The sequence below is a fragment of the Ambystoma mexicanum genome, chromosome 6p, assembly GCF_040938575.1.
Source record: "Ambystoma mexicanum isolate Mex_15411 chromosome 6p, UKY_AmexF1_1, whole genome shotgun sequence".
Classification (NCBI taxonomy): Eukaryota; Metazoa; Chordata; class Amphibia; order Caudata; family Ambystomatidae; genus Ambystoma; species Ambystoma mexicanum.
The window spans coordinates 917,901,153-917,973,241 of record NC_090935.1 but is presented as its reverse complement, the minus strand read 5'-3'; positions in this window follow the sequence as shown (position 1 = coordinate 917,973,241).

The following is a 72,089-nucleotide window of genomic DNA, read 5'->3' as shown; positions in this document are numbered from 1 at the left end:
CTAAATTTGGCCATTACCTTATCACCAATATTGAAATCCATTTTTTAAGGTGCTCCTCGCATCATTCCCCTCTTATGTGCTTCCACTTCCATCTTCCACCTTCTGTTCACGTCATCATTGTCCTTCATAGTCCACCAAATTTTCCTTGACCTTTGCATCCACATTGTATAAAACTCAGTATGTGGATTCCAACCTCTGAGTGCTTTGGATAATACAATCCTGAGAGTACCAAGCCATGTGAGCTTCAAGACTACACATTTTCACTTGACTGTCAACTTCCAATCATGTGCCTTAGCTCTAGCAAGTCTGATTGCGTCCATAATTACTTGATTTACTCAGTAGGCAAATCCTGCTTGCTTTACACTAGAATTATACATAATTATCTCGGGCACCTTCCCTAAAAGAAGACCCTGAAGAGAACAAATCACACTATTATCAATCATGTGTTCAACATATTTAACCACTCACTTTGAAAAAGTGCCCATAAAGACGATCGGATACTGTTTACTGTGCAGAACACATTTGATTGGACCTGGAATGTCAGTGTCAAGACGTAGGTTACCGCGTGGACCAAAAGTACCCCCGTCCCCAAGCACCAGTCAGGGAGAGAAATATCCACTCGCTGACCGTTTATTGGAGCCACAGGTGGCTAGAACAACAGCACCGGGTCCCCAGGTGCAAAGTAAATAGAGTGGGTTACATGCATTACAGTGTCTCACTGAAAACATGTACTGCAAGGGTTTTAGACCTACCTATGGGGTGACCATGGAAAGGCCCCAAAGTAGAGGAGGATGAAGGACTCCCGGTAGACAGGAGGCACTCCCCCACTCAATGTGGTGCAGGGTAGGTAGTACGCAGGATCCAGCAGCAGTAGGGAGTACCAGGGGGAAGCGATGTAGGGAACAAGCACACTAGAGAAGCAAAGTAGAAATCCCGAGAATTCCAGGGAAAAAACAAAGTTAGTTCAGTTCGAGGTACAATGGTAAATCCAAAAGGCAGTCCAAGAAGCAATCCAAACTCAGGCACTGTAGCAGCAAAAGAAGAATAATCTGTTACCAAGTTCAGAGCGTTCAACAAAGCAGTCCCAAAAAACGTAGCCAAGGTCAAATAACGAGAAGTCAAAAAGAATCACACTAAAGCAACAGGTAATGCCAAACGCCGGCCAGAGACACAGCCGAGAAGCAATGTGTGTCGTGCCGTGCATTCATTTATACTCGTTTACCTTGGCAATGCATCACGTGACTTCTTCTGTGACACGTGAGCAGAGGCAAGCATCCCCCGTACATTGCAGAGTCGCCAAGGCAACCGCCAACAAGGCCGCGCCTTAAACCACAATCAAAGCAGTCTCCGTGAGAGACTAGTGCCCCCACCGTGATGAGGAACAGGTGCGGAGGAAGCTGCTGGGCCAGGACGGCAACAGAGTCGGCATGGAGCCAGATGTCTGAGGGTAAGCCGACTCCGGGGCTGGGAAATCAATTAATGTGTTACAGAGTCCACCCCCAATAGCCCACGACCCCATGGGCATGATGGGTGATCCCGATGGAACTGAGCAACCAATATCGGGGCTTGAATGTTGCCAACAGGTTCCCAGGACCGCTCCTCGGGACTGAAGCCCTTACAATCGATAAGGTACTCGAGCTGGCCCCTACTGATATGGGAATCCAGGATGGCATGTACCTCATATTCATTAGCAGACCCTTGCAGCAGGGGTTTAGGAGGTAACACTACCCGTGTGGAGGGGGGGAATGGTTTAAAGAGGGAAGTGTGAAAAACAGGATGTATACACCAGGATACAGGCAAGGCAAGACGGTAAGAGACAGCATTGATTACCTTGGTGACCTTGGCCCTCATTACGACCTTGGCGGTAGCCATGCCGCTATTGGCGGCATGGCTGCCGCCGAAATCGCATTCGGGTCAGGGTTTCCCAGAATGAGGAATTATCTGGCCATTCCGAGTTCGCAGGGCCCGGTAATTCCTCCTTCTAGGAACCCAGACCTGGACCTTCCCCATTCCCATTTCAGCCCCCATAGGGCTGAATGGGAATGGGCGAGGGAGCAAACAACGGGCCGATTACGAGTGGCCCTTTATTTGCTCCCTCCTCCCCTCGCGGGACCCGCTCTGCACGTTTGGTGAAAGCAGACGTGCAGACCTGGTCCCGCGAGGGGACCTCGTAATCAGGTGGGACGGGGTTGACGGCGCTGGCACCTTTACCGGCGCTGTTAACCCCATCCCGCCTGGGTTATAATGAGGCCCCTTGTAGTGGCCCATAAAACCAAAACGTGGTAGTATTTTCCGGCACCCAGGGATGCCGAGATGTTTAGTAGACAACCATACCCTGTCGTTGATGCATAAAGCAGGGCCGGACTCTGTCTCTTATCTGCTGAGCGACACATAGTGGCTTGGGCCTCCTGGAGATGGGCTTGGGTTTGTTCATGTACCAGAGTGAGGTCCCTAAGGCAGCCATTGGCCGCGGGAGTGAAAGAGGTGGGTAGATCTGAAAAGGGTAAGATACGAGGCTGTTGTCCGTACAGAGTAGAATGGGGAGAAACCAGTAGAGGAGTGTGGTACATTATTGCATACAAATTCTGCAAAATGAAGGACCTGATACCAGGAACCCCGATTCTGTAGGCATAGACAGTGTAAGTACTGTTCGAGTGTCTGGTTCACACACTCTGTCTGCCCGTCAGTTTCAGGATGGTACGATGATGAAAACCGGGCATCAATCCCCAACAGAGCTGTGAGTGCCCTCCAGAACCTAGAGGTGAATTGGGAGCCTCTATCTGATACCAGGGTTGAGGGAAGACCGAAGAGACAAAAGATGTTACAGAAGAAGGGATTGGCCAAGGCAGGGGCTGACGGGATTCCCGCACATGGGACAAGGCATGCCATTTTGTTAAAAATGTCTACCAACACCCAGATGGTATTGAAACCATGTACCTTAGGCAAATCAGTGATGAAATCCATGGTGACTATCTGCCAGGGCTTCTGAGGCAGCGTCGTGGGTTGAAGCAGGCCTAGAGGTTTGCCTTTGTGGTTTTTGCATTGGGCGCAGATGGAGCAGTTCTCTACATAGTCGTTGACATCCCGATGCATGGTGGGCCACCAGCACAAGCGCTGGAGAAGAGTGTGCCTTTGACCAGGATGTCCATTACTGGCAGCATCATGAGACCATTCTAGGGCTTGTAGCTGTGTTTTTTGGTGGGCAAAAGCAGTCTATCCTGGACAAAGGGAAGGCCTTCGAGGAGTATGGGGTTCCACTCCTGCAGTTGTTCAGGATATTGAGAGACCCATTGACATACATCAGTAAGCAAGGGAGAGGGAGGAGTACACATACAAAGTGAAATTTATCCAACAGAGTGTTGGGAAAAACAGGAAGCGTGTCCCCTCCGCCATGCATGACAAGGCATTAGCCTTGCCACGGACTGAACCTGCACTGTCATGAATGATGAAATCAAATGCAGAAAAGAACAAATGCCATCGAACCTGACGACTGTTGATGCATTTCAAGGCAGCCGAGTCCTGGATGTTACAGGCCATTTGGTCCCAAGAAAATGGTGTCTTCAGACCTGAAATGCGTCCTTCACAGCCAACAATTCTTTTTCGGTAACCGTGTAGTGTGACTCAGTTGAAGAAAACGCACAGGAATGGTAAGCTGCCTGATGCAGCAGCCCGGTGTTTGGGCAGGACTGGGAAAGTACTGCTCCTAGTGCATACAATGAGGCATCGGCCTAGACTATGAAAGGTAGGTCTGTGTTTGGATGTTGTAGGATGGGGGCAGTAGTAACCACCACATTCAATGTATCGAAGGCTTTCTGATGAAGTGTGGTCCAAACGAAAGGGGTCTTCGGACTAGTGAGACTGGTCAGGGGGGAAACAATGGCGGAGAAACCAGAGATAAACTGTCTGTAAAAGTTTGCAAAGTCTAAAAAGGACTGAAGTGATTTGATGTTAGTGGGGACAGGCCAATCAAGAACGGTCTGGATCTTAACGGTATTCAAGGAAAGACCTTTAGGCGTGATGTGAAACCCCAGGAAATCAATTTCTGTTACAAGAAAAAGAACATTTTCAGGTTTTGCATAAAGGGAATTGGCCTTGAGGCGGGTAAGGACCTTCATGACATGCTGTACATGGGTCTGATAGGACAGGGAAAAGATCAAGATGTCGTCAAGATAGACTATAACATAGGAATCAATGATGTTGTGAAAAATGTTGTTCATTAACAGCTGGAAAGTGGCTGGGGCATTGCACAATCCAAACAGCAGCACGGTATATTCGTAAAGACTGTGGCAAGTACAGAAAGTAATTTTCCACTTGTCACGCCTTCTGATCCGAACCAGGTTGTATGCCCCCCTGTGGTCTAACTTTGTGAAGATTGTGGTGAGACCCAATTGTTCTAGCAAGGCAGATATAATTGGGATGGGGTATTGGTTCTTTATGATGATTTGATTGATACATTTGTAGTCCACACAAGGGCGGAGGTCACCTTCTCGCTTGGGTACAAAGAAGATTAGGGCTTGCAGCGGGTGACTAGGAAGGCCTAATGTGACCTAGGCAGAGAGATAGTGCTATGTATTCTTTTAGAGCCTTGTCTTCAGAGGGTGACAGTGAGTAGAGGCAGCCACAGGGTAGCTCTGCCCCTGGGATCAAATCTATTGGGCAGCCGTAGTGTAGATGAGGTGGAAGGGTTTCAGAGCAGCCCTTATCAAAAACCCCAGCGAAATGGTGATATTCCGGTGGGACGTCTGGCATTACTGCACCCACCATGTGAGTGGTAGACGACTGGGGAACCTATCAGGGGTTGATCGGAGAGAGATGGGTGATGGCCACAAGTGCCTGGCAAGGAGAATGAGGGACATCATCTGGCGTTATGCAATGCTCCTGACAATATGGAGATTCAAAGGAGATGTAACCCTGGGTCCAATTGATCAGTGGGTGTGATCCCTCAGCCAATGAATACCCAAGATAATCCCAAACTGAGGGGTGGTCATCAAGTCAAATGACACCCTTTTCTTGTGTGTGTCTTGGATGATGAGTGTAAGAGGCAAGGTTTGTGGTTTAATAGCCCTGAAATCAAAAGGGAACCGTCCACTGCCTGCACGGGTTCTGTTCTACTCTTGTCCTACAGAGGTAGGTTTAGGGAAGTGGCCAAGGCGATATCAATATAGTTACCCATGGCTCCGGAGTCTATTACTAGATGGACAGTGTGTCTTATGTCGTTAGAGGGTGAGAGGAGGTATGGAGTGCCATAGGAGCAGTGGAATCAGTGGTACGCATAGGAACTGAGGGCATCATAGCTCATCCGTGCCCCCTTTTCAAGGGATACCACTTAGATGTGATAGAGTAAAGGCGGCCTTGGTGGTAGAATTGGGGAATGCCTAAGGTCAGCAAAGAAAATGTAATTTACATTGGTTCAAGAAAGTAAAGAACTTTCGAGGATCCCCATGGAATTTCTCTGGAGTGGCCAGGGTAAAAGGTGTGGGGACGTAAACAGGGTTTTGAGGCGGCACATTGCCTGGTGTGGCTGGTTGAGTGGGTAAGTCCCCAAACTCCGCATTAGGAGGAATGGCATGGCGTTTGCTCTGTATGGCATCTAGGCGTTGATGTATGGCTGTGGTAACGCAGACATGTCCGCCCGAAATACTGTGATAGCCTGTACCAGAGCGGTTACTGGACCCCCTGCGGCTATTTCCATAGTCCACGCGGTAAAGAAAAAGGCTTCTCAGTCTGTCAAGACATAGGTTACCGCGTGGACTAAAGGTACCTCCGTCCCCAAGTACCAGTCAGGGAGAGAAATATCCACTCGCTGACCGGTTATTGGAGCCACAGGTGGCTGGTAAAACAGCACTGGATCCCCAGGTAGCTGCAAAGGAAACAGAGCGGGTTAGATACAATACAGTGTCTCACTGAAAACATGTACTGCCAGGGTTTTAGACCTACCTATGGGGTGACCGTGGAAAGGCCCCAAAGTAGAGGAGGATGAAGGACTCCCATTAGACAGGAGGCGCTCCCCCACTCGATGTGGTAGCAAGCACGGTCCAGCAGCAGTAAGGAGTGGCAGTGGGAAGGGATGAAGGGAACGAGCCCACCAGAGAAGCAACAGAGAATTCCAGGGAAAAAACAAAGTTTGCTCAGTTCGAGGTACAATGGGAAATCCAAAAGGCAGTTCTAGAAGCAATCCAAAGTCAGGCACTGTAGCAGCAAAAGAAGAAGAATCCGAGTTACCAAGTTCAGAAGGGCTCAACAAAGCAGTCCAGAAAAACGGAGCCAAGTTCAGATAACAAGAAGTCAAAAGGAACGCCAAACGTCGGCCAGAGACACAGCTGAGAAGCAGTGTGTTGCGCCGTACATTAATTTATACTTGTAACCTTGGCAATACATCAGGTGACTTCTTCCGTGACACGTGAGAAGGGGCAAGCGTCCACCGTACATCGCAGAGTCACCAAGGCAACTGCCAACAAGGCCGCAGCTTAAACCGCAATCAAAGTGGCCTCCGTGAGAGACCAGTGCCCCCACCGTGATGAGGAACAGGTGTGGAGGAAACCGCTGGGCCAGAGTCGGCGTGGAGCCAGATGTCTGAGGGTAAGCGGACTCCAGGGCTGGGATATCAATGAATGCGTTACAGCCAGGCGTTGAATGGTGTAATATTAGCATAGAAAGGATAGAGAGGTTCACCACATGTAATAACTGCAGAATCTCCTTTGGCAATGATAGGAGGCAACATCAGACTTGTGCTCTCCGTTAATGAACGGAGGTAAGGAACCAAAGTTTCTTTGTGGTATATAATCCAAGCAGGTATTGCTGCACCAGGAGTATAAGAGCAACTATGATGGGATGAAGACAATGAGAGATAATGTGACGATCCGCCAAGATGACTAGTTGGGAGTGTGCAGGCCTTTCTAACATGAGGAATTAGTTCCCCGTTTTCTTTCTGAGAACGGAAAGTCATATTTTAGTTTTGAAAGACAGGAAAAGGTGGACTCTGAGCAGAAAGGCAAGTGTGAAATAGCTAGTGATGAAAGGAAGCACATTGTGAATACAATAAGCAAGTGGTTTGTGGTGGGCTGGGGAATGGTAGGGTAGAGTGTTGAGGGAACTGTGTGAGTCTGGGTTGCATTTGAGTAGAGATGGTGATAGTGAGGAAGTGAAAGGCGTAGACTGAGCACTAGAACATTGACCATGCAAAAAACGTTTTATTAATATAGCAAGTGTATGCTCAACAGTTATCTGGTAGCACAGGTCTGCAACCTGTGACTCTCCTTCGGACTGTGACTCCCATGATCCCTCACCATTGGCTTTGCTCGCTAGGGCTGAAAGGAGTTGTAGTGTAAAGCACCTGGAGAGATAAAGGTTTCAGATGTGCGATGTAGGTGTTACCCTTCATTCTGTAGCCTGTCCTTTCTTGCCCCTCACATGATATTTGTTACATGCTCATATCATTTCATAAATGAGGAATTTAAAGAGTTTGTGTAGTTGCTTGTACTGGCGTAAGAAGTGTAGAGTTCCAATATGATTAGTTGATGGCTCTGAGCACTTGCAACAAATGTAAACTTCTCAGGGGTGTTTACTTGTTTTTTCACTACAATATTTAATTAGCCTGACTGTCTAGCATTTCTTAATTACACACTTGTTCCTCAGTTTCTATTGCTCCTCCAAAAAACAGAGGGTAGTGGTGCAGTAGCATGTGCTCTGGCACCCGCTCCCCTCTATTTTCTCGCATGTCCTGTCATGGAGGGTAGTCTTGGGGTGGGGCCTCTGGTACTTCAATAACGATATGGAGCCCTGATGATAGTTAACCTTCTTTATTTCTCTACATTCGTGAACTAACATCCCCCTGCCTGGCCCTTCCCTTCCTCCCCGCTCCCATGTGCCTTCCCTTGCCCAGTGTCCTCCTGCTTTCTGTCCACAACATCTCCCCCTTACTTATCATGATGCCTCTTGGGTTCACATTTGTTGGATGAGCCATGAGGGTTTCCGAATAACCGGGAGGGGGCGCCTGCAGGATTTGCAAGGTTCTCCCGATCGCCTTCATTGGTCTCTGCCAGGTCCTTTGCTGACGGTTCTGCCAATCTCTCTTCTGGTATTCCCTCCATTGTCTTTGTCTGTTCTTCGTCTCCTCTTGGTGGTTCTGTGGTTTCGGCATCTGATACGTGCAGTCTTCAGAAGAAGGACGAATTCCAGGTTATATCACTTCCGTCCCTTGCCGCAGTGATCGTGGGCCGTTTGATTTCAGTTACATGAAAGGGTTTGGGGTGGTACCGAGTATCGGTCTTTCTCTGTTGTCTCTCATGGACCAAAACTTGTTCTCCAACGGGTAGCGGTGGTTCCCTCACTCCTCTTCGTTGGTCAGCCCCTATCTTCACATTCCTCTTCCTCTCTGAATCTCGCTGATGGATCTCTGCATCCTGTACCTCTGTGCAGTCTTCAAACTGCAACAGGCGAGTTCAGGGTCTGTATATGATAATTATCTCTGTTGGGGTCTTCCCTGTGGCCTCGTGGGGTCTACTCCAGTAGCTTCTTTGCATCTGGCACAAGGCTTGGGGAAATGTCACTTGATCGACGTGTGCTTTCTGTCGGGTTTGCTTGATAGAGGATATAAATCGTTCCACCATCCCATTCGCTTGGAACCAGTATGGTGTAATTTTCTGGTGCTGGAACCCCAAATGTGCTGCATAATTCCTGAAGTCATAGCTCTGGATTGGGGGTCTACTGTTTGTTTTCACGATGTACGGTACGCCCCACTCACTGAACAATGCTGTTGAACACCGTGGACTGTACTAGCCTTATCCATAGCCACTTCTAGGTGTCCCCCTTTTTCCAGGGAGCCATAGATGTCTATTGCTGCTCGTTGCAATGGATCCTTTGGAAGTGGCACAATCCATAGGGGGCACAGGCTGTGTTTGCTGCTGCCTTCTGACATGCTTGGCAGTGCCTTAATATGTCATCCACCACTGCATCCATGTAGGGGAACCACAAATGATTTTGCAATATCTTTTTGTGTTTGCCAGTCCCCTATGGCCCTAACATGCACAACCTGTAGTTATTTCAGTTACATATAGTTGTATCAAAGGCTTCAAATAGTTCTATGGGGTGCAAACCCACTGGTGAGGTGCTTCCGTGAAATGGCACACAAATTGTGAACGAAAAAAAAGGGACCTTGGCCGTGAAGCCAGCGGTGTGGGCTGCACTCCCAGATAGCACTATTGTGGTAAAATTCTCTTTCTGTGGTTAATCAAATGACTGGTTCAAAAAATGATCTCCATTCGAGGTGGTTTTTGTTCAAAAGTATGCTTTTTTATTTTCACATTAAGGTTCAACAAGTTGAAGTCACTGTTGAGGCAGACGCACTAGATGAGCTTTATTTGGACTATGCATTTCGGATTTGATATCATTCCTCATGGCCAGCTCGTGCTAATTAGTACCTTTTGTAACCAATTAACCAATTTAGATAATACCCCACATGACACCTTTCCCTTCCCCCACAGATTACCTATACGGACAGCACCACTACCAGTGATCATCCTGATGAAGGCCACCACCACCACGGGCCCTTATCCAGCCCTGTTTGGCCGAAACACCTCTGTGTCGATGTTTTGTGGCACAACCTTTGTATATATGTGTTGATGTATAGTGTTGTGTACACTATTTTGTTGAATAGCCCCGGACCTACTCAGTGCTTTAAGTGGGGTAAGAAATTGAGGGGGGGCCCTCGTTTGGGGGCGTGGCATCCGCTGTGGGCGTGGCCTAAAAGTGCACAAATCATAGTAGGGTGCTCAAACAAATATATAGATGTAGTAGAGCATTTATATATTTGTATGCGTACTACTATGGTTTGTGTATTTTTCATGCCTTCTTTTATAAACATAGCAATGTTACATATTTCTATGTTTATAAAAGGTGGCTTGAAAGTGTACAAACCATAGTAAGTTACGCACACTTGTGTGCTTACCTTACTATGGTTTGTGTACTTTTCAAGCCACCTTTTATAAACATAGACATTTGTAACATATTTCTATGTTCATAAAAGATGGCTTGAAACGTACAAGCCATCTTTTATAAAGCGTTGAGGACGGACAAAGCTTTATAAAAGATGCCTTGAATTGTGTACGTTTCAACCCGTCTGTTATAAACGTAGAAATATTTCTACGTTTATAAAAGATGGCTTGAAACGTGCACATTTCAAGGCATCTTTTATAAAGATTTGCCAAAGGAGACAGGCACCTCGGGCTCAGTGATCGCTGCTCTGAGCAGAGATCACTGAGCCCGAGGCGTCTTTCACCCTCTGGGAACCCGCGGGCTCCGTGATCTAATCTGCACATTAGATCATGGATCCCGCAGGTTCGCTGAGGGTCATTGACCTGGCGAGGGCAAACAAAGTTACTGTAACTTCCCTGATGACCCCTCAGATGGGGGGTCATCAGGGAAGTTACAGTGACTGACAGAAGTGCCAGCCAGCCTCAGCGAAGCTGTGGTTGGCTGGCACTTCTGTCCACTTGCCTAACGTTACACTGGCGGGCGCATCTCCCGTCGCGGCTGCGGCCGTGGCGGGATAATGCGTCCTGCCATGGCGTGGTGGGACCGGGGGCCCCGGCAGGGCCCCGGCTCAGCCCCACTTTTTGGAGACTGGCGGGGCCCGGCCCCGGCAGGCCCCGGCCCACTTAAAGCACTGGACCTACTACAGTCCTGGGTCACAACCTGCACAAGTTCTATTTCACTACCTACCTGTATTGTATACTCGTGCACCACTGTGGAAATTGTCTCTCGATAATTGAAGAGGACTATACTCACCTGTATTTCCCTTTAGAAAAAACGTCTGTCCATACTTTCATGCTTATCGAAAGTCCTGTAAATGTTTAATTCAATTTATCTGTGCAAAATCGTTTTGAAGGCAAAATAAAATAGCTTCAAACAAGACAGCCGTCTACGGATCTCCCATCCTGATTTCTAGCATTTTACATATAAATTGTGATGGGGGAAATGGACAAGTATGCAGTAGGAGTATAGCTGACTGCTCAATAATGTGTCCTGTGATTGAAGCAGAGCTGGGAAAGCGTATAAGCTTGTCGATGGGACCGTTGACTCTGGTTACCCAAAGAAGCAGAGGCATTGAGGATGTGCACATGTTTAGCATCCCACCCCAACAAATGATGTCCCCAACTTCCTCATACAGTATGCATGAATTAGGGATTGGCAAAGGGGATTGGCAAAGAGAGCTATGTAATGAAGGGGGGGTGCCATGAACAAAAGGTAATCTCCCCTACCCCGAGAAATCCATTTACTGATCCAATTGAACAAATAAACCTGTTTGATCAAGATTCAGGGGTGCACCTGAAAATAAACAGTAAAGTTTTACCTGTAGGGGTTGAATCGAGCGAACCAAGTACACCTGATATGCAAACCTTTGGTACGGAATTTCTAGTGTTGTCTAAGAATTAAGACCTCTTGGACAAAGGCCATTAGCAGACTCACTGTGAGATTGGTATTCTGAGGGGGATCCCAACAGGCCTCCTATGTAAAATGAATCGAATTGAGGGTTTGTTATTCACCTGTGATGCACTGATTGCTCTTACTGTTAGGCCTAAGAAGGTTGAGATCAAGACTGATCAAGCGACCCAAACCCCAGGTGACCCAAGAATGGTTAATGTTGAAGTCAAATCTTTTTCCGAAATGGTAGCACTGAGGGCTAATAATGGGGGACTTGTAGCTTCTAAAGATCAACTCTTGGCGGACAAGGTTGATGGGAATACTGCTACAGCATATAGCAAATGATATTGAAATGATTAAAGAATGTTTGTTGTCAGAATATTTTGAAAAGCCGGTACTAGCCACTCAAATAATGCAGGAAAGAAATGACTGCAGGGAGGGCTTGGATAGTCCATCACCCCGACCGATTTAATAGATCTGTCGGTAGAATGTGTCAGTGGGATGGTTCAAAATGTTTCGGAATGGCGTGTTGATGTAGTCGTTGAGAAGCCAATCGTGGTATTAACCCATAGAGAAAAAAGACTTGCAATGAGAGCCCAAAAAAGGAGGTTGAAATCGACTAAATCCAACAAAGGACTTCCAAAGAATCTGAGGAAATTGTTTCCCATTAATCTTTTCTTAAAAATGTAGGTTCAGTGCCGAAGGATGATGTTGACATCGACCTGCATCAGCTCGATGAAGAATCAAAAGTACTTTTGAATCTAAACTCATTAGGGCGGAAGAATGAATCAAAAGCTCCCAGAAAGAAAAACCAGAAGCCTAATCGCTTTGTTGGTGAATCTGGTTGTGAAAAGAGTAATTGCCCATAGGAAGTACAGGAGAGGCCACATAAGAAAACTATAAAAGCTACTAGTGAGGTTGGAGTGAAAACAGCGCTTTCTCAATTCTTCCCTATCAGCAATAAGAAAATTGTAGTTAATAGATCAAACAGCCCTTTCAGCAGTATGGTAATTGGTAAGGGGAAACAAATGAAGAAGGTGATAGAGGGTGAGCCTTGGGTGGTAGCAATGGGGGGAAAGGATGCTCATGTTGGGGAACCTGAGAAAGGGGTTAAAGATTCAATTGTAGTGGGGCCACTGGTGCCGGTCTGTGCTCGTGGCCAGGACCATGCCATAGGATTGCCCTCTACAGATGAGGGTCTTCAGACAATGTCTGGTGAGATAGGGGCACATGACACTCTGGACAGAAGTGAAGAACAGGCTTCTGGGGGTGGTGTTGAGCAAAACGGAGGGAGGGTGATGGATAAGTTGGATGCTAGATTGGAACAGGTACTCCAACATGACACCCCAGCAATTATAGGATGGGAATAGGATGGGAAAGTAATGTGGAAGTAACTGGGAAAGTGAGTCTAAATAGAACTTTTATGCAAAAAGTCTTTCAAGCAATACCATCACTACGAACTTTACATCCTGAAGATATCAATTGGGTATGTCTTCCCATTAATCACAACAATCGTGTGGCTTGTAGAGAGGGAACGGCATTCTGTTTGACCAATGGGACAGGACCACTGATCCTACTGATGACATCAGTTGACATCTGAAATATTAACCCAGGAGGACTTGAACCATGGGCAAATTTAAGCTTTAGGAGGTACAAAAGAGTGTTTGAAGATTTCAATGACCCTGGATACATCCAAGGTCAGTTAAATTGCCATAGAGATATTTCTCTGTTTTGTTTTTGACACAGTAGTGTTCACCCTAACGTAGAGACAAAACTTTAAGTAAAAATATTTTTTCTTTGAAAGTGTGTTGTAGGAAATCGCAATCAGAACACAATCGATATCATCACCTGAATAAGGGGTCAGGCGAACCCCGAAACGCGTAGTGAATTAAGAACATGTGATTGTGTTCTAACAAATACAGAAATTTATAGGGGATACATACATATTTTTGAAAGTCATTATTTGTATATTAAGACCTCATGATCTGTCAAATAAGAAATATACATATGTTTGTATGAATGGTGTAATTTAAGTTTATGAAAAAATTGTATGAACTAAAAATACAATTAACTTTTCTAATGAAAGAAATAAATTGTATATGTTTGAAAGAATATTTGTTTGAAAACACAGTGAGAAATATTGTTTATTTGATGTTAAAAATACGAAGAGATTTTTATCTCGAGTAGAGTGACCAGGTACGTATCCCATAGGGTCTTGTGGGACATAAAATTCTATTGCTATACACAATTTGCCACAAGGGGTGAAAAGGGGCGACCATCAGGGGGATTAGCTGTGCTTATTAATAAGTCCTGCAAATATGCCTCGGTATTGCTTCCCAAGGATCCTGAGTGTATGGCTATGGAATTGACTGCATGTGGTTACCTGAGGACTGTTACTCTGTTCCTGTGTATTTATTGGAATAGAGTAGGTTGCACTATTGAACAGTTGATGGAAACATTGGATGTAACCCTTGAAAGTGCATTTGTTCGTAATGCTCATTTTGGTATAGTGGTGGGTGGGAATTTTAATTCCTCATGCTACCAGGTACAGTCTAGTGGGGTACCAGGATTTGTATATGCTCGGCCCCTATCTTTAAGGAATGGACACAAATGGGTTGAGTACTTTTTGAGCTGGGATATCCAGTTGGTACCTCCTATTAAACAGCTTTTCCCTTTTCCCTGGACCCGTGGAGGTCTATGATCTTATATAGATCATTTGATCTTGTCTACATCTTTGTTTAAGAAAAGCAAACAAGTCAAAATTAAAGATCTTAGATTGGGGGATCACTTTGCAATAATTATAGGTTTGCAGTTACCCAACTCGTGTATTAGCGCTAATCCAATTCTAGAATTATTGGAAATGGATAAACCAAGATTGTCCATTAGAAGGAGTCCTGCTGCTTGCCATCAGCTGATGAGTAGAATTAGTAATGATCCGATTTTTTGGGCTAAGGGAAATCTTGATTTAGCCTCCAGTGTTCAACTGGAAAATCTGATGATATCCAGAATACAGGACCATCTTAAAAGTATTGCTTCAAATTCATTTTGTGCATACAAGCCAAAGTTGCATAGGCATGCCTTTACTCTTGCAATACACCAGTCAAAAATTGAAAAAAATGGTAAGTTGCGCCCATTGGGTAACATGCAGCTTGAGGATTTGGTGTACTGCATAGAAAAAAAGTGTACAATATTAGCGCATAAAAACAAAATTAAGAGACTAAAGGAGGCAGTAATGTTACATGACAATCAACGTATGATGCATCATCTATTGAAACATGAAACTCAGCAGATCTGGACGGTACTGAGAACTATAAATAGTGGAATCGAAGGGCTGAAGGAACCTGCCATTTTGGCCCCAGTGTGGATGGAATATATTAGACAGAAATTTAAATTGCCGGGTATATTTGAGCAACAAGTCAAAGGGATTATGCCAATTCTATAATGAAAACGTGCCCTTGGACTCTGGTAGACATAAGATATGCTATAATGAAAATAAATGAGTCAAGGGCAGTTGGCCCAGATGGGATCCCGCCCTGTATATTAAAAACGAATCCGGACTTTTGGGCAATGATTCTCAAGCTTAAATTTGATAACATTTTCAGAAGTAGACAGCTTCCTAGTACCTGGTGTACAGCTATTATTGTACCTATTTACAAAAAAAGGTTTGGCTTGTGACCCCTCCACCTTTAGACCAATTGCCTTGACCGATGCTTCATTGAAACTTTTTTCCCAACTGATCTTAAAAGACAAAGACTTACAGGAGTTTATGAATAAGAATAATACTCTGTCGAGATTTCAAACAGGCTTTGAAAATGTATGGAGTGTTCTCTGAATGCAACAATAGTGTCCCTTTTGCAGAGTCGGTCGAAGTGTTCACATACAGGGGCAATCTTTATGGCTGCCCTGGATTTGAGCTCGGCCTTTGACACAATAATTAGGGAGATCTTATGGGAAAAGTTGTTGCACTTAGGATTTCCACTTCATTTAGTGGCGATTATCGCTCTACTTCATTCTTGCACCTCCTGTAGAGTACGGTTAAATAAGGAGGGGGCTTAAACTGAACCTTTGTTGACGGAAAATGGGCTCAAACAAGGTTGTACTTTGGCAGCTGTTCTTTTCAATTTATACATGTCAAATGTTGAAAAATGTTGGCGTGATGCTATTATTTTCCCAGCTAAACTTGGCCACCTAAGAATAAATTCGCTTGGGTTTGCAGACAATTTGCTAATCATTCATAAAACTCCTTTTGGTTTGCAAACTAAATTGAATTGCTTCGCTGAATTTGCGGAATCGCATAACCTCACAGTGAACCAATCGAAATCAACAATTATTATTTTCTCAGATGGAAAAAGAAGAGTAAAAAGGTTTGAATGGTCAATTGTTTGTGAAAAAATTGAAGTTGTGCAATCACTGAGATATCTGGGATATATACCATCAGATCAATACTCTAAAAAATGGTGGAAAGAGTTGCTGACTGAGAAATTTAAACCCTTAATGTCTCAAATGAGAATTATAAGTAAAAAATATTGTAATTTTTCACTGCTTCCAATTATCCAGTTTTATTGTTAAAAATCAAACCTTCTATTTTATATATTTTGGACATATGTAATGGGCAAATTGATGAAAGTGTGGATACTTTGTAAGGTATATTGTGGAAGAAGGTCTTAGGCCTATCTTCTGCAATTCCCAATGACATTAAACGCCACGAATTAGGTCTACTTCCGTTGTCAGTAAAGTGGCACTGACGCCTTTTAAACAACTATTTTAAAATACTACATCCGTCTACTAATTCCTTATATGAGGATATCAAATGTATGATGATGGCAGGATCGTTGAACTCACTGTCTAAATTTGCGATGAAAATGAGTGATATTTTGAATGTGATTACGGTTACACACGAGCAATTGGCTGTAGGTTTTCCTAGTGGTAAACAGAAATTTCAAAGATTCTATTTGCAGAATTCACAAGGAAATGGGGCGATCGCCCGAGATGTATATTGACATTTCCCTGTATCATCTACGTTACAAGTTAAATCAATTCCCAACAAACGAAAGAGTGCAATTCTGGGAAAAGAAAGAATGGTCCAATTGGGCAGGTGTTTGTCGGTTCTGTGAAAATGAAAACGAAGTCAAAGACCTTAAACACCTAGTGATGTTTTGTGAGCACTTTGAGGTCTTGAGGGTTAATGCTTTCGGGCATTACCTACAGTCAAGTTCGGAATTAAGCAGAAATTCATTATGGAATTGCTGCATGTGTGGAAACAGTATTAAGTTGGTAATTAGATTAACAGAAATTTTAGTAATGGTAGACAAACAGTTGTGTGAAAAAATTATCCTCAACACATTGAATGGAAACATCTCAATGGTATTAAGAATAGTGGAAATTTAATTTTAATGGGTGTTGTATACGTATAATGTGTGAGTATAAATGTAATTTTGTTTTGTATATTTATATGTAAGTGTGTTTAGAAGAAATGTTATAGTATAATTTGCTTGTGTAAAATTATTTTGAAATTTAGGTGATGTAAGATGAATGATGTGATGTCTATTGTTCTTTTTTTTTCTCTTTTCGAGGAAAAGATGTACATAGAATTTTAAATTTGAGGATGATGAACTGTGGTTATATGTTGTGGATGTTAGGGTGAAAATAAACGTTTTCTTTGTAAAGGTTTATATGAAACCAAACACAATAAAAAAAGCCCCTTGGGTGTCGCAAAGGTTGTGATGGGCCTGGAGTCAGAGTGAATAACCAGCTGATGATAACGCTGCTTTCGGTCAAGGTTCAAAAATCGCACCCCCTGGTTCTGCCTAATAATCATATCCTCTATACTCGGACCTGGATGTCTTTCCCTCTGGATTGCCCTGTTCGGTATGCACACCTCCACACAGAGTCACAGCCATCCATTATCCTTTGGCACCACCACCAGCTGTGATACCAATGGCATTGGGCCACTCATTCTCTCATTGATATTGTTGTCAAGGAGTAGCTGCAACTCTCTGGAAACCTCTGCTTGCAGGTGAAATCCTACTCTGCTTGGGTGTTAGGCCACTGAGGTCACTGTCTGGGCCCCCATGGAATGTGATTACAGATTCATTGAGCATGCTCACGCCATCAAAAAGTTTCAGAAATTCAGTTTTTATATTCTGTATTGTCATCTTTTGGTCTGTCACCATGTTCAGCGCGTTGTCTCCTGGCGGGAGCCCCTTCATCACCTCCGACTGGTCATAGTGGATATCAATGAGGGCGAGGGCACGTGGAGTGCAGTAGCTCAGTAAGCATCTGCCGGTCGTGTATAATTGCAGATACTATGCACCCTTTGAGGTGTAGGTCACATGTGAAATTGTCCTGTCGACGGGAGTGTGTGTGCGGCACCCCATTGGAATATCCTCACCTGGGAGGGAGTCAGCCGGTAGAGGTCACTTATCATCTGATAGAGGTTCACATTCATCACATTGACGGTGGCCCCTGTGTCCACGATGAATTGGTGATTCAGCCTCCCTATCTGGATGGTCACTCTTGGGTCTGTGCCATCACCAGCCTTTGCACTGATTTGTTGCACGTACTCCCTGCTGTATCGATCAGTTTGGATATAGCCCTCCTGAGTGTATGTGTCATCTTCTTGCTCCACAGGTGGGTTCTTATACGGGTCCCTCATGTACTCAGGGCCATACGTTTCGTGGTGACGCATATATGGCGCAATGGGGTTTTCCAGGTAGTCTTGCTCCCCGTGGTCCTGTGGCGGCATCTGCAGGGTAAGGTCCTCCATCGCTCTGATGATCCTGGTCTGGGGTGAGGCAGTGGTATGGTCCTCCCTGGTGGTGGTCTCTGGGCGGTCTGCTCAGGATACTTTCTGGTGTTAAATCCCCGGGTTGGTTCATTGTGCCCGCCAGTCCTCCAGGCATGGAGTTTCTGTAATCTGGGAGGCTCAGGTGGCTTTTCCTTGCACATAGCCTGGAAGTGGTTTTCTCAGTCACACCTCATGTACATTTGCCCTAGGGCTGGGCACTGTCCTCGATGGAAAAATTAAAATCCACATCTATAGCATTGTTTTCTATCTTTGATAATGACCACCTTATGAAACCTGCTGTTGAGGTTGTTTGCATTGCGGCCACACTGTCCGCCTTCCTGGTATTCTCCATGGTGATGGCTTGAACATCTACCCCCTCCTAGACCCTGGCCAGGTCCATGACTTCTGACAGCGACAGGGATTTTTTTAACAGGTGTTTTCTAAATATTGATGAAGAGCACCCCTCTATGATACTGAGTCGGATGGTCTCATCCTCTGAGAAGTTTGTAAAGTCACAATGAGTCATAATCTTTTTTTGGAGTCTGAGTACGAACTCCCCTATTGTCTCATGGGGCAGTTGTGCACATTGATTAGAGTACCTTTCATAATCTCGGTTGGGCAGCCCTACCAGTTTTCTGTTCACCGCTGCAGTCAGCATCGCATAGGTTGTTCGCTCTTGTGGAGGGTTTGTCTTTATGATGCTTTTTATTTATTTCCCTGCCAAGTTGGTGAAGATGTCTGCTATGTTGGGTGAGCCTTGGTCACCCACCACCCTTATAAAGTTGTTGAATTCTTCCATCCATTCTTCCCACCTTTGGCCTTGGACGTGTTCAGGTTGGACAGAAAAAGGTCCTGGTCTCCTTAAGAATGCTGCTCTTGATGACATGCTTGCCATGATGCTAGCTGGCGCCCCAGCCTTTGCCTGTGCCCAAGGGTCTGTGGCTGCTTGTGCAATGTCCACCATCTGGTCTCGTGGGTTGGTGCCTGTTTACCTCCTTGGTGGGTTTTTCTTTTGTTCGTGGGTACGCCCTCTTTTCTTTCCCTTCTCACCTTTCACAAATGGGTGCTCTGTGCTTTCCCCTTTGTTCGTTGCTCCCTCTGAGGACCGCGTCTTCGTTATTTTCCACTATGATATTTGTGATGTTGTCAATTTTTACGTGTTCAGGCCTTATGTTTCTTGTTCTGTCTGTTTTGTTATTTGTGATGATGTCCGCTTGGTTTCACAGGCTTTCTATTCCTATGTGGGTCCTTCCACTCACTTAACACTGTTTGTCCTTTTTCTTTTTTTTCTTTGTGCCCTTGTGTTTTTGCTTTGCTTCACTTTTCCCAATTCTTGTTTTTTTTAATTTTATTTTTCTCCAGCCCGCTCCCCGGGCCTAGCAATCTTCGGCATGCCCCTCCTTGGCACAGGACAGGCAGACTGTTCTTACTGTGCCTGCACTGTATGATGGACTTTTATTATTATTATTATTATTATTATTTTCTTTTGGTTACTTTGCATTCCATGACAACGGGATGTACGCTTCACAGCTGCGTTCCCCTCCGCCGCAGTCCCCAGGTCACAGCGGGTCTCCGTACTTCACCGCTGGCTCTGGAGACGTTTACCTGCATATTGCAGGACATTGCTTTGCCCTTGCACGCCTCTCCACAGTTGCATGGACTCATCAAGTGGTCTCCTTACCGTGCTGCCGGTCCTACTGAGGCTGTGACTTCGCCACTTGCTTCTGTTCCTCTTTCACAGCTCTGGTGTCATGGCGCTCAACACACAGCAGCCGGTCTGTGTTCCAGCGGCATCCTGACACCTTTGCCGACACTGCTCTCGTTCCTCTGGTGCTAGGATGACAGGCATAGCCATGCTGGCGAGCGTGGGCTGCCTTGTCGCCAGTGTTTGGGGCAGGGCCAATGGTACTTCAAAAACGATACGGAGCCCTGATGATAGTTAACCTTTATTTCTCTACATACGTGAACTAGCTTCCCCCTGCCTGGCCCTCCCCTTCCTCCCCGCTCCCACATGCTCTCCCTTGCTCAGTGTCCTCCCACTTAAAGGAGCCATCCATTCTGTCCACAACAGGTAGGTTCTCTGCCATCACCTTTCAATGGCATTCCCTGCTTCCCCTGGGTTTGAGGACATCTGTCGGAAACGGGGTATGTGCTATCAGAGTCAGTAGGCGCTCTGACAGAGAGCTCCACGGCAAAGAGAAGTTAATTCTGTAAATTCACATGAAAATGATATGGGAGATATAATAAGAGTTGCTGTCTTTCAGTGTTTCTGCCCACATAAAATGTGGGTGGCCAGGCCACCGCAGCTCCTATGCCCAGCCTGGCAATGTAACTCATCTGCACATATTTTCTCACCAAAGCAGACAAATGTGCATCCCTCGCCTTGAAGTAATTATGCCCTTACTGAATACAAACTCCAGATTAAAATATGAAATAATATGGGTGAAGCATTTAGGTCGCCCCCCACCAAGGTAGTCATAACCCCTGGGACAGAAGCAGGGTTAAAGCAGACAACAGATCATTGTGCAAGCAATATAACCAAACCTTGGAAACATAGTTTGTTGAAACAGTTTTGAAAATGTTTAGCTATGCAAATAAGAATAGAGCACTTTTCCTTAGTAAATTGACAATCATTGCTTTGTAAAATAAGCAATTAGTCTGTGGGTGAGCATGTCTTTATCTTACGCTAAAAGGCATCGTCTTGTTCTTGCAAGTGTTGCCTGGGCTACGCTGCATGCTGCGTCAAACCAGGTCGCTGTTGTTACTAAGTTCTCAAAAGGGGATATGTCAAGCCATAGAGATTTCTGTGGATGCCTCTTAATTATCTTCAAGCTGAGCACATTTCTGTACCGTGTTTACACCAATCAAGACATCCTGTTTAAGTGTATCATCTCATGCGAAACAAATCAGCCTTGTTTGTGGGGAGAGTGACCTACAGCCTGTAGGCCTGTAGGCTACAGGCCCGTTCAAAGTCACTCTTTGGCCTTAACCAGCAAGGGCATGAACCGCAGAGTTTTACACTTGGAAGGCTTCAGAAGCAGAAAGGTTGTAGTGTCAAACCCCGACATTTCTGTGGCAAAAGGCAGTAGATGATGTCTTTACCTTTAAAATAAAGGCATGATCTTTGGCAGTTATATATTTGTGTTTGTATTTTTATTTGTATTTTATCAAAATAGCAGAAGGAGCTTTGTTCAAAAACACTGTGTATCTCAGGAAAAATCGGGACAGCAGCCATCCACTTACTGGGTACTTAACACATGGGAGAAGATGCTGGAGACGCGAGTTTGGTGGGCGGGAACATCATGGTAGGTCACATGACATTCACGGGAGAACGGAGAGCGAGAGGGGTCCATAACGATCCCAGGGAAGGGGTGGAGGGAGGGGCTGGAAAGTAAGGGATGTGCACAGGATGGACAGTGGGTGAACAAGGGGAGCCCAGAACCAGCATAGTGATGGGGTGTGCGTAATATGGAGAAGCAGGACCCTCATTGGAGTGAGAGAGGTGGGGGGAAGCCTCTAAGATGACATCATCCACACAGAAGGAAAAGGTTAGATCTCCTCCTAGTGTCCTCCGCAATGGTGAATTCAGGCCCCATCTTAACGGTGGTCCCGGTGAAGGGCGAGCAGGGTGAGCCTGGTGAGCAGGCTAACAGTTGTTGATCTTTTGCATGTGGCCTGCACCAGGCGATGGAAGCCTAATACACACTGATTAAACATGTGAGTTCAGTCGCATGATGCAATGCTTGGCCCAATAAGGGAGACGTCGAAGTAGGAGGGTGGAAAATGCTGGTGACAATGACAAAAGGAGCAGGGGCTTCCGCGGCCTGGCAAATGCCAGTCCTGAGTAGTTCCCTAAATCCAGGCACACAGGGCAAATCCAGGTCAGTCCAGGTCATGGTCAGGGGGGCTATCTGAATTCAGCAGGTCCGGTAAAATGGTGTAGTGCTCGGCTTTATTGGAAAATGTGCATCACTCCTTTGTCCCTGTGACTATGTTCATTCTGTAGAAATAGTTTGAATCTCTTTAATGATAAAGGCCTTCCCCCTGAAAAGAGTGACTAGCTAATTAATGGTTTAGCATTTCATCGAGAAAGTTAAGGACCTGTGTGTTAGTCGTTAAGTAAATCAATAACGCCACTACTCACTGACTACTCACTGACTGAGTCACACAGGTCACAAAGTGCTTTTTATAAATCCCCAAACTATTATTTGATGTTGCTCTTCTAAGCCTCAAGTGCATGGCAGCAGATGGAAGGCAGCATGATCGCACTATTGAAAGTGCCCCAATAAATAAATAAATAAATAATTTCTCTCATTCAATAACGAAAGTTTTCACCTCTTTCCATCTGTTTAAACTCGCATTAACATTTAGTGTGACCTCGTCTACGTGTCCAGAAGCATAATTCCCAATGTTTTGAGAATATTGATGATCATGATGAAATGCGGTGATCCCAGAAAAGAAAAATATGGGATACTTTAAGGTGTGCTCCACATACAGAATATAGATTCAAATACCGGAACCCATAAGGAAGCCAGTTCCCACAGGACGGGGCCTGTACTAGAGAATGCAGCAATGAGGGCACACAGAAGAATGATTGGAAGAGGCAAGGGATCTCATCATGAGGCAGATGTGAGACTAGGGTAAGGGGGTCATTCTAGAATGGGACGGGGCGTACAATAAAAGCTTACAAGCAAGGCATAACGCTTCTAGCATTCATGTTATGCTCAAACCCATTTTCCTGATTCGGAAAGGCAGAGGAGCGGCATGGAGTGGGGATAACAATGCAGTGCTTTCCTCCTCCTTCCTGTGTGTGCACTTCATTTTATGACTCCATGAAATTGGTGAAAACCAATGAGGTCCGCAATGGAGCTTTTAATATAGCAGCTCCATTAGCATGTAATGCCCTGCCCCCCTCTCTTAGAAACATTGAGTCTACAGAAGCCTTCAAGAAGAAATTGAAACCTTTCCGCTTCTGCTAGATCTCTCACAACCTTCCGTCCACCTGGATCAGCAACTGTATCACACGACTTTCTGTTCCTGTCTGTCTTGTATGGTTCCATGTTGGCGCCCTTAAGCCTTCGGGTGCCTGGAGCGCGATACAAATTTCATAACATAACTTTGTTAAGCAGGCATAAAGCGAATGGATCCCTGTGCAATCCAGCTCGCAGTAGCATCTGCTAAAGACTAGGCGGATTCCATAGGAACCCACCTGCAAAGCATCAATTCGGTCGCGTTTACTTTTTTGCAAAGCAGAGATTAAAAGTCAAGAGCAAAGACGAATAGCCTTGTTTTGCTCTTTACTTGTGCACTCTGCCTTGCAAATGTTGATAACTGTATGGAGCGGACGCGTTGGTGGCCCCATGCATGCAATTTAATTAATGTATTTCAAAATGACCTCCCTAAGAGTAACACCAACGGTAAGTGGGGTTACGCATGCTTACTTTTCTGAAAATGGGAAATGCTGAAAGCACCCTATTCTGTTAAACTAAAAATGTGGTGGCCAGGCGTGAAAGCCTCAACGTTTGCATGTGTTTGATTTACGGCCTCACAACGCCCCTAGTGACCATCAGTAACTCAGGGCAAACACTGCGGACGCATTCTCTTTAGCAGAGACCTTCGTTTGCATGTTTAAAAAAAGGATTTAACATATGGCACCTGTGAGGTGTCGTTAACATTTCTACACACGTTTTCCCCTTTAAAAGCTAGGCTTTTCCTGGAAGGCAGCAGCACTTTTCTAATTTACTGAATGTCCAAAAGACTTTAGAAAATAAGAAAAGTAGCATACGTTTTACAAATTCTCATAGTGACACTGGTGCACACGTGGCTTCCAAAACAAAATATTGTGTAATCTTTTGCACCTGGAAAGCACAACGGCTCATCTCCAATCCTTCCGCTCACCTCAGAATGGTGGTGCTGGGAACTGGGGGGGAAAGGGCTAGCTTTCTACTTCTGTTTTTGCCACTGCTCAGAATCGGACCTTCGGTAAATCTATATTGGGGTAAATGGTGTTACCACTTCCAGACATCCCAACATATCAGCGATGCTCTACTACTCACTTATTTTAAGTCATTTTGCCAGTACTCTACAAACTAGATGACCACGAAACAAATGTGTATACAAACCAATTTTTATTATTTGAATTCCTCTATTCATTTATTTAGTTACAAAAACATAAAAACCGAATTCTTACAAAGAAAGATTATTTCTAAAATGATATACCAAAACATTTTGTAACGCAAAAAGTACAAAAATAGTATAAAACTGGGTGCCTCCAGGCGGCTGCTACCTCTTAGTTATCAAAACTAGGGTCAATAGTGTTGTTTTTAGAAATGGCAGTTACCAATTTTCACAATTCTCAAATAATTACCACTTGAAATGAATGTGCTCGGTCAGATAGATCTCCAAGTTATCTACTGTTATAGGCTCTCAACAAGTTTCGGTACATTTGTGGTTTCATTACAGAACCTTCATCAGAGTACAATTATTATCCAGCATGTCCTTGCACACTTATTCCTTAAGAAACTAGGGTATCTCCCTCATGCCACCCAACACTGTGCATACAATTCCATAAAACCTTCACTGTTTCTGCTCTATAATTCTAATGGACATTGAATGTGTAGCTCTTTCTTCTTTTCACTTCACTGTGTCATCAATATATTAAAGAACCTGCAAAATGACATATGGTTGTAAATTGATAATCACCATAAAAACACATAGCCTAATATGAACACACAACCCTTAGGTATTGTACAATATTGGGACATGAATACCTAGTTCGATATTCGAAACAGGTGTCCAAGCTCAATCTTCTTTTGCATTCCAACCAACCAGAACTCCAATCTGTTAGAAATACAGATGGATAGAAGGGGGCACGTGTGAGTTCGAGCAAGATGGCTGCAGACTGATGTGACTCCTGTTTCGATGAGCAATGTCGCCTCTAGTTTCTTCACTTTGCGACACACAAAGCAGCTGAAAGTGCCCCAAAACGAGAAGGCATGCCACAGAGTGTCGAAGGACCGGCAGCCGTCTGCTGGGACCTCGCTCACTGAGAAAACACTGAGCCCAGACTTGAAAGTCACAGCGGACTGCCATTCGCTACACCGCTGGTGAATATGTCCAGGGTTGCTCCTGACAACTGTGTACATACCTGTTGGGCTCCTGGCAGCTGACACCCGATCAAAGCACCTGAAGGACACCCCAGGTGATCACACGCTCTTCCAGAGCAGCAGCCGCCGTGGGGAGAGAGAGAGACTGCCATTGGAGCAGTGGCTGTGTTGAGAAGCGGGTCCGCCATCTTGCCTCCTGGTGGCGGGACATCACACCAGTGATGCCCACAGCTGCCTCACCCACATTGGTCCTCTATGCGAAGATCACCCAGAGACCTGCCAGATCAAGACAGCTTCCTGATTCTACAGTTGCTGCCATTAGGTGAACGATATGATATAAGCTACGCCGACAAGCTGGATCACCACACGACTGGCTTTGTGTCTCCCAGCATTCTTGGTGGGCAACTGCTATACTCCGTGGAGCATGCCCAGCTTGGCCCACCAACATCACCAACACCCCTGATCGGACTGAGCACTCATCCAAGTGTTCCTCGCAGGGCTCATCTGCAGGGCAGCTGGGAGAGGTTGTGCTGCCTGCTGGGGTTTATTCTAACCAACCGGGTAGTTCAGCGACTGAACGGCAGCATCCTGACATCTCTGTGGGCTCGCACTCTCCCCTCAATACAGACACAAAGGGGCCCTGGCGAACGATGGCTGATGGATGACCTTCAGCCTCTAAGAGCAGCAGAGGAGGCCACCTTCTGTGTGGGGATACCGAGCATGGGCAATGAATGGGAGCGCCTCTGCCTCCACTGCACTATGAGCAGCTGTGATCTCTCGCAGAGTCCATGTCTGAGGGCGCACTGATCCTATCATTTATGCCATACTAACCTCCTCCTGTATGCTGTGATTCCTTTGATGCCTGAGGTGTAGGTCTGTGGTGTATCCAGTCCCCCAATACTCTGTCATGCCGTGCCCAGAGTTATCCCAATGACATACCTTGCAGTGACTGTGCATTCCAGATGTAGAGTGTCTCACCTAGGGACGTGGCTGAGGGCACCATTCTAGTGCTTGCAGGATATGCTTTGTCGAGTGCCAAGACAGACACTAAGAATTCTGTTGACTCTGATCTAAACTCTCGCCGCCTTTGCAGATCAATGAGCCACATCGCAAGAATGGATATTTCTACACAGCTTCAATAGATACTAACTGAAATGAAGACGATGAACCAACGCACACAAGAGACTCAAGGGGCCATGCAAGACATTAATACCCACCTACACACAGAGTCGGAGAGCCCCATGGACAACGAGAAGCATATAAGTGCACTAGAAGACAAACAAGATACTGTGTCAACAGACGTAGACGCCCTCATCAAAGAAGTACAAAGACTGGGTGCTAAGGTCAAGGACCAAGAAAACTGCTCTCGACTGAATAATATACGCCTGGTGGTTGTACCAGAATCCGCAGAGGACACTGAAATGGAAGGTCTTCTCTACAATTTATTTTCGGACAAGTTCCAATTGGCACACTCCAGGTCCTATACCATAGAAAGAGCACATAGAGCCCCAGTCCCGAAGCCCAACGCAGGTGATCAGCCAACGGTCATCGCAGCATGGCTACTTAACTTCCAGCATAAAGTGGCGATCCTGAAAGCGTTCTGCAAGACCAGCGCCTTACAAATAGAGGGCTCTACAAAATGCCCCCTTAATGATTTCTTTATCAAACTCTCGAAACAGAGAAAGGGCTTCAACCCGCTGTTTACAATACTGAAGAATACAGATCATAGGCACTACATCAGATTCCCAGCCATCTTCTCTGTTCAAATTGTTTATGAATGCTGCGTATTTGATGACCCAGGAGAGGCCTGGAGATTCTTGAAATCTCAGAACCTGGTGGACACTGACTATGTACCAGATGAGCCAGACGCACAAGCGTGTCCCAGGGAGATACCCGGGCGAGATCAGACTCGTCTACTCATCAAGAGTGGAAAAAAGCATGTAGAATGCCCAAAGGTTTCAGACAAAAGCACAATAAACATTTGAAGAACTGAAATAACATGCACTGCAATGGCCTCAGTTCCTCACGTTGAGTCATATGCTGATTTCATTAATGGAAGGTGAAAGCACCCCGGGACCGGACAGTAGGTGCAACTTGTTACGGGGTGTCCCGACACTTGTCTCAAGGCCCCACTGCCTCTCAATGTCACATGGTCAGGGTTACACTGAACTGGCCCAGCTTAAATGTCTCTTCAACGTTATGGGGATGGTCCACCTTTGACTTGTGGGCACTTAATTTACATACTTCTTGTTGCTGTGGATGATATACTACACCTTGATGGAGCTAGTCGCCTATGGCTTTGTAGCCCCCCTTTATGAAGACGAACACTTGTTCATACGCTTGCATAAACTATATTTCACCATATCGCACTGTATACTGTTCGTTTATAAGTTCCATAATGCTGGAGGGTGCTGAGGGGTTTTCATACCCCTTTACACACCGAACACATGGGTTCTTGTACTGTTGTATTGGAGTCGTGATCCGAGACTCCAATGCTTCTGGTTACACTCTTTTGCTTCTTTGGATATGATATGATATGGCATTTGTAGCGCAGCTATACACAAGTGTTTCAAGGCGCGATGCGGCAAGGGAGGGGGAACAAAGAGAGGACTAACAACGATCCTACTAGGCCTAGTATCTTTCAGATCATGCAAGAGCATGGGATGGGGGAAGGGGAAAGTGCGGGGGGCAGTGGGGAGGGAGAGTGCAATACCTGGGAGGAATAACAACAATAGGTAAGTAACGGCCATCATGTGGCAGTACAAAAGTAAGTGCAGAAGTCAGGTGTCAAGTGCTGGTAGTGGGACTGTTGGGATACAGAAACAGTCTCCATGTGTGGGGGTTTCCAGGCAGGCAGTGCAGCTGGGTGAGACTGGTGGGGGAGGGACCTGGGCCCGAGGGCAGAGGGTGACCAGATAACCGGTGCAGTTTCAGTTTCAGCCAAGCCAGGAGGTCAGCAGAGGAGAGGGGGAGAAAAAGCAGAAGCAAAGAGAAGAAGTGGGTGGACATCCTCTCTGTAGAACTGTGCATGGCCAAGGGGCTGGAGATAAGGACATGAACAGTCTGCTAGGCAATCACTTGATGCGACATGGAATGTTCCCTGTGGGAATCTTGGATGTGGAAATCGTCATTACTGTGGCGGTTGTGTGTGGGGGGCTAATTGCAATAACTGTACCTGAAAATATATAATCGTCTGCTTGGCTTCTGTCTACATTGGAAACAAGTGCCAGGTATCACCCCGTGACAGAGCAGCATCTCTCCCTGATATCTTCAGTGCAGGAACCTTGAGGGGGCATTAAAACTAAGGACGTTGTAATGGCAGGTACAGGCTGTGGAATGAAGAGCCTGGATATGTATATTGCTATGATCATTGCTTGGTTACAGTAGTGGTCTGAGGGCTTAGGATTAAGAAGTCTTTATGGGCATGAAGGAATCCAGGGAGCTCTTCTGGAGTGCATCCATTTGGCACTCTACTGCATGCTCAATTACTATTTGTGTGCCTTCACCGTACATAAGCACACTCTGCCACTAGCCTCATTCCCATGCCCCATGTCACTGCCTTGGTAAAGTATTGGCTCAGCGTGTCATTGCCTACCACAGAGGTCTTCAATCTTTGGGTCGCCACAAGTTTTGTGCTACATGTCGCATCTGCCTCAACCAGCATAAACAATAGTGAGGGATGATGTGAGTAGGAGTCCAAAACATCTGGCGAGCCGAAGGTAGCAGACCCCTGTCCTACCACCACAAATGCCCCCTGCTTTGCAACGTTTCCAAGTACTATGCCCAGGGAGCACATTCCGAAGTTCTTGACTTTGCTCTCTCATGCCGATCTTGTGTCTCTTGATACAAGGTTGCTTGATTCCACTGTCTGAGATCTGACTCGACAATGTAACAAAATGCCTGCGTCGCCTTGCCCGGATATCATGACAGGATAAGTTTGTACTGTCATCATTGTCTTCTTGTTCACTTTCTGTGTTCTCGTCATTGCATCAATGTTCTTTTGAGGTCTGCACATCTGTTTGGCTGCTCCCTTTCATCTTTTGTTTTCTTTCTTACTCTAAAGTGTGACTCTACGCATGTGCCATGCTCATCAGTGAGTACATAGTTGTCTCCTCTCTTCATCTGCGGTTGTCTTGTCCTCTTTGTTCGGGTTCTCTGTCGGTATCCCAACTCTGTTCTATTGTGTATTAGGTTAAGATGTTCTTCTAAAATATGGTTTGTTTGAGAGATCCTGTATTTTTGACATATGGGCCTTGGGAAAGGTGCGTTTCATTACATTTTTTTAGATAATGTCCCATTGTACTAATTTGTTGTGGGTGAAAGGACTTCAAACCTTCAAGGAGGCATGCCCCTGGAGGTGTTCTTGCATGCACCTCTGGATGTGACATGTTTATGGGTCTTTCTTCATATCCTGTTCCGTCATTTGCACTACCTGTGTCCCCTAAGGTTTTTACTGTGGTGTATTTGGCTAGGACAATAAATCAAAAGGTAACGCCAGATAGAAGTTATTAGTCATGGTGTTGGTCTAGGTCATCTATCCCCATGATTTCTCATGGCAGTTGTTTTAGGTGTTTCATGGGTGTGAGGATTTGTTTATGTTTCAAATGTTCCTCCTCGTCCATCTGTCTTTCCTTGGTTGGGGCTATTCCGAGGATGTTTGTTTGCAGTGAAATCAGTCAGTCATTGGGTTTTGGTTATTTTCTTGTACCAGGCATGCACAGTGCTCTTCACAAGGGAGGGTTGAAGTGTGATTCCTGAATCCTAAATTAATGGGCAAACAGGTAACGAAGGGATAATACATCTTACATTTTGGTGGGACAGAAGGGGAAAGGTTACAGCATAGCAACAAATTAAAGTGAAGTGGAACAGCAGGAGCAAGACACAATATAGCAAAGTATGGTGGGTCCCGAGGAGCAAATTCACTGTCAAGCAGAAATGAATGTGGAATATCAAAATTACAGCAGGGCAACAGATTATTGTGGGATTCAAGGAACAGAATCACAATGGGGCCATACATTAGTACAGGCGCCCATAGCCAATAAAAATGTTCAGAACGTGGGCTGCATTCACAAAGGAAAGCCCACGTTCCGAGCACTTTCATTAGCATCGGGCACATCCCATCTCAGTTCCCCACTCCCTCTTCCCATTAGCACACGTGTAGATCCCTACACGGGTGCTAATGTCTTTATTTTTTATTTTGTAAAAATCAAAGTAAAACGTACCTTTATCTCAACGCCCCTCTCCGCACAGTGCCTTCAGCCAGGCAGTCCAATCTTCAATATTGAGGAGGCAGATTTTCATCCCACACATAGATGCTGCTGCCAACACGAGAGCTCCCATTATCACCTTCATGCCGTCCGCCACCTGTGAGGGCATCCATGACCATAGGTACGCTAGCCAGTTCTTGTCCTTCCCTGTACCCTTGCTTCATCTTCCATCTTGGCATGCATCTGTGCCAGTTGTGCTACTGCGTCTGATAGAGTCCCGTTATCTTTGTCATTGGCAGGTGTGAATGTGCAACAGGAACTCCCTATCTTTGCATAAACTCCTCTTTCCATAGCCATGAGGAGATCCAGAACATACCTATTCTGCAGTGTCACCAACCTTATTGCTCTAAGCTCTTCCTTTATCGTGTTGAATCCCTTCACAGTGTAATTAATAATTACCATCAGCTCCCAGCAAGTGATTTGTAAGCATTTTGCATTTGTGTACATCTGCACCGAAGGTATTATTGATGCAAAGAACATTTGTGTCCTGCTGAACAGCCTGTGTTCTGCTGGAACCTCATCTAGTGCCTTTTTGGATGCTTCTGAGAAGTAATTTCCTCCTCTTTTTACACTGCTCAATCCTGCTTGCTTCTCCACTTTCTCTGTGTTGGCAGTGGGTACCACCTCAATTGATCTCTTTTTTTGTTCGTTGTTGTCCATCTTCGGAAACTCATCGAGCTTCACATCCTTTCTGGGCACGACCAACAAAGGCATGTTGATGTGTACCAATGAGCAAACGCCCCGCCAGTCAGGCGGCTTCTCGTATGCTTTCGATCCGCAAGCCCAATAGTGATCCATCAGCACTGCTGTTCCTGCCTTCAGAAGCGTGAGTTGTTCAATGGTTTTGCACCCAACTTTCTCGCCAACTTCAACTTCACCATTGTTCTGATAACACAGTGCTGGTGTCTTCAGATGTATTAACGGCATTGGACCAGCTTTGTTCTCCACCCATGTCAGCAACTTCACACTTGCTTCCCATTCCTTCAGGCACTTGTCATTTTCTTCCTGTACTTTGTTCACTGACGACTGTGTTAGTGTCAGTGCTTTGCACCCCACCACTCCATCTTGCCATCCATGGTTTGTGTAGACTTGGCCATACACTAGTATCTATGGTCTTTCCCAGCAACCAGGCTCTCCTCCTGTCTCGCTCACTCTCATCCGGGGACATGGCAGTTCCTTCAATGTGATTGTCTTTGTTTCTCCCTTCTCAGGTCTGTCAGTTATGTATTGTAACCCTTCATCTAGTTGCCAATAATTGTTCATCATATCAAATGTCTTTATGTAATTATCTTCATACAGGAATGTTCCCTTGGACATCTATCTCAACATGGCTGTCCTCCCTTGGAATCTCCCTCGAGTTGCCACCATTGAGAGATACATCAAGCATTGTGCTCTTGCTGTGGGTATTTCAGTTGCTATAAACGTTCTGGAGCCACTCATTGCGTAGGGGATTAAAGAGCAGACATGACAGCTCTCCCTGGTGGTTTCCTTACCTACATGTGTCATGTTTGTGTACCACATGTTATTAGACACTCAAGTAGTATCTGTGAGATACATGTCAGCCCCCTTCATGTCTGTGTCAACACTGCACTTACCTCTCCTTTCCTTATCAGCAGTGTTCTCTCGTCCACCTGACATGGTTGTTCCCCTGTTTGGGTCAGTGGAATGTTAGTATAGGGCACAGCGGTAGCAGTAACAACAATATATAATTGCCATAATACGAATCCCATCAACCCACTGGGAAGTAATAGACATGACATAATGATAATGTTATTGTTTCCCTCATTTTCACTTGCAGTGCTTGATCCTTGCAGCCCGAAGATATTGGTGCCTGCCTGAAATGCACGAAGAAATGCATTATTGTGTCAGTATTGTAAAACACTCTTAAGCCCCGCGGACCAAATAGTCACTGATGGCAAGGCAAACACCTCTTGCCACAGCCTTCTTACTAATGGGTCTCTTAGAGTGGCAAGTACTGGGGGATCACTGTGCTCAAACTGAGGGTATGTTTGGGCCAAATACTCTATGAAGCAAGGTAATATACTCCAGGGGATCGGGCTCAGAATCTGCCAGGTCTCCTCACAGTGTGAACCAACTGGTTGGAGAATGTTTCTGGGTGGCGAGTAGAAGGTAGCATGGATATAAACAATCAGTACAATCTCCTCTGTTTTAACGTAGACCCTGTGTGTACGGAGGAGAAAATTAACAGACAGTGTATCCTTAATCGATGTCTACAAGGGTTTGAGTCGCAATTTAGGCTGCTAGGAAGCATGTGACCATGTGATGTCCTGGTCTCCTTAGTCATGTACGTTCAGAATGCACTTGTAGCTCTCCTCTCCTAGCACAGTCCTGAACGTTGGCCCTGTCAGTCACTGAGACTGTGTTGTCAGGTGAGGCCACTGCTTTGTAGGGTTTTAGATTTTGCAAGTGATTCCCGGCCATTTTACCTACTAATTTGACAGCACAGTCTGCCACCTGCTCGACCACGTGTGGGCCGATGAACCGAGGTGCGTTCAGCACTCAATAAAATTATGCAAGAGGTCAATGTCCCCCACCTTCACAGTGTTTTTAACTTCAAAGTCTTCCGGGGAGTTGTCACAGTCAATCCCATCGCTGTCTTCTGGGCCCCCCTGGATACGCTGTATCTGGAGTGTGATAAAAGAAGTGCTAGCCACCAGAGAAGTGATGCATTCATACATTTCCTGTCCTAACACATCTGCACTACTCTCACAGTCCTTCAGTGCCCACTTAGGAGGAGCCAGGAGAAGATGTATGCGCCGTCCTGTTACCAACTCATGGGCGTTAAATGGTGGTCTGACCCTGGCTTATTGTGCAATGCAAACAGTGCAAGAGGCAAACAGTGCAACCAATTCCTCTTGGTACTTTGCTGTGTTTTGGCTATGCACTCTTTAGGAGTCCATTCAGGTGTTCATGTGCTCCATTTTCTTGCAGGTGGTACGCACAGGCAAACTTATTTTAAATGCCTAACAGTGCTGTGATGTGCTGAAACATTTTGTTGGTGAAGTGAGGGTCATTGTCAGAATGGATGACCTCACTCATGCCCCATCTCTGGAAGACTTCCCTAACCAAGAACTTAGCTGCTCTAAGGGCATCAGCATGTGAACAGGGACCTGCCTCAATCCACCTGGAGAATGGGCATACAACCACTATCATGTAGCGGTATCCTTGGCAGACTTGGATCATGTCCACATAATCCACGTGTAAATGCAGAAATGGGCCTACGGATCTCGGTATGGCTCCTCTCAGAGTATGACCTGTTGGAAACTGCTGGCAAATGAAGCAATTACTCACAAATTCGGCCATGTGTGCCATCAAACTGGGAGAGAACCATGTTTCTCCAATGCATGTAGCAATGACCTCCTTCCCTGTGTGTGTGTTGGATAATGCAATTGTGCTAATGCTATCTTCAATAGTGCTAGTAGCATGACCACTTTTGTTCTGTCGCCATAAGGTATCGGAGACATTGAGCACCCACTCTTCACCCATAGCTCCTTCTCCTCCTTGAGTGTGGCTCCCTGCAACTTCATAATCTGTGTCTCTGGCAATACGTTGTAACCCACTTTTAGTACCAGTCACGCCTTGAAACACTTGTGTATAGGCACATTATAAATGCCATGTCATATCATGGTTCTTGCTCCTCCTTGTGCATTGTATCGTTCTCTTAGTTCCCATAATTCCCCAAAATACGCTGTGCATTTTGCCTCAAAGTCTGCTGCTTCATTCCCTCTTGAGATAGGATGTTCCCCTTTTGTGTGGGCTTGGCACTTCACTATTGCTACCTGTGACAGACAACCCATTACCTCGATCAATCTGCCCAGTAAAAGTGCATGCAATCAGCATGCTGCACTGGAGTCCTGTCTGCTCTACTGAATCTTCTCCTGAGCCATCGTGCTAGTCCTGAGTGTACTGTTGATATCAGGTAGGCGGAGTCAGAATAGATTGTCACTTCCTTCTCTATGCTGTTTTCCAGTGCTAGTATGAGGCCACTAGTTCTGCTGATTGTGTTGAAAAATGGGATGGCAGTCGTGCACTTGCAACCACCTCACTTATCCCGTCTTCCTTCAGTCTTACCACTGCAGTTCCAGTATGTCTGACCCCATCAGTTTGATGAATTGTCAATGTAGAGCATGTCTCCCCCCTCAAGTGCGTCCTCCTCTACCTTGCATGTCTCACTAAACATCTCTATGTTCTTTGTGCAGTCTTGTGTATAGTATTCTACCTGGCGGATATCTGCCTAAAATGTTGCTGGCTATACAGTCTTGCGTCTCACTATCTTCAAGCCTACATTTGATAGTATTGCCTTGTGCCCTGATGCTCTCTGCATGGTCAATGTGCTCGTTGGCTTCTGCAGTATCACAAAGAGGGCATGCTCCACGTAAAAAGTCATGGTGCACCCCATTGTTATTGCTGCTGACTTCTCCACTGTGAATGTAGCATCTGCCAAGCTTGTTCGCACGGATAATGTCATCTCATTACTTGGTCAAGATGTCCACTTAATAAACTATTGGCTTATGGCCCATGCTTGTCCTTTGTGTCAGTACTACCTACATCACTGTACCGCCAGTGTGTGAGAACAAGAAGAATTCCTTTTTATAGTCTGGGATCCCTAACACTGGGCCTGTGCATATTGCTTCCTTCAGTTCATTGAATGCTTTGGTTATTTTAGTGGTCCATGTCAGTGCCTTGTTTCCCTTCTGTGCTTCCTTCAGGGTGCACAATAGTGGCATCGTGTGTGTGCTGTAGTCAAGGACCCATCCTCTGCCACAGTAGCATAATCCTAAGAACTGTTGCATTTTCCTCACTGTCGTGGGTTTAGGTGTTTTACGTATTGTCTCTGCTCTCTCTAGGGAGATCTGTCGGCCATTTTGGGATATCGTTGTCCAATGTATAGCACCTCCTTCTGACAATACTGTAGCTTTGCCTTGTCCACCATGTACCCTTTGTCCCCTAACACAGTCAACAAGTGCACTGAGTCCTGTTTACACTGGTCTTCTGTCGTGCTGCAAATCAAAATGTCATCTACATACTGCAAAACTGTGCTCTCTGTAATGTTATTTAAGTCCATCTGTATCACTCTGTTAAAGATAGATTGTGACTCGCACTATCCCTGAAGGAGCCAAGTATGTTTCGACTTCTGGTTTCTATACATAAAGCTGGTCAAGTCTTGTGAGTCTGGATATGGTGATACTGAGAAGAACGCATTCTACAAGTCAATGATCGTGAAAAAGGCAGCTTCCGCCAGTATGCTGCACAAAAGTGTCGCTGGATTTGCAACTAAAGGATACTCTGCTTCTACAATATGGTTGAGACCTTCCATCCTGTTTGAAATGCCATGACCCCCCCTTGTCCTTGTGCACTGGGTACACCACAATGTTAAATGTGGACTCTGATGATACAAGAATGCCTCTCTCAATTAGGGCTGTGATTGTCTCATAAACGCCCTCACCTTCTTCCTTGGTAAGGGGGTACTGTTTCACTCTTGTCAAAATTGCTCCTCGCTACATGTGATCTTCACTCCCCCTATGCGCTTTATGCAACCCACGTCATAGCTACTTGTGGTCCATAGGGTGCTGGGTACCTTAGCCATGTTGTCCTCCCAAAATGCTTGTCTCCATTGCCATTCTCTGTGGCACTTCCACTAGGTTACACTCATTTTGAAAACCATCTCTAGCTCCTGTCTCTCTTCATTGAATAGCTCGTCGCCTGTCACTGTGGTCATCCTGCACCTTTCTGCTACTGCGATCACTGCTCTCCATGCCCGCCCTGTGTCGTCCATCCCATGTACTGCAATCCAATCCTCTCTTGCAACCACTTACTCCATTTCTATGGGAACTGTGGGCTGTCCTATTGAGGGTACAAGGAAATCCTATTTCCTGTGAATGGTTTGTTCCCCACCAAGGTCACTCCCCCCAATTGTCTGGTGGGTACTGTCACCGCTATGTCCATGTGTGCTGGTGTGGAATCTGTACCTGGGCTGGTGGTGCTTGTGTTTGTGCCTGTGGCATTTGTTGATATGTGCCCTGCATCTGTCCTTCTTGTTGATGGTCCTGTGCATAATAATCATCCTGGTCTCCCTGATAGGGCTGCTGGCCCTGCCCTACCCAATTCTGCTCCATCCCCGTATATCTGCACACTCTTGAAATGTGTCCTGTCTACCCACAGGTCCTACACTGTGGAGGCTCCCTCCCTTGCCCTTGGAAACCCCCAAAAAGTCCCCTGGGTTCTGCTGCATCTGTTGCCCAAATCCTTCAAACCCTATTGGGAAACCCTTTGGTTGAGATGCACCATGGCCCAAAGCCATGCCCATTCTGTTGGCCCCCCTGTCACGGAACCCTTGCTGTTGTCCACACCACCCCATAAACCCTCTTCCCATGGACGGTGCAAACTGTTGTGGCTGATGCTGTACCTGTGGGGTGGGGCTGGTTATGACTACCACCTCCATCGCATATTTCGATATTTTTTTCTGTACTAGCTTTTCTTCATCTACCTTCCTGCCCTCTGCCTTTTGCTTAGCCTTCTCCTGCCACAGCGAACAGTGATTAACTATCGTGAGCTGTACCTCTGGCCATCCTTTTGCCTCCATCCCTACTAACTTCCTTAAATTCTTCTGAACCTGCTCCGGTAGCCCCTGCACTAATATGTGATAGAACATTGCTACTGTTTTGTCCCAAGGGTCTCGAGTTTTGTGGCACCAAAGCTCTTGAATCTCCTGGATGTACTGCACCTGATCTTCATCTTCGCTCACTTTCCGTGACGTAATCGCCCCAATGTCTGACGTGTCTGGGTATTGTGTTAGTGCTTGCCATACTGCTGCCCTGCAGTTTGCAAATGACGAACCAGCATGGGCAGTGTTTTGTGTTGTCACCCATGAGAACCCCGCCCATTTCCATACATCATCAGCTGCATCTCCTAAGATCGATACTAATAGTCCCTTTACATCTCCCACTGCTAACCTATGGCCAGCTGTGATTTATTTTCTCCATCTCATAAATCCACTTCAAAGCCCCGGCACTCAACGATGGTAACCTAGACTTCATATTCTCCTTGTTTGTGTGTTTCCATGGCATTTACTGAGGTCGCACCCCTCCTCTCTCTAGTAAGGGCATCTGTGTGAAGGCTGCCTCTTCCTCGTGCATCCTTCAAGTCAGTCTTAAATGTCAGTCCTCCCTCTCGCTCTTGATGCCTGCGCATACATTCATTGGTTCTAGTATGGGTACTCTTCTGTTGTCGTCATACACACTACTCAATCGTCCCCTTGAACAAGCCATGGCTGTCTCCCCTTTCCTTCGTCCTGGGAGGTCTCTTAGTCTATCGATATAGGTGCTGTGTGAGGTGCAAAAGCCATTTGCCTCCTGTGCTTGCACCTCCGAGCAGCCCCTCCTTCTCCCTCTGTGTGCATCGTAAACTCCTATGACACCCGTTTGTCTGTCCCTGTCCTCGCGGACTAGGATTGAAACTGCTCCTTCCTCTCATCACCACTGTACTTCCTCATTTTCAGATCCTGTGTCCATGTTGCTACAGAAATCATCTACAAAACTGTCTCCTTAACGTCAAGTCTGTGTTGGGCTTGAAGCTGAGATCGATGTCTCTCAAGTCGTACCTACTTCTTCCCGTCCAGGCCCCTAGGCCTGCTCCTCCTCCTTCTGTTGTTCTCCTACCCCAGGAGTTTGTGCTGTCTGGCTGTGTTAGTCTGTATTTATATTTTCCCCTATCTAGTGCGACTTGTGTCTTTACCACCCTTACTGCGGGCTCGTCCTCCCTATGTACTTGTTCCCTTGCCAGGCTATCCAACTGTAACTTCCTTTGCTCTCTCTCAGCTAACTTGCATTTTTCTTGCTCTGCTGTCTCTTTTCGTCTTTCTACCTTTTCCAGCTCCCTTTACTTTTTCTCTCTCCTCTCTCTTTCTGCTCACTTCCCTTTGTTAAGATCTCTCTTGATCCTTTCTTCCTCTTCTCTTTCCATGCATTCCTTCTCCTTCTCCCTCCTTTGTTCAATATTCTCCATTTCCAACTTCTCTTCTCTTATCTCCCTGTCCTCACGCCCTAACCTCACCTCCCTATCCTTTTCCATCCTATCTTCCTCATCCATTATCCTTGCCCAATCTGTTGCTTCCCCTTCTGCCTCTCATTAGTCTTCCCTTGAGGTTTCAAGAGTACCTATGTTGCTATTCATTAATTTGTAAGTATGCCCCCGAGCCCCTCCTTCATGCCCTGCTGTGCCTCAATGCTCTCCTCTGGATCAATAGCTGGCTGCCCTGCGCCTTTTGGCTTCTCCTCCTTCGTATGTGGTGTGGTTTATATGTTGGACTTGAATACCCATCTGCTGCCCTTAATTCCGCATTGGTTACATCCCCTGTTCATCATCTGTATCATCGGATGCTATACTCGGAGGGGCAGGTGGAGCTGCAGAGGGATGAGTCCCTGGGTCCTTCACCTCCTGCTGGCTCAGCATCCACTGACGCCTCACCGCATCCTCCTAGCCCTCATGAAACTTGAGCCATAGCTCGAATATTCTGATTGCTGCATGTCTTTGGAGAAACATCCACAAGGGGGCCAGGGTTTTGTTAACTTCCCCTCTGTACTTTTGGACCATTCTATGCTATATTTGCAAATGTTCTCTCTATAAGGCGGTAATGTTTTACACAAGTGCTGAAGGGGCATGTCCCTCTGCACTTTCCCATATACATTATTCAGTACCCTTACCTGACTTTGAGTCGAGGATTTTGATAGTCCGCTGTTAAGGGGGAAAGACACAATACAATAATACTACTTTTCAGTTTCTACAAGCCTCTCTGGCTCCACGACTTATCAGGCGTGCTCCGCGTACTGCCCCTCCTTCACAATCACTGCCTCCTCAGGCACACCCACAATCTTGCGCTTGCGCCTTCTGTGCACAGCCGTTGGTTGACATTGTCTGTCAATCCCAAGTTTCCAATACTAGCTCCTTACTGTCTCATGCTCTTGTGTCCTATGTACAAACCTATGGGTGACGTCACCAAGCTAACAGAATAATATAGGAAGATCAAATACTGCACACACACTGTAGTAGCCCTTTACTCCCAAACCACACAAAAACCCCACAGCTTTCTTCCGGCACTCCAGGCAATGTTTACTAATATTCTCTTGTGATCAAACTTCACCCGCTGCATCACCTAGCATGAAAAACGTCTCACTGCAGGAGACTTAACCAGTCAACTCACCTTCCGCAATCTAGGCCAGCTCCTCTGCTAGCCCTCACAGGGATACCATCATCTATGGCCCGAGCTAAAACACCCAACCCACAGAAATACCTTTATTTACATATCTTCTGTCATCTGTGCCCTTGAGTCAATTGTCTAGGTAATTCACCAGAAACAATACTTCACAAAACTCTATACCCTTGCACACCCACAGTTGCTGTTAGACTGTGTCAATACTTACACTCCGAGGTCTGCTGGTGCTGCTCGGCTGCCGACTCCTCCTCAAGGCGCCCTCCTCCCCGTCCCGGTCTGTCTGGACAACTTGCTGACTTTGGGCAGGATGATTCACAAGGGGCTCCTGACAGCCTTTAAACGGGCACGTGTTTTCCCATCTTCTCAAACTATGCGAGAGTCTCACAGACTCTCAGGTTCGGCGCGAAGGAGACGACCTGGTGCTGGGCTGGCACAGCCAACCATCACCTCTGCTACCAACTTGTTGGGAAGAACTGCCAGGTATGCCATAGGGACACTGGAAGTCGTCAGACTTGGGGACCCCAACGTGCTCCTTCCCAGGATAAACAGAGGAATCAGTCAATGGCAAGTTCAAACTGCAGTTTATTACAAACAAAACCAACAGGGATCAGCACATGAAGAAGGAAAAATCAATGCACATCTCGCTCCTCTTCGGCTCGCAGGCCGGTTTTACTCTACAACTACGTCAGAGTGATGCCACAACATGGGCCCTTCTCCAGAAAACCTATCGGGATCCACAATTTGGCTATTAAGTATTTTACCTCCTATAGTAGACAATGTACATGTTATTCTAGTGGCCCTTGCATGTCAGGTGGCTGACCTGGTCCATCCCAAAGTCACGATCTATAACAATGTTGCAGTGTGGTGGACTTACCATTGGTTCTTGCCCATTACTACCCCCACCCCCCCGGGATACTAAACTGTGGTTGGCTAGAGCTGAAGTTCCCAGGCTTGGGATCTGCAAAGATCCTCAGCTCTCTGCATAATAGGTATGACTATGTGTCTGCACTGAAATATGTGTGTCCCACCTTAGTCTATGAGAGTGCTCTCCTGCATGGTGCAACATTTGTTTCACATTGTGGCATATTGGTTGCAGTCTTTTGTCTGGTAGCTTGAGACTGGCTCTCTTTCCCACCGCTGGTCGTTGTCCATTGTCTGCTTCAGAGACCACAAATTTGCACTCTGCAGCTCTAAATGATGAAGGATTATTCACATTTACTGCAGCTGATGCTTTTTTTGTCTGTGGATTGGAATGCCATCCGTATCCCATATCCTTGGCTGCGGGTCCTGTCTCACACGTCTTTCCCAGGCAGAATCGGCTCAGCTCGTCTCTTGCTCTAAGGCTCGAGGTCTGCTGTAATTTTCCTAAACCTTATAATGTGGTTTCTACAGTGTCCATGCTATACTACATTTTCCATAGGTTAGTCACACTTAGTTCTGTCAGGTCCCATAGGTGTTCCTGCATTTCCATGGGGTTATTTGCATGTAAGCATCTGCAAGCTTTGCTTGGGATCTCTTGTTTCTTGTGGTTTCTGCATACTGCATTTGGCTAATGGCAAAATAATAAAAGCAATGACAGCATGTGTATGTATCAGTTCACTGACTATAGAACTGTATTCTTCATGTATTCGAATGCGTGTTTGTGTCCCGACATGCGGATGGCGCATGTGATTCACGTCTAACGCTGCTATGTTGTGGTGTCTTTAACAACGCCAGCAACATGGCTCCTTGGTGCTTTCATCAAAATGGAGGTGTCTTTGATCGTGGCCTGTGGCTCTTCATGCACGATGGGGTAAATGTGCATCACGCCTGGACTGTAGGGCTGGTTGAGGGGGTCTGGCTGGTTGAGGGGATATCTCTCAACATACTTGTTAATCATGGGACCACTGGGAATCGGTCCAAAATAGAATGGGTGATTGCAGTGCTTCCTGGCCTTCTTCCTCGTCTTGAATTTTGCAGCAGGGAGAGGAGGCGCAAGGCTTCCCCATCCCACTTCACATGGAAGCCTCTAAGCTGGAGGCCTCCATGTCATGGGGTGGGCAGCTCTATAACTTAAAAAAGAAACAGTTTCTTTTTGAAGTCACTCTGCCTTCATAAAGAAATTATTTCCATTATGGTTCAGTCCTTAGCGGAAATAATTTCTTTATGAAGTCAAAGTGACTTAAAAAAGAAACCATTACTTTTTGAAGTAATAGGGCTCCCTTCAACCCCATGACGTGTGTGAGCGTATGGTAAAAGGGTGCACACTTAGAAGTATACGTGGCTGCCCATGTGAGTGTATTGTGAAAGGGTGCACTATTAAATGTATGAGTGGCTGGGTGTACGTGTCGAGTGTATGGTGAAGGGTGCACACTTGCATGTATGGGTAGCTGCCTGGGTGTACTTGTATGGTGAAAGGGTGCACACTTAAATGTATAGGTGGCTGCCTGTGTCAGTGTTTGGTGAAAGGGTACACACTTAAATGTATGGGTGGCTGGGTGTGTGTTTGTGTGGTAAATGGTGGGTGTGCTTGTGTTGAAGGGTGCAACAAAACCTGTATTTTGGGGGGGGGGGTGCGAATCCTTCAAATAAATGTTGGGAGGGGTGCTAACTTCATGGGCGGTGGGGCAGGGGCAAATCTATTTGTGTGGAGGCATCTAACTTCTTTTTGCATTCTAGTGGGACTATTCTAATGCAGCTTCAAAGTTACAGTTAACTCTCTCCTTTAAGTCTGAAAGCACCCACTTATTGACTGCTGTGAGAATAAGCAGTCTCCTGTTCCCTCTCTACCCTTCCAATCACTTCCCTGTCATGCAAGTACTAAACCCACATCAAGATTTAAAATGCCTAAAGAATTATGCATTTGAATACAGGTAGTAACAGTGAAATGCTTTACGTTAGTAATTGCCGGGCCTTTGTTAACAGCGAACCCCAGTTGCCGTTTTACAGCTGTGTCCTGTTTTGTTATAAAATAACCATGATAAGTGTTAATGCTTCAATTGGAATTTTGGTGCAACCAGTCTAGGTATGTCTAAATGTGGCCTGGCATGCTTTACTGTAATATGTTATTACGTGTCTAGACTGGCCTACATTGTTCAGTCAGTTGGACATTTTCTCATTGTAGTATGGCATTTTTAATAGCAGCATTATATTAATTAAAACATTAATGTTCCTGTACACTGTTGGTGACTTGCATGCATTGGATTTTTGGATTGGTGTTACCCTACAAAACAATTGCAAACACTATGGCCTTTTAGCCAATTTAGCCAATTTAGACCACAGTTTGGATCCCATTTCAGCGCCTCTAGTGAACATCCTAAATTTTTTAGCTTTGAAATTTCAGGAGGGGGGCGCCTATAGGACTATCGGAGTCTACAGATCCGCCATTTCGGCAGGACACAGCACAGTAGAAGAGAATCCAGTAGGTGAGCACCCGGCAGTACTGCTTCTCCTCAAAGGTATGAAATTGAGGAGGCCGCCAGAGGCAAAATACGCAGTCTTATGGGACGTCAGGGACGTCTTCCAATTGTTTCTCAGGTGGCCAGAGAATGACGTCCTGTCCCGTTCCCAGTTGTCGGGCAAATTAGCGATGCTTTTATGCTTGATAGCATGTTGGAGAGTCTCAGACGTGAAAGCGTTGGAGATTGATAGGAAAATATTCTATCCGGAGGGAGTGGCGTTTAATATCGCTAAAAGGACTAAAACAGATTCCAGAGTAATTTCCTACCCATATTTTACTGAGAATAAGAAGTTATGCGTCGCGCAGTGTATAAAAGATTATGATGCAGCGACAGCGCAGTTTAGACCGCGCGGCGTGACCCAGTTACTTATAGCGCGTAGGAAGCCTCATCATGCAGTAGCGACAGCAACCGTTGCAAGATGGGTGAGGGAAGTCATGCAATGGGCAGGTATAGATTTATCTTTGTTTGGGGGCCCATTCCACTGGAGGGGCAATGGCATCTAGAGCTTTTGTGACGGCGTCTCATTGCAAGATATTATGAAGTCTGCTGAATGGTCTTCTGAAACCACCCTTAAGACCTTTAATTTTAAACCGATTTCTGATATACCAAGCAGAGACTTGACAAGCTTTGAACAAGCACAATGTGAGCCTCCTGTCTTGTCATAGAATAAAGATTGCCAACACTATCAGCTAAGGAAAGTCTTCATTCTATTAAAGACAAGGAGGCGAGCATTATATCCCCCCCATTACTGCTAGAATTAGCTAATAATTGTGATGCATTTCTAGCATTGATATTTGTTTCCCACCCTCACGTGATATTCTCTGTTCTCACAGGAGACGAGCAGAAGACGTCATGAACAAGGTGGGAAGTGCGTCAGTGATTCCTTGGCAAGTTGTCCCCGTTGGGCCGTGCGGTTAAGCCGATTCCGGATCAAAGCACAGTTGATGGAGTAGTTTGGTCACGTTCTGGATGCTTATGGGATTGAGTGATCATGGCAAAAGAAAGAGGAAAGGACCTAGGGGTGAGAGAGTTTATACCCCGAGCTGGACACTGATTGGTGCAAGGACAGAGGTCAGGACTACAGAAGGCCTCAGGGGGATGGGAGTTGTAGTTCTGGAACTCATTTCAAGTTGTTCAAGGAAATTAATCTTGTAACTTTATTTGATTCTTTTGTTTTTTCTGATGGAATATCAAAAAATAAAATAAAATAAAAGAAAGTTAAAGTTAAGTTGAAGTGCTGGTATGGCAGAATGAAAAGAAAGTAAAGCATAATGTGAGCCTCCTGCCTTGTCATAGAATGCATTAGAACACATACCTATAGTGTTCTCCTAGTGCAGTGTGCGGCGTACCCATGCAGCAGCACGTTCCTGCATATTGCGCAAGCGTGGTAATCTAGGCCGGCCCGAGTGTGGCATAACCCGTGATTGTTGCTGAGTTGGGGGGGGGGGCCCACAGCATGGTTCGCGGGGGGGGGGGCAAAGTTTGTGTTACGCCTCTGCCGCCACCTCGGGGCATATCGCCTCATTAATCACTAATTTGACCGACTTTGCAGTTCTTCATACGGAACTTGAGTACACATGATCTTGCCAGGATGTACAAATGCTATTTGAGATGGTTTCAGTGGGTGGGCGCAAAAAACAACTGGAGCAATCGTGCCATGTGCTTTGCGGGCATATAAAGGCATTTAAAATGCCCAGATCAGATGACATTGTTTTAAGGACACTAGCACAGAAACTGTGCACAGGCGAAGTGTCATTCTGTGCTGGTGTTTACACTAATGCAAGCATTTCTCACGTGCAGGTATGTATTGCTTCCCTGTATGTATGTGTCCCTGTTAAAAATACTCTTCAAAATGAGACTGCATTTTTGCAAAGTTTCAGAAATAACTCCTTGGTATCATTTATTGCCTGTTGTGCCAAAAGCTGGCCTGCTGCCCCAGTCTTCAGGGGGATTACGGGGCAGGGTTCAGAGAGGACATATGTCCTTTCGCCTGAGAATTGCCGCCATAATTAGCCCATGCACAAACACTCTGCTTTACGCATTAGAACAAATTGACACATTTAATCGATTTTTCACAGACAGTGTCTTGTATTTCTCACATGAGCATCGTATTCCAAATGGACGAGGCCTGGCTGAAATGCATCGACCTTTGGTTTACCCGTTGTTTGTGTGTAAGTGGGGCCGGGAAAGGTGGGGCTTTGTGTGGGGTGGAACTGGGGTAGAAGGGAGAGGTGCGAGGAGGGGAGCAGGTGCTTCTTGGCAGAATGCACAAGGTCCTGTAAACAGCTCAGAATTGCATATCAAATATGCTGAATTGACCACAGAATATTCAGTGCTAGCACATACCACACACACGATGCCTATGAAAGGCTAGAGTCTTTACCACAAAGCTCACTCCTTGAATCCGCACTCCGCCATGTTCCCTCCTTCATAACTGTTCCAAGTGAGGAAAAGAGCCATGTCTCCGTTGTAGGCCAGAACACCTTGTTTTCCGACACTTCTTGCACAACCCCCTTCATTGACAATCGAAACGTCTGGGGAAGGAAAAGCTATTATTGTTCTGTGTAATGTCCTGATCAATGAACAATTCCAATAAAAAAAAACAAACGGTGTATGGGCATCAAAATAAACAGAAACCCCGTGGTTCCAACTGTGCAGGGTGCGGGGGCGTGAGGAACCCAGTAGAGAGCTCTGCACGCAGAACGCAAGAGATAGGATCCAAGTGGGGGCTTCAGTACAGTAGCGAAAAATGTAATTCATGTCATACACATGACAAAGCCCAACTTAACTTGGGTACTGTTGCTGACAATATTAACCAGGCTATACTCGCCTGATTACAAGTGACAAAATGGAAGCGTTGATCCCCATACTTTTTGCGGCCTCATTACGAGTTTGGCGGAAAGTGGTAAAATTGGTGGTAACTGAGTAACTGCCATTTTTACCACTATGCCAAAATATGAGTTTTGGTTTTGAGTGGTGGATTTATTTTCAGCAAAACCCTGGATGTAAATCTTCCACCTCAATGCCAAATAATCAGCAGAATTGGTAGAATTAATTCTGCAAAAAAATCCCAATTGGGTCCAATTGGCCCAAAATAAATGGGGAATTATACCGCCACCACCACTTGTATTCAGGCCGAAATTTCACCTGACCAAGTGGCGGTAACAGTAATTCCTCAGGGCTATTTTTTGGAGAATTTACCACCGAATTTCCACCAAACTCGTAATGAGGCTAATTTTCTGTTTGGGGGAAGAGATAGACAGCAGGGAAATGACACAGAGTTAAAAAGCATAACTCTCTATCACATCTGTGAGCATGCACACAGTTACCACAGCATTCTTCTCAACAAGCGCCGGGATATTCAAAAGTAACACTGCATCCAATGCTGCCAACAAGAACATAAGCTATATCCCTCTGAGTTCATACAGCATCATCTCTGTGTGGACCGGGGTTTAACGCCAGAATATACACCTTTTATGCAATTAGACCTTATCCTGCATACTATAATCCCAACGACAGCTTGCAGTCCTGCATCAGTAATGCTGTGCAGTGACTAATAACACTTTTATAGAAGGAAACAGTCTTGTAAGGACACACAGCACAGTGATAATCCTCATCTCACAGAATGACTTTGTGTTCCCATGTATCCCGACCAGCAACCCTGTTCAACATCTAAGTGGGGGCTTGTGTTAGGATGAGGATCTGGACCTGGTAGGTCACCTTATCCTGGGGGTTGAACCCTGCCTGTGCAATTGATCATTGGGGATAGCTGTAGGGCAAAGGAACAGCATAAGAGACTGGCCTGGAGGGAGATATGTAATGCTCCGATTAATATTCACTACAAGGAGTCTTACTCTTCCCCATGGCAATCTTAACAGCATGCGACCAGTGGAACAGAGGTCTAGCACTTCACCTAAAATCCTTAGCTCTTTAACGCGGGTGAAGTTATGAATCACCTGATCTCCTACCCACCATCTTGTCTGCCGCACCACACACCCAGATGGTAGGGAGAAATATAGGACTGTGAGGAGGAAGAGTGAAACTCACTTTGATCACTGTTACCGGTAAGTAATGTAAGCCTCGCCACTTTGTCTTCTCCCGTGTCACTGCTAGGAGTATAAGAATATGTCAAGCTAAGCCAAGTCCTTGACCGACCCTCCTTTTCAGCTGCCTATGAGACAGTCGTCCATAGCAGAGCGTTAGAGGAGTACAAATTCTATCCTTCACTGTAAAAAAAACCTTTTTTAAAGTTTGTGTATTCAAATTTAAATTGATTGCATTTGGGTTAAATTGTCATCAAATTCCATAGAGGGTTCAAAGGCACAGTGCCAACAGTCACCTTCTCAGGTGCACAATACGACAACCAAATGGCAAACACATCAGGGATGTCAGTGACAGCAATACCACCTACAGCTCTGAGAACAGAATAAAGGAACCCGGGAGCAATAACCGGATAGTCCAGAATGTTTCAGGGGACTTCAGAGCCCTGTTACTCATGGGGACTTTAATGATAGATAAGCGAACACCCTGTTGAGCTCAACCATCAGCGCGGTGTTATGATATGATAAGTCATGTATTACGTTCCCTTGCACGAGTGTTGCTAGGCGCGGTGTTAAACAATTAGACAGTTGAGACTTTTTTTCTATCGCTCCATTCGACAGTGTTATCAACGGACATGTGTAGGAGAATGCTCTGTTAATACAATGCAGGATGAGCGGTGAGTAGGTGGGTGCTTGATTACCAGCACATCTGGTGTTCAGCACAGCTCGTTCCTCTGATTTGGTGCACCTTGCACTCGCCACGCCAACAGCCCACTACCAGCCCCACTCTGCTGGAGTGAGCGAGGACTAGATGAAGAGTCTCCAGTTTCCAGGTCCTGCCTCCATGATGCTATGTGGCTACGCACTGCTCAGGCTTGCAGTGTACTGCTCAGGTTTTGCAACCCAGCAGCGGGAACAACCCGCTACCAGCCCTGCTCTGCTTGAGCGAGCCGGGACTGCATGAAGAGTTTCTGGGTTCCGGATCGCGCCTCCACGCCGCCACACAGCTATGCTGCTATGCAATGCTCAGGCTCACACTGCACTGCTCAGGCTCTGCAACTCAACAGCGGGTACAGCCAGCTACCAGCACTGCTCTGCTTGAGCGAGCCGGGCCTGCATGAAGAGTTTCTGGGTTCCGGATCCCGCCTACATGCCGCTACACAGCTACGCTGCTATGCAATGCTCAGGCTTGCACTGCACTGCTCAGGCTCTGCAACCCAACAGCGGGTACAGCCAGCTACCAGCCCTGCTCTGCTTGAGCAAGCAGGAACTGCATGAAGAGTTTCTGGGTTCCGGGTCCCGCTTCGACGCCGCTACAAAGCTACGTGGCTATGCAATGCTCAGGCTCGCACTGTACTGCTCAGGCTCTGCAACCGAACATCGGGTACAGCCAGCTAACTTTCCCCCACTGCTCCTTTTCTTCGTAAGATATTAGCTCGAGTTGCCTTCATTCAACTGCAGTCTCATTTAGAAAACTTCCATCTCCTGGGAGACCGCCAGTCTGGATTTCGCCCAGATAGAGGATCCAAATCACCCCTTTAGAATATTGAGGGCCTGATTTACAAAATATTTTTCAATGGCAAAGTCCCATTGAAAAACACTTTGTAAATCAGGCCCTTAATATTCCCATTTACATATTTTAGACCATGCTCAAGTGGGTTTACTAATGCAGCTTGACTTTTTGGAAGCATTATTTATGTATTTATTTTATTGATTTTAATATTTATTACATACCATATGCCCATAGGCCACAGAGCGCACATGAAGGACAGACAGAAACAAGACAACAAAAGTAATTTGTCAGCCAGGGGAATCCGGCAGGAAGACAGGGAGTACAGGATTTAACTTGGGTTGAGGTTGAACAGATACGTTTTGATGTTCTTTTTAAATAATGCCAGATTCCCAGTCAGTCGAATAAGCCTGAGGAGTGAGTTCCTATGAAGAGGAGCCTGGACCTCAAATGATGTCCCCCCAAATCACACCAGATGTATCTCAGCTGGGCAAAGGTGGGGAAGGCAGAAGAGCGGAGCTGTCCCTCTGATGTGCGTCTTCACGCGATCCTTTAGGTATGTGGGACAGGCACTGGTACGGCATTTGAATGACAATGTCAGGATGTTGTGCGTGATCCTATGTTTTACAGGCAGTCAGTGTAACGTCCTATGCACATTGGACACATGAGCAAATTTAGACATTCCATCAATAGCCCGGACGGCGCTTTTCTGTGCAATCTGGAGTGCTCAAATGTTCGAGCGCATTGTTCCAGCTAGAAGACTGTTGCAATAGTCCCGTCTGGAGTTTATTAACTCACAGGCTAGCAGTGTGCAGTTCTTGATAATGAGGAATGTGTGGATGTAAATAGGTAGCTTGGAGATGAGACCACAGGAAGATCGAATATAGGAAACATGCAGTCTCATGGCCAACTCTTCATCAAGAAGAACCCCTAGTGTTTTAACTTTCTGAGACACATTGATGATTTTACCCACAGTGTAGAAATTGGTGTAGGCTGGAGCAAGTCTGTTTAGATGGATTCAGGAAGCCCCAATCAAGAGCTTGGTCTTGTCACAGTTCAAGGCAAGGGAGTTGTTTGCCATCCATGCTTGGACTGTGTTATAGATTTTATTTATGGCGGCCAAATCCTGCTCAGCTCACAGACGACGTGGGTGTCATTGGCATAATTCATATACTGTACACCGAGGGCGTCCAACAAGTCAAGCAGGGGTCTGATGTATATGTTGAACAAAGTGGGCGACAGGCATGAGCCCTGAGGGATGCCACAAGTTTGGCAAACGATAAGAGAGCTTTCTTCACCAACTGCTACCCGGGCAGTCTGGGGGCCAAGAAATGATGACATCCATCGAGATGCCTGGTGGGAGCAATGTGCAATCTCCCTGAGCCTTGTCAGCAGTAGAGAATGATACACCAGGACGAAGGCCGCAGAGCGATCAAGAATCATAAGTAAGGCAGGATGACCTCTGTCTGCTATGCCCGCCAAGGTGGATTTAAGGTTGAGCATGGCGGTTTCATTCCTGCGCTGAGCTCTGAAACCCAATTTCCAGCAACCTAAGATATGGTAGTCTTCGATGTGCTTCTGTAGCTATAAGTATGCTAGTTTGTCCATAATCTTAAGGACAAATGGCATACTAGTAATAGGTCGGTAATTACCAGTAAGGCGGGGATCTGAGTTTGCCTTTTTTATTAGGGGTGGAATCCAGGCCTCTCTTTCGGGACTACACCTTCATCAAAAGATAGGTTTATGAGTTTAATTTTCCAAGGGGCTAGTAGCTCCAGGGAGTCTTTAAAGACATCTTCCGGACAACAGCCACAGAGGCATGAGATAGGTTTCAGGTCGCATATGATCTTGGAGACTTGCTCCTCTGAATAATGAGAGAAATTAAAGATAGGATGTTTTTGGATCCTAGGGGCAGGTCCTGGGGAACATTTGCTTGGATGTTACATCCCTGTGATGTTGACTGGATATTACTAATAGTCTGTCTATGCCCTGCAATCTTAGCAAGCAATCCATTGTGGATTTCTTGACACAATGTTGAGTCTTTTGTTAAATCATGGTTTGTGGGTGGAGTGTACTGAAAGTCTACTAAGATTTTAAACAGTTTGCTGGTATTGGAACGTGCATTGTTGATTTAATGATGGCAGTTATGAATTTCTTGACAGCTTGCTTTTACTGGGCCGATGTGTCCGGGCTGGGGTTCTTGTGCCAGGCCCTTTCCCCGCTCTCTTTATCCGTCTTTATCTCTCTTTATCTTTATCTGTTGTTCAACACCATTGCCGATACACTGTCATGTAAGAGTTTTAAAGCGATGGCAATGGCCTTGGACTCTGCAGTGAACTGGTTGCCTCTTTTAAAAGTAACTTTTTCTCATGCATACAAGTTGGATCTCTCACTTCCATTACTGCACTTGTTGAATTCGTAGTTCCCCAAAGTTCCTGTCTGTCCCTTATTCTCTTTAATATGATTTTCAGGTGTAGGTTATTAGCCTCAATTGCCTGACTTCTGCAGTGCCTACTAGGCTTAACTGCCCGACTACTGCAACTCCATTAAGATTAAATGCCTGACTACTACATCTGCATGCCTCTTCAGCCCTCTTTGTCACCTCAGTACCTCTAGGATTCTGGGACTCGTAGTTTCTTTCAGTAAAGTTACTTATTTCAATATTTGAATTACATGCACGTGTAGATTTAATTCCCTTAATGTTCTTAAGTGAGGAGCTATGAGAATTAGCTGTTACAGAGTAAGATGGTTTATTGAAGACAACATTTCCATACTCCTTTACATTGTACCTTGGGATTGAGGAGGGTGTTTAGTTTGGGATACCCAGAAAGACCTTTCCTTTAGTAGTGTTTGCTCAGATTGATAACCTTAGGGTTCACAGCCTTAGATCTAATATGAGGATTAGAGACATTAAAATGACAATCAGCCTTTACTTCTTTAGGTACATTGGGAAATGTCTTCCTGTCAGAGGAAAAATACAGGGTTTTATTCCACAGAATCTCCTCAGCACCCTGGGCCCTGTCTCCTTCCAGGTGACCCTCCCACAGTACACCACCCCAGGTAAGGATCAGGAAGCGTCCGCCTTCCCCTGGCCACCTCAGAGGAGACTTTAGGCAGGGTTTCAGTGAGGGATCCGTAGGATTCTTCACAGTACCTTTTGCACACAGTTTTGGTTCAGACCCTTCTTTGGGCTTTGGGTATCCTTTCTTGATCCACTTGCACATTCAGATTCACTCTTCGCCATTTTAACTTCGCTATGATCTATTTCATGCTCACACCTTTTGGGCGGCCACAGACTTCTGTAAACTTGGGACTGGGGAGGGAAAATAGTGCTTGCGTCTGAGCATCATTTTATGTGCCACCTGTGGGAACTCTGTACTTGACTTAAACATAGGCATGCATTTAATATAGTAAAATGATCATCATTTTTAACCTTTACTTTTGTGATGGGAAAACTCTCCTTTTTGCAATAGTTTAAAAAATGCATGTCTTGTATTTGAATATAAAGATTGATTATCATAGTAAATGTGTGTATTGATTATAAAGAACTCCAAAGACAATGTGAAGTGGAACCAATAAAACCACGACGATTTTGGCTGTTTTGCATATTAAAGAGCCTTTTGGAAAGAAAAGAATGACATAGAGCTTTATAACTATCATATATGTCCGTGGGAGTTGTATGACTGATTCACTAAATGGCTAAAGCACGCTGGGTTTGGTACTCTTTTCCTTTTTTTATTTAAAAAGAAACAAAAGTCACCCTAACAATAAAACTTTTACAAATATCAAGCATATATACAAGTTTGGCCATCTAAATCTTTGGCTGTCCGCGTGAAATGACTTCTAACAGCTCATAAAAACTTATGGTGGTGTGGTTCAGCTAGACTTGGAGAAACACAAATTGGCTTTCTGTTTTAAAAATGACAACCAGTAAATTGAAAATAAACTGCAATAAAAGGCCATTCCTCTGGCAATCTGTCACCATAGGCCTAGGCCTAGTCAGCCATGTTGTAAATACATCTATGGCCCTAACATCTGTACTGGAATCCAACTTCACAAACATAATCTCCTCCGTTGAAAACTTTCATCTACCCTCCAAACTTCCCAACCCAATATCAATTGCCTCCTCCCTTTTTGCTAATGACTTTGCTCACTACTTTTCATCAAAATCTCTAACATTCATGACACACTCACACACAGCTCTCCTCTCTCTCACTTAACCCTTCTTCTGTCCATCACCCCTCCTCCCTACATCGTCTATGCTTGACTACTTCTCCCCACATCTCTTGTTGAATTAGCACCCATCCTTCGGAGTGCCAACCCATCTTGCTCTCCTATCATCCCTTTTGCTCACCAAATGGTCAAAGACTTAATCTCATTGACTTGCCCTTCTCTCTCTGCACTCTTTAACCTCTCTACCTGATGGATCCTTCCCTGCCTCCTTCAAATCTGCAACTGCCTTGGCCCAATTGAAGAAACCTTCTGCTGACCCAAATGTCCCTGCAAACTATCACCCAGTTTCTTTCCTTCCCCATTATTCAAAAGTCCTTCAGCGAATAGTCTTCGATTAGATCACTAAGTACCTTAAGGACAATAGCTTTGACATCAATCTGGCTTCCATAGGAAACATTTCACCAAGATTGGACTCATGCATGTCTACAACTTTCTCTCTAATGCTCGCCACTCCAAACTCTTTTATATACTCATCCTTTTGGGCCTTTCTGCTGCTTTTGATACCGCCCACCACTCCTCTCTCCTCCACACTCTCCAGGACCTTGGATTTTACAAATCTGTTCTTGCCTTTTACCTGGAAAGTTGATCCTTTAAAATGTCTTAGAACTCTCAAACCTCTGACCCCATCCCATTCCCTGTCAGCATCCCCAAAGGATCAGTCCTTGGACCTCTGTTTTTCACTATCTCTACCTCTGTCCTAGGAAGACTCATCTCATACTTTGGCTTTCACTATTATCTTTTTGCTGATGACACTCAAATATTCCCATCTGTCCCTCCTTCAGCCCAGCCATCTTAGAACAGACAACAAACTGTCTCACCGCAATTCGTCACTGAATGGCACGACACTGCCTCATGCTGAATGCTTCAAAAATGGAAGTCATCTTTCTCCCAGCTTCCAATGCCATCCCTCCCCTTCCCTCTCCTATCTCCTTCCCACCTGACCTACTGGCTCACTCACCTGAGGGTCACAATCTTGAGGTCCTTTTTGATAAGGAGCTATGACTGCAACAGTTCTTCACTACCACTGCCTCTGCTGCTCGTATTAACCTGCTCAACATTAGGAAAATGTTCCCTTTGATTACTAATCACTCTACAAAAACTCTTCGCTTCACCCTTGTGCTCAGCAAACTGGACTACTGCTCACGTCTACTCCTTTGCCTTTCTCTCTACTTCTTCCTCCCTCTAGACAAAGTCCTCAGCTTTGCTACCTACACTCTCTACAACCTTCCCAGATCCACCCCCACTTCTACCTAACGGCAAGATGCTAGTTGGCTCTCAATGCAAAACCACTCTTTTTTCAAGTTCCATCTCCTAGCCTTACAAACCTATCATTGGTGTTGATCCTCAATACCTATCTGATTGTATCTCAGTTTACTTACCATCTTGTGCCCTCTGATCCCCTTCTGCACTCACTCAATCTCACCATCTCATACCCTCTCTGGGCCTCCTCTTGTGTCCGCTTGTTCTACTTACTCACCCCGCTCCACTACAACCCACTACCCATAGAAATCAAAGCCAGCCCAACTGTGGATCTCTTCGAAGCTTAAAGTTCACTTACTTGCTAAAGAGGGAGCTCCCTCTGCCCTCTCCTCCATGCTCTCTACTTGACTCCATCCAGTAACGCTTAATAATGTAATTTTGTATATTTAATTAGTATTCCTTTTTAGTTTGAAGAACGTGCCCCTTTAGGTTAATGTTACCTTTGTAAGTCACCTGTTTTCTTATATACAGTTTGTTTCTGTTTGTTTTGTTTAGTTCCTGTTATATGTCGTAATAGTTTCACACCATCATAAACTGCCACACACAGAACACAAAATCATATTTCACTGCATGCCAAAAAACACATTCTTCAAAGAATCAATGCCTTTCTGCAAAAATAAATGTATTCAAGTTATCAGAAATACATTCCCTCTCTTAAAACCTTAATGCAAAATACTTTGTTCAAAATGTACATGACATAAACACAGATCCCCTAAATATCCCCAGTGAATCAAGTGATGATACAATAATCTTAACATGCATAAACACATACATCACCAACATACAAAGACGAATATATCCATATTGCATAAATATCATAAATGCATAAATATCATAGTGTTTACAGATTAGTGTAAACCAAACACCTAATTCATTTTAAATGTGTCTACATTAGTCTACAGACCATGGTTTACAAGAGAGTCCACCCTGTGCCAAACAGGTGATTTAAAATGTATGAATGGCCAAAAAGCCTATTTAAGTTTCGGTCCAACATTCCTCAGGCCCTGGTATCTCTTTACCATGGAAAGCAAATAACAGAGGTAGATATTTGAAACAATAGGCATTTAATTAAATACATAAGTCCTTGTAGTATGTTGTGCCTTCCTTAGAATGAAAATGGTCCCAAATTGGTCTGCATCTCTGGAGGCAAAGCATGCTTAATTTTGCAGTGGTATTGTTCCTGTGGTGTCCTTCGACCACTAGCACGCAAGGATTTTACCTGGCGCTGACTCTCACTGAAAGCACTTGTTCTCATCTTTATGCTAATGTACAAGCACTCCTCATGGGAATGCTCCTGCCATCTGTAAATGTGTTACTGTAAGTCATTTCTGGTTGAAATTGACGTCTTCAAATAAATGCAATTATACAACTAAACTATGGAATCAACTCATGCCAGAAAAATGCTAAATCAATACTCTTTTCCTTTTTTGAAAAAAAAGTTGAAAACATTTCTTTTCTAATGTAAACTGGTGATTTTCTCCATTAACGAAAGATTTTAAAACATTTATTTTCTAAGCTGCTTATCTTCGTCTCCTGTTGTTTTTGGTCGAGCATTGTGAAACCCGTAGGGCTGGCTGCAGTGCTTCTTCACTCCTACAAATAAACAAATCCAATCTAATTCCAAGTCTGGATCTGACCTTCACATGAACAAAATTCATGACTCAGTTACGCAAGGTTTTCCTTCCAGCACCAAAGACACTGAAACTGAGATCAAGACTTCAACAATTACGGACCTAGGAAGAGGTATCAGTAATGCCAGCAGTTGTAGGAGACATGGCTGCATAAATTGGATAAGGCACAACATTATGCCACTAATCTAAGGCCAATGGGATCCTCAGTGCTGAGTACCCAGGTTACCAGGAGAAAGGAGTCTAGTCTCAGCAGGAGTCGGAATGATAGATGCCAGGTAGAAAGGATGCGGTGTACATTTCATAGACCACTTCATAAAAGGATTATGGTAATCCACTGATCTTTTCCTCTCATCCCATTGGAAAGTGGTCTGGGGAATACACATAGCTCTCCTGACTTGACAGATGAAACTCTAGGGGAAAAGAATCCTGATTCACACTGAGATGGACTAGATGAGCAGGTTAATTCCTCCTTCCATGGAGTCTGTTTTACCATACTCAGTATTCCAGTAGATTTGCAAGTGGGTTGAAACCCCAATTCTGGACCTGCTTGCAATGAAGGAGAACAAAAAAGTGAGACTACCCAAGTGCCTGGTGCACGGATGCTCTGAAAAACATGTGGCCGAGGAGCATTGTATATGCAGAGATGTCATATGGGGGTCAGTAGGGTTTGCAACTGGGCCCCCTGGCAACTCTGTGTGACCCCTGGCACAGCCTCTGTGACCCCGGGGGAGGGCTCGGATTTTCAAAAGAAGTAATGGCTTTATGAATTCACTCTGACTTCAAAAAGAAATTATTTCCATACAGGTTAGATCGAGTCCAGTAACAAGGTGGGCAAAAGCAACTGCAGGAAGGAAGATAACAACAGGAGATAAAAAAAGACAGGCAGAGGGAGGAAAACATGAGGCAGTTCACCGGGCGACACAAACAGTCACTGGGGCCACTCTGTAGGGTGCGGAAGGCAGGGAGTTTCAGCCAGTGATGACGTGAAGCTTCCTAGAAGAGGTTAGTGGAGGAGTGCTGCCACCCTCATGATGGCTTTGTTTAATGTGGCAAGTATTGATCACATGATCTGAGCCTGATGGGAGTTGTAGTCACTGTGTCCCTGTTCTCTACTTACGCCACATGTTTTGGTATACACGCACACCATATGAAGTGATCCTTGTATAAATGCTCAGTCCGTAATACCAGACACAGTGTATCCGCTCCCTCTCACAAAGAAGTTGAACTTGGGAGTTGAAGTTGGAAGGTTATCATAAAGGTTTGGCTTTGTCCACAATCAAGGAGCATTGGGTAGGCAGCCATTAGGACATTTAGGCTCTCTTGGGATGATCTGACTCTGATGCACCCCTTGGGACCAAGGCTTTTAAGCGATTTATTCTAGTAAACTCCGCTTTCAAGGTTCCATTACCTCCTTGGAATCGACCCTTAGTCTTGAAGTTTCTTTGGGAACCCATTTTGAGCCCTTACAGGAATGTCCAATCAAGTGGCTGGGTAATGTTGATGCTCAGAGCTGTCAGCCCCCTTACTTTACAATCCTCAGGACAGGTCCTGGTTATTTGCCTTCTTAGATGCACAGATTCTGTGTCAGGGGAGGAAATGTCTATCCATAAATTAGACGCAAAGAGATCAGATTCGTGGTAACTGGACAAAAAAAGGTGGATTGTAGGTATGACCATTTGTTTGTGGATTTTTGAGGGAGAAGAAAAGCATGAAGCCTTCAGTTGTACCGCTGAGTAGAGGTTTCAATGTCATGGCTTATGAGTCATGCAGTATGCTGCTTCCTCCTACTTTCTAAGGTTATTCAACTTATAGCATGTCCACCTTTTAGGAAGATGCAATCCTTTGATCGATGTATGCAGGGCAGCTACTCAGAAGTCACAGCATACCTTCATATCTAAATACCAAGTCCAGATGTATTTACCAAATGGGTCTCATTTAAGTGCTGTTGTCCTTAGATCTGTGTTACACCAGTGGAGGTCATTTCAATTCCTCTTGAATTAAATTCAGAATGTTTGTGCAGTATTTTTCTGTGTTGTGTGTTTTTAAGATGCAACACATACTTGGTAGGTCCTCACTGGTGAGGAATGTGACAAGGGAGTAGATCTTGGGGTAATGGCTTGATTACATTGGATGATCCTCATTACACTAGGCATCCTCCCTCATCACAGTACTGGTGACCCACCCACTGTGAGGGAGGAGGAGGCTGTGTCTTATGCAGTAATGAGCTTGCATAGGACAACAGAAGGAATGATGTCAACACCTTTTTAAACCATTGGGTATTTTAAAGAAAGGGGAGAGTAATGTCATGCCTGATGGAAAAAACATTTGGTATAGATTCTAAGGGAAACAATGAAGCCTCATTAGTGAGCACAGTGATGAGGGAGGAACCCTAATATGATGGTGATAACCCAATGTAATCAAGCCAGTTAAGGTTATTATGATCCTGAACTTGACTTATGGGCCTGACCTAAGCAGGGGTATATAGGGAGGGATAAAGGCTCATAACAATGCATATAACACCATAGAGGGAGAAATAATTATATTAGCACCTATGTATAGCTAATTGTAACAGTGCTTATACCAATGAAGAGTTAAACTTGCGTTATAGCTTGCATGCTTCATTTAGAGCTACTAACATACGCAAGTTATCAGGAAGCAAGTAATGTGCCAGGATGAGGGAATGACACAATGCCACATGCACATCCCTTTGCTGGCGAAAAATTTACAAACTGGGTCTGTCTGTGGTGGACATACCCTGCAGGTAATCTCTCTCGAATTCCTTGAGTTTGCCACATGCCTCCACTTTGCTCATCTGCATATTACTGCCGAGGGCTGATGCCTGCCAGTGGCAAGGGGAATGGAAATTAGCCTATATACCAATGGAAAAGTAGCACAAACATAGCCCAAATGGACACCAGTAGTGTGTGGGGGCCACTTTCAGGCACATAAAAATGTTGAGGTGGGAATGCCTCCTGCTTCCGGTCTTAGTCCTCCCCTATTGATAGGGTTATGACATAAATAAAGTGAATGTACATTTTATACCAAAATGATATACAAAATGTTATTGCTTTGATTTAAAATGTATATTTCACATAAAGTGGGTATAAAACAGTTATCAAAATGATTTGATAGGATTTTGCAATGATTTGAAATCAAGTGAATATCCATTTTATATGAAATGTGTATACACATTTGAGCAGCCAGTGGTGGTGCTGCTTGGCCAACTATTGAGGGTGATGTGACCTCTGAAGACAGGGACTGTGAACTTAGGGTTTTGAAGAGTGACACAATGCGATTACTCCAAAGAGGGGTTCCGCCTTTAATGTTATATGAAGTGAATATACATTTTATATACAGTATGGATGATGTCATGACTTTACAATTTAATGACATGGGCTAGAGAGGTAACTTCAATGGCTAGTAATATTATACTTGGATATAGCTTTTATAGAGTGCAAATAGAGGCTGGCACGGCAGCCCTATGTAAATGCACTTTACAGGCAAAGTGTGGTTCATGGTGATAATACAAAAGACTCAAAACCTCTGGATTTGGACAATGCATGTTTCTTTTTGTACCAAATTATGAAACTTTTACATAAAACTGTCGGCAGTGGAAAATGTGTGTTTCTTTTAAATAATGAAAACAATTTGCTTTATAATTAAAGTGTGTTTTCCAGAGCCTATACAAAAGTTCAACCTATTGCCTTTGACAATGTGTGTTTCTATTAAATAATGAAAGCAGTTCACTTTATAAGCAGAGTGTGCTTCATAGAGCCTTCACAAAAGTCAAATCTATTGCCTTTGACAATACAAGTTTCTTTCAAATAATGAAAGCAATTTGTTTTATAAGCAAAGTGTGTTTCACAGAGCCTATGCAAAAGATCAAACTATTGCCTTTGACAATGCATGTTTCCTTTCAAAAGAAAAGCAGTTCCATATGTAAAAGAAAATGTAAAGTGTGGTTCATAGCGCCAATGGAAAAGACCACTGTATGGGCAGTGCAGGTGGTTCTTTGGCAGATAAAAAATATCAGTGGCAGAACCTGTCTCTCCTTAGCCAGCAAGAAGTGTTTACCTTTTAAAGTGCTACTAAGGGAGAATCTTAGGAATGGATGATGTAATGCAGTGGGTGTGGTATTTTGGAACTCCAGATGGTTCTTACTGACATTTTAGCATTTTGCAGACCTCTGCAAAAAATATAGTCCTGTAGCCATTGATAAGAAGTGTTTGTATTTCGCTTTGTAAACTCTGGTGCAGGAAGAAATACACATGGTTGTTTATCTATAGGCATCAATTATTTTTTAAGCAAACAGAAAACAGGTGTATCATATTGGGAGTGCCAATATAATGTGATTTTGCTGTGTCATAGAGAACACATGGCGTGGCCCATGACTGTTGATTGTTGATATTTGTACAGGCCTTGTGCTGCTGTCACCTGAAGGTAGCTTGCGTAACTGGCTGACTGTAAAGTGTGTTTTGGGAGAGAAAAGGAAGGCTTTTAGTTACACTTATATTTTATTTCACTTTGGAGGATTCTGCTCATCTTAAAACGCATTTCTTTTAATATAATATGTCTATGTGGCTTTTTAGCAACTAAAAGGGGTGTGATGGCATTTTATAGTTGTATTTTTAAGTATTGTTTGAATAATTTAGTGTATGTTACATGCCTATCTTGACACATGTTAACAATGTGTTTTTGTATATAGGTTGCACAATGTCACTGCTTCGTTATACACGTATGGAAAGCTGAAATAATCTTTTGCAAGCCCTGATCTAGTTGCAAGGCTTCTTTACATTTTAAATGAGTGTTGGATGTTGTGAACAATTTAGGGGTGGTGTTTCATATCAAGCGGTAAACTTGATATCTACCCTCTGCAAGGAATTATGCGTTTAGCAACGCTTGTAACCATGAAGGCTCTTAGATAGACATTAACACGTCTTCCTGTTTACAGATACCGCTCTTCAGTGATACGTACTTCGCTGATTTCGGTGGGGCAGTTCATTTTTGACTATTACAGCTTGAATTCAGTTTGCTACGTTTCACTTACCTATTTCAGGTAATTGACTATTTCCCTTACATATAGCTATACTAAACCAGCGCTTACCACACCACTGATTGGTTTTCATTTTGTTTTCTTTGATTCGGTCTACCTTCTGCTTCTGCAAACACTACTTCTTGGTATGTGCTTTATTTCATACGTTTATTTCACATGATGCTTTTTCTATATTTGGATGTATTTTTGCACTGTTTATTTTAAAATTTAACTGTACATATTATGTTTATGTTGTTCAGACATGCCCTGATGAAGGAATATCTATTCCGAAATGCATTGGCACAATTTAGTCTGTTTATGTAGTTATTTGTGGCAAACTCTTCCTCACTAAAACACTATTAGTGACTACCTTTTATTTTTCAGAAAAAACTTTGGTTTGACAGATAAAATCATTGTTGGAAAACAACAGCATTTTTGAGTCTTTTTGCAAATTACCTCTAAGGTCTATACTGAGTGTTCAGAAAAATTGCAATTAATCATAACCCAGATTGGGATTCCAGAGAGTGGCTGTATGACTGGGTATTTCACCTAGTCTCTAGCTATTCACTTTTTGGATGATAGCAGTAAGATTTTCAATTTATCATATAATATAGCCAAGTAGGAGGTCCCCAAAAAAGCAATGTTTCTAAAACGTTATAGCGAAGTTCACAAATAATCTGAGGTGGATAATGGATGAATCCAAAACTAAGTAGTTCTGTATAATCACGTGATACAGCTCGTACTGGATGCCTGTTGTGGCAGACATCAGATCATGGGCCCAGTGCCCAGCTCAATGGACAATGTAATACCACCCAAGAGACGAGCGCATTTGAGATAGGTTCCTCTTCCCGGTCACGGGCCAGCACTGCTGGACAAACTGTGTAACGAGAAACCTGACTTGCGTGATAATGAATTCTAGGATGAGATCCCATCTATATTACTAGCAAGACCAATGATTAACCTGAGCACGGTTCACCTTTTCAGTTCTGTTGTTTGTTAAATAATATAAATTGTACTGATTTTCGCCCACTGACCAAATACTGTAAATTGTATCACATACTTAAAACCTATGATATAAACTTTTGGGACAAAACAGTTAGGGACCTGGCATAATGCATGTTTTCCAATCAAGCCCTAAGTCTAAATTATAAATATAGCCTTTATATTTCTGTGCTGGATAATACATCAAAATAGGCTTTTGGCTGCAACTGCTCTTAATTGGTAGACATGCAACACCACTCCTAAATTGTTTAAAACATCCCGGCACTCATTTAAAATGTAAAAAAGACTTGTAACTAGATCAGGACTTGCAAAAGATAATTTCTGCATGCCATACATTCATAAAAAAGCAGAGGAATTGTTCAACCTATATACAAATACACATTGCTAACCTGTGTCAAAATAGCACCAAACAAACAGTAAATTATTCGAACAATAAGTAAAAATACAACCAGAAAATGCCATCAGACCCCTATTGGACACTAAAAAAGCTACCTAAACATATTATCGTAAATAAAATGTTATTAAGATGTGCAGAATTCCCCACAGTGAAAAAATATATGTGTACATAAAAGCCGTCCTTGTTTCTTCCACAACACACTTTGCAGTCAGCCAATTATACAACCTAGATTGCAATAGACCCCCCCTCTTCTCCTGTGCTACCCCTAGGTGACAGAACCACAAGGCCTGTACAAATATCAACAGACATGGGCCATGCCATGTGTTCTCTATGACACAGGAAAATGCAAAATATATCTGGACCCCCAATATGACACACCTGTTTTCTGCTTGTTTAATACAATCCTTGATGCCTGTAGATAAATAACCCTGTGTATATCTTCCTGTGCCAGTGCTTAGCAGCCCTTTAAATAGCAAACACTTCTAGCTGGCTAACAAAAGACAGGTTCTGCCACTGATATCTTTATCTGGCAAAGAACCGCCTGCACTGCCCATACAGTGGTCTTTTCTATTGGCACTGTAAACCACACTTTACATATAAAGTGAACTGCTTTCATTATTTAAAAGAAACACGCGCTGTCGAAGCCAATAGTTTAGACTTTAGTGTAGGCTCTGAGAAACACACTTTGCTTATAAAGCAAACTGCTTTCATTATTTAAAAGAAGCACACATTGTCAGAGGCAATAGTTTGGACTTTTGTGAAGGCTCTGTGAAACACACTTTGCTTATAAAGTGAACTGCTTTCATTATTTAAAAGAAACATCCATTGTCAAAGCCATTAGTTTGGATTTCTGTATAGGCTCTGTGAAACACACTTTGCTGTTGAAGTGAACTGCTTTCATCATTTAAAAGAAACATGCATTGTCAATTCCAATAGTTTGGACTTTTGTATAAGCTCTGTGAAACAAACTTTGCAGATAAAGTGAACTGCTTTCATTATTTGAAAGAAACATGCATTGTTAAAGGCAATAGTTTGGAATTCTGTGTAAGATTTGGAAAACACACTTTACTTATGAAGCAAAATGTTTTTATTATTTAAAAGAAACACGCATTGCCCAATGCTGATAGTTTTATGTAAAAATGTCATGATTCGGTACAAAAAGAAACATGCACTGTCTAAAGCCAGTAGTTTTGGGTCTTTTTGCATTACCACTATAAACCACACTTTGCCTATAAAGTGAATTCACATAGGGCTGCCGTGCCAGCCTCTATTTTCACTCTATATCAAAGCTATATCTAAGTTTAATATTACTAGCGATTGAAGCTAACTCTCTAGCCTGTGTCATTAAATTATGCAAAACCATGAAATCATTTATACTATATATAAAATGTATTTACTCTTCATATAATATTAAAGGTGGAACTCCTCTCCGGTGTCATAGCCATGTCTGCAAAACCCTAAATTCACAGTCCCCGTCTTCAGATCTCACTTCGCCCTCAATAGTCAACCAAGCAGCACCACCACCAGCTGCTCCAATGTTTATACACAGTTTATATAACATTTACATTCACTATATATCAAATCATCTCAACATCCTATCAAAACATTTTTATAACCATTACATACCCACTTTATATAAAATAATTTTGATATAAAATGTATATTCCTTTTTATAAAAGCCCTATCAAAATGAGGGACTAAGACCAGTAGCAGGCGGCATTCCTACTTGTCAAACGTTTGATGTGCGTGAAAGGGGGCCCCATACACTACTGCCAACAGCCATCAGATGCAGCACACAATAGCTCAGTAGTAATTTAAAAGCATTGGTAGCATACAAAGAGAATGCTAAAGGACCACATACACAAAAACAGAACTCTTCCAAGAGGAATTTAGAAGACATTTAGAAAAGTGTTCATTATTAGGCCTCAAATCCCAGTATCTTCAAGTAACCAAAGCTGCCTTCATAAAAAAATAAAATAAATGGGGGACGCTGGAAGTAATCAGAAAAAACTGTACACAGTAGATTTGGGAACAGTCACAGTGTGGTGGCCTCCAAGGCCAAACTTCATTAAAGTGGGAAATTCATCAAAGAAAACAGGACAAGGAGGGTAGACCATGTATATGCATCTACATACTGAACAGCACTTCCCTGCACAATACAGTGTCCCCCAGTGCTACACTCCATAATCAAAATGCACTGAGTAGGTCAAGGAAGAGTAGATACAATGAGTGTTTTTTTGAAACAGTATTGAACATGTATTACCTTTACAGAAATTTCACAACAAACCTGGCAAACAATTATGACAAAGTTCCCTGCGTCACTCTGGGGACTTCCAGTGGGTGGCCAAGGGGGTCAGATGTATTCCTAAGTAAGCATATGATGGGTCGGATCCAGGGGTGGTATGGCAAGGATCTCTTGGTCACCCTCACTTAGCCCCGCTATCAATGAAGTGGACAGTAACATGGTGGCAACTAGAGGGTTCCTTTAAGAGGCATAGCCCCTCCATTCAAGAAGCAGAGACTATATAGGAAACAGGAAGTCAGGCTCACCCCACCCCAAAGCACAGTGTTTTTGCTTCTATCTAAGCTAGTGACTTTGCATCTACTAGCTCTTTGAGGGAATTGAGGGATGATAGTCAGGCAGTGCCAGCATGCACAGTTCCCCTCACATGGCTTTGGTTTATGGAATGCGATACACAGCATGAAAAAGGGGGACCTGGGTTAGCAAGGGAAACTCAGCCGTCCACCCATCAACCACTGTACAAGGCCTCCACCTGCTAACTTGTTAGATACATCTAGGCGCAGGTAGGCTCATGGAGACATCTACCAAGTGGGCAGGGTTAGCGCATGGCAATCAGAGTGAGGATCACCCAAGAAGACGGACTAGTCAACCTTAAGTTCCACATCAGAACTTGGAGCCATCCTCGGTGGTGTGCCCCCTAAGGCTTGGGAGGATAGCCCAGGGGCAACATGCTCGCCTTGGAAGCAAGACGACTCGGAGCAACACAGGTTCATTCCCCGGGTCCGTGCTTAGAAACCTCTGGGTATTAAGCGCATTATAAATAGCCAATTGAAATAAATACAAATTAAATAAAGTCCATCTCTTCACCAGCAGTTGGCAGTTGGAGATGGGCATTGAGAAGATGGGTGATGCCCAGAGGGTCAAAGTGCAGATGTAGAGAGCATTGATTGCAAAGAAGAAGATGCATGAAAGGGTGAAGAAGCAGGGAGAGACAATGGGTATTTAGAGAGTCGTGGCTGGTAAAAAGAAGGTGCCCAGAAAGGTGATGAAGGCAAGGAAGTGCCTTAAGAGTGAAAAGGAGACTAGCATGATGACAGGAGGTTACAAAGGGTGTAAGAACTGGGGGAAAGGGGCCAGGAGCTGACACAGGATTTGATAATGGGAGTGGATGAGTGGAGAGCACGAGGCTATCAAGAAAACTTTGTTGCAGGGAATAATGATATGATATGGCATTTATAACGCCAGAGTTATTATGTAGAAGAGTGGGTGGCTGGGATACCTTTATGAGAGCACCTAGGCCAGCTCTGGTTGAGAGAACTTGAGGATCAGTGGAGTGGGGTATGAGCTAGAAGGCAAGACAGAATGGAACAGAGGGAGATTAGAGTATTTGGGCAACCTGCAGTCCTACACTGCCATCCTCGGGTCCACATACAAGTCTTTGCCACCTCCCACACCCCCTTCCTAAGGCCCACATTTCCTACAGCAAAGGTCCAAACCAATAACTGTGTACCATGGATAGAGATCCTCTTTGACACCCTGTGAGGCTGCTGTGCATACAAGATATAGGGGCTTCATGAAGCCAAGTTTGTCAGGCCGTGCATGGCTGAATTTGAGTTTTTGTCAGTCAGCACACATTTGTTTAAGTCTCAAAAGTGGGCTATAAGCCATCCAAGAGAGTGGAACTCAACAACCAGTCCATATGACAATGGACACACTGAGTCGCCTTTTATCAGAGAGAGGCTGGCAGATGGTTCAAAAGCCATAAAAGAGACCAAGGATTCAGTCGGTGTCTGAAGCAGACGGGCTAGGAGCTGGTGACTTGATCCAGAAATTAGGAGATGTTTTAAAGCAGGCTGGTGGGCAGACCAGGGGAAACCGGGGGAGAGCAGAGCCCAGGAAGATAGAAGAAAGTTCCTGCAGGCTGGGCCACACTGGATCCTGTGAAATGGAGAAGAGACCCAGGAGACTAAAAAGAAGATCCAATAGAACTGGAGCTGCAGATAAGGAGTGATGGAGAGGTGGCCAAAGGTAGTAAACATGGCTTGAGAGAGAGTGGTCCCAGAGGGGTAAAAAAGGCAAAAGAGGCTGTTGCGAACTGTAGAAGAACATTGTGGAGATGGGGGGGGCAGAGGGTGAATAAAGTGCGAGAAGTAGTTGTGAACTGGAGATGACCATTAAGGAGGGGAGGTGACCAGTGGGTAGAAGAAGGTGAGAGAGGCAGTTGTGAATAAGAGAAGATCTTTGAGGACACCTGAGGGGTGAAATTATTGAAGAATGAAGAGGTACAAGAGACAGTTGGTAGTTGGAGATTGGCATTGAGAAGATGGGTGATGCCCAGAGGGTCAAAGTGCTGATGTAGAGAGCATTGATTGCAAAGAAGAAGGTGCCTGAAAGGGTGAAGAAGCTGGCAGAGGTATTAAGAAAGTTGTGGCTTGGAAAAAGAAGTTGCTCAAAAGGGTGATGAAGGCAAGGAAGTGACTAAAGAGAGAAAAGGAGAATAAAGTTGTGAAAGGTAGTTAGAAAGGGTTACAGAACTGGGGAAAAGGGACCAGGAGTTGACACAGGGTTTTATAATGGGAGTGGATGAGTGGAGAGCAGGAGGCTATCAGGAAAACAGGAGGAAAATTTGGTGTAGGTAATAAGACCAGATATGGAAAAGTGGGAAGCTGGGATATGGTTATGAGAGCACCTAGGCCAGCTGGTTCCATGTATTAATATCCCCACAAAAATATTGCCATACAAGAATGGCGCTGTTTTTTTGTATTATCCCATGGAACCTGCGTGGGACACCCCCGGATTCCCCATATTTTTTAAAGGGAGTGGGGGACACCGCCGCAACCCCTGCTCCCATTTAACCCATAAATTATCCCCACCAATAATATCGCCTATGCTGTTTCCCAAAGACCATATATATATGGCAATATTATTGGTGGGGATAATATTACCTGATACCGGCCAGTTCTGGCTGCGAGAACCTGAGGATCAGTGGAGTGGGCTATGAGCTAGAAGGCAAGACAGAACAGAAGGGAGATTTTGAGTATTTTTCACAATCTACAGTCCTACCATGTGGTCAGCGGGTCCACTTACAAGTCTTTGTGACCTCCCATGCCCCCTTCTTAAGGCCCACATTTCCTATTCCAAAGGTTCGGAAAGGTCTTACTGAAGTAAAGCGCCTTGAGTTGCAGGAGCCGGGGAGTGCTGAGGAGGAGAACAAGAGGCAAGTAACTATAAAGAACAAGACAAGAAAAAGAGAAAGAAAGAGATGACATCTTCATGAACCTCAGGATTCCTGAGGAAGAGTTAACGATGTAGGCAGACGGTAAATCCTAGATACTGGAAAGTCAGACACTTTGATTTAAAGATTTATTTTTTGTTTGTTATAACAAACAATTGACCCATGGAGAGAAAGCCAGCACACAGTATTTAGTTGCCCTTTCATTTTAGGTAGAAATCAACTGATCTATCCTGACACGTTCCAGTTACACTTTATCCCATCCTCATTTATTATTTTCCCCCACCACTGTTACAGTTCCTTAATAACTCACTTTGTTTGAATTTAAGTTTCCTATGTCTGGAAGGTCTTTGTTACCTGTCACCTCCATGATGCAATAAATAGGGTATATTTTTAAATACAGGATTTAGAAAGGGTGTGAACTAGTGATGACAAGAGGGGACAAAGAAATAACTAACAATAATTGATGAAAGAAAAAGGGAGTAAATGTGGATCGAATGAGGTGGAGATTCAAAAAGATTTAAAATGACAAATGTTTGTGCGGGCACCGCCAATTAGTCAAATGAATTTATACTTTCTTGTCGAAATTGTAAATGGTGCATACAAAAACCTTTAGTGCACTATTCACAGAACTATACGTGTGCCCAGATATCCTTGGGTTAGGAGCGCCAACTAAATAAATAAATAAATAAATAAATAAAAATAATAATAAATGCCGAACATCCCCACCAGTATAGAGTTGGTAACACCCTTGTAGTAAATACTATTGCAAATTCATGTGTTCATTGATGAATAGTTGGGTTCTTCATTTTGTTTAAGCAGCATCCTTTATTGGTGTTGTTCTTTCACCATTGCTTGAGTGGCAGAATCTATGGCCAATGCATTTCGGACACATCATTCATCATCAGGGTGGATTCTACAAACAATGTAAAAATAAACCAATATATAGTGTTCATATGTTAAATCCCCTGAATTCGAAAAAGCATGTATATTTGTCACAATATGCATATAGCATACCCGTCAGCGGCTGAAATTGTTGTTCTGGTGAGCACCGCTAAAAAACATAACTACATGAGAACAGTCTGTGAGGTATTTGACTATCTGCACAGTGGGTGTGCGCTCACCTGGGCTTTTTGAAATTTTAAATGAAATTTAATTATGGTAGATCAACCTCTGGAAGATATTTGGCGCTAATCCACACAGATTTTCCTATGCTCACTGTATGACATACCTATAGACCTATGTAATCTGGGTGGACACAGCCGACAGGCGCAGTCCCCCCTGTCATGTTTAGTTGGGATATGACAGGAGAAGTGCACGATGCATCTCCAGAAGGGGGAGGACCACAGCTTCCCCCTGCAATAGCCAGCCTAATTAACTATCAAAGGCTCCATGGATCCACCTTGTCCTTTTATTGGGCACTGCAGCTGGTGGCAGCGCTGTGCATACTAATCAGAAAATAATCCAAACTGGCCCACATGGGTCTTGGCTGCAGAGGCTGACAAAGGAGACAGTAAACCCCAACAACCTTCTATATGCACTGTGTCAACCTGAAGCCAGCTGCCACCCTCAGTATCGATTGACAGTGAACTGTCATGTCTGGGTCTGTGTGTTTACAGTAGTCAACCCTGCAGAGGGACCCCATTCATACAGTACGAGTATGTGGTTTGGTGGAGCCAGAAAGTCTGGTCTCACAGCAGCTTTAAGGGAGACCTGCCACTTTAATTAAGAACCACTGAGAGCTCCATTAACCAGAGAGACCCTGTGATCCACAACAGACAGGAAGATGGGTGGGACTTAGTATTACATGTTTTCATGCCTTTACCTTTTCTGTTGCAAAGAATTCTGGTTATGACCTCACACATGCAGGAGATTATTGGTGGGACACAGGATTGGTTCATTAAGGTTAGCGTACACCAATACCTGTGGTCCATTTGGCTTTAAAGGAGGGCTAGGCCCCTCTTTTGGCAGATCCTGCGAAGGCTTCACCAGAAGCAGAAAGAAGAACTCTGCATTGGACCCAGGCTAAAGGTACAGTCTACAACTTCCGCCAGTGAAGGAAGACCAGGACCTCCAAGAGGGAAGAAAGATCCCTCCCCTAATCATCTGAAAGGGTACAGAGGGTGATACCAAATCCTGAGTACCCTCTAGCAGCTGCAAAACCAGAAGCCAGCCAGCACGTAGCATGCCCTGCTAGGTTCTGCAGCAAGCTTCCTAGGGGTGAAATGCCAGAGAGTCTCTGAACCCTAAACCAAGGACAAGGCAGCTGCCTGCAACACACTCCTCAGCTTTGGGTCATCTGCCTTAAAGGACGACACAAGCCCAGCAAGCCAGGTGAAGAAGCTGGGAGACATGCATCGACAAACATCTACCGGAGTCCACCTCAAAGGACATTTTCGAGCCAGTCAAGTCCCTCGAGCTGCAACTGACTGCAGCGCTGACTGTTCCGCCGAAGCCACTAAAAGACTTCTGAGACACCTCAAACAGTGCTTCAGAACTGCCAACCAACACTGAGTCAATTCCTGACCCTGAGCCGCCGTGTAGGCCAGCCTGCAGCTGTCCATCCAGCTTCACTCGCCAAACTGGTTGCCGCTTGATACCCGCAGCTGTCTCCTTTCTGGACTCTGTCGCAGAAGCTGCAACGCGCCCTGAAAGTGGCTCAACCATGTCGCGCACCAAGAGCACCTACAAGCACAAGGTACATTGTAGTTCTGTCCCTATGGTCCTTCTCCGAAGACCGCTAGAGACATTTTACGACCCATTGCTCCCTTTATGCAGAAACCAAGTACCTTTGAACTGTTGCGATTATTTACTATACCGACTACCCATCTGTCAGTATCCAGAGTGCATCCCTTTTCCTTCTTTGAAACTGTCTGTCCTCTGCATTCCTTTACAGGGTGGGTTGTACTTTGTAGTGTGCTAAATCTGTTGTGATAATAATAAAGTAGATATGTTTATACAACCTTGACTGGACAGTTCCTTTTATCATTGGGTAATAATTGTATTTTCGCTGTGTTGCAACTAACCAACGATCCACGACCTTTCGGAGATAAGCCCGCCATTCCATCCACGTTACCAAAATTTGACATGGAGGTTTATAATTGGCTTGTGTTTCCAATTTGTTTGGATCCATTCTGGTGCACTAGAGATGTGGGGCTGATTGATGGTTTAGAAACCAATATTAATCGCTGGACCACCGATGCCCAGGAAGTTGATTCATCACTATGTCAATGAATATGTAGTGCTCATCAAAATCCTTTCAATCAAATTATGAATTTGTAAATTAATATCAGACCTTATGGAGAGTTGGATTAAAAAACAAAGAAACTCAATACCATCATTACTTATTCCCCAAGGGCATACGACCTATTTGTCACAAGAAGTCTCTGAAACAATAATACAGAAGCCATATGTGTCTAATGTGGATGTGCTACTGTGCATCCAGTGCTGCAATGACATTCCGCCCTAAGGATCAAATGAAATGTCAACCGAAAAGTTGGCAGGCAGACTGCTCATATCTGTTTCGATGAGATCAGCTTGCCAGAGAGAAATCTGTGGCAGTTTAGAATGGGAGCGTGACAAGATTCTATCATAATAGGGAAACATCAGGACAAAAAAACATCAGGACAAAAAAAGAGATGATGCAGGGTCAGGGGTAGGACAAATAAAAGTACAGAAATTGGCATTTTCAAGCAAGCTGCAGGTATAAATATAGTGCTGCAAAACGTATTCAGGGAATGATAGTGTTGTGTAGCAAGCCACAGGGAGGCAGCTGGTTAAACAAATTCAACTAAGGTGGCAAACACTGTAGAGGGACAAATAATGAAGCCCCGGGAAATGCTTGTCCTAGGGAGGGAGAAAGGAAGGGAGGGAAGGAAGGAAGGGAGGGAAGGAAGGAAGGAAGGAAGGAAGGAAGGAAGGAAGGAAGGAAGGAAGGAAGGAAGGAAGGAAGGAAGGAAGGAAGGAAGGAAGGAAGGAAGGAAGGAAGGAAGGAAGGAAGGAAGGAAGGAAGGAAGGAAGGAAGGAAGGAAGGAAGGAAGGAAGGAAGGAAGGAAGGAAGGAAGGAAGGAAGGGAGGGAGGGAGGGAGGGAGGGAGGGAGGGAGGGAGGGAGGGAGGGAGGGAGGGAGGGGAAGGGAAAGGAAAGGAAAGGAAAGGAAAGGAAAGGAAAGGAAAGGAAAGGAAAGGATTCATTTTGCTACAGTGCCGTGTAATGTGTCGTCTGAATCACAGGAAACAGACAAGCAGTATTGTGGGAA